Below are 72,089 nucleotides of genomic sequence, written 5' to 3' on the forward strand. Positions count from 1 at the left end.
CAGCTCAGTCACCGACTCGTTTCTCCACGAGTTTTGACAATTTTCAAAACCCAACCTCAGATGAGGAAGGTTAAGGGCGGCCCTTTCAGAGGACAACGGAAGAAGAGCTCACAGTTCTCTGGGTGTCCACTTCTTAGCCCCTGGCCTCCGACTGCTGGGCTTCTCTCCTGACCCTGTATGGTCTCAGAAATAGAGCAAACGGCATTTCCTTTTGGTTAACATCTTTTTCGTATCTTCTTTTTTCACCACGATGCAGAAACTAGCCCATCCTGAGACAGTCAAAGGAAGTTCATACATTTGTTCCCCCCTAACTGGACTAGATTCCTTCTAATTCTTCTAATAGGAATGATCCAAAAATTCCCACAGAGCTTCCACACCCGAGTTGCCCTACTATTGGCTTCACGTTAATAGAGTTTAAAAAATATTTTTGTTGAGATATCTTCATGCACCGTACAGTCCATCCAAAATAAACAATCAATGACCCACACTAACATCACATAGTTGTGCATTCATCACCATGATAACTTTTAGAACATTAGCATCACTCCAGAAAAAGAAATAAAAAGAAAAAACTCATATTTCCCGAACCCCTTACCCTCCCTCTCATTGACCACTGGTATTGCAATCTACCCAGTTTTTTTCCTGTTATCCCCTCCTTCCGCACTATTATTATTTTTTTATCCTTGTTTTTTAAATCATCTGTCCATACCCTGGATAAAAAGAGCATCAGAAACAAGCGTTTCACAATCACACAGTCACACTGTACAAACTATATCATTATAGAATTGTCTTCAAGAATCAAGGCTACTGGAACACAGTTCAACATTTTCACGTACTTCTCTCTACCCACTCCAATACACCATAAGCTAAAAGGAACATCTAATAATGCATAAGAAAAACCTCCAGGATACTTCTCGATTTTTTGAAATCTCTCAGCCCCTGAAACTTTATTTTCTTTCATTTCTTCCCCCTTCTGGTCAAGAAACCTTTCTCAATCCCATAATGCCAAGTCCTGGCTCATCCCTGGGAGTTCTGTTCCATGTTGCCAGGGAGATTTACACCCCTGTCCCACATCGAAGGGGGAGAGCAGTGAGTTCACCTGCTGAGTTGGCTTAGAGAGAGAGGCCACATTTGAGCTGCAGAAGAGGTTCTCTGGGGGTGACTCTCAGACATAATTTTCAGTAGGCTTAGCTTCTCCTTTGCAGGAATAAGTTTCATAGGGGTGAACCCTAAAATTCAGGGCTCAGCTTACTGAATTGTTTGCAAGAATATCAGGAATTCCCCAAGTGGGGAAGTTGAATATTTCCTCCTTTCTCCGCAGTCACCCTAGGGACATTGCAAATACTGTTTTATTCTCTGCCCAGATTATTCTGGGATGTATCGGTGCATCCAGTACCTGTACAAACCAACAAGATCTCACTTTCTATTCAAGATCCTATTCAGGTAATCATGGTGTTTGAACAAACTGACCATACAAGTTAAATTAGGTAATGTGCTACCCAAAATATAAATTTTGCACCAAATGAACATCTCTTTCTTTGTTCTCACACAGGAGTTGACATTTTAAAATACAAACTGTATCATCCATTACCCTGTATTGATTTACCTTAGTCCTATCCAGAGCAGCTTCATTCATATCTCTAGCTGAATTGATCTTTTTTGGGTTTGACTTCTTTGGTGGCTGAATTCAATGTAGCAGAAGATAGAAACTTTACACATTACCTAAAATCATAATTGTCTGAGAAATAAATACTCTTTACTGAGACCAACAAATGAAAGACAACATTTGGACGGCAGGGAAGCACAAGTTTCCGACAACTTTTTGCATCAACCTCTCTGGACTTCACCTTCTCATTATCCAATAATGACTTTGGGGTGGAGTGGGGCTTCTTGGACTGGAAAGTCCATTTGAATCACTGATTTGATTTGTAGGTCCTGGGTGGGGCCTGTGATTCCGCAGACACCAGAGGCAGTCAGACGGATCCTAGGATTGGTGTCCCTGGGAGCCTGTCAGACGTGCAGAAGCTCAGGCCTCCCCCAACCTCCTGAAGCAGAGCTTGTGTTATAACAAGATCCCCAGGTCCCTGAAAGGCACAGATGAATGTGGGAGGCCTTGCAACTCTCTCGGAGGGAGATTCCAGCTGCTCACCTGGGGGAGCTTTGAAACTCCCAATACTTGGGTCCCACCTCTGAAGCTTCTGATTTAAATTGGTGGGGAGTGGCCTGGTGTTCTAGTTTGCTAGGCTGCCAAAAGCAGATACCATAAAACGGATTGGCTTTCAGTAATGGGGATTAGTTTTCAAGCTTACAATTCTGAGGCCATGAAAATGAACAAATCAAGGCATGCTCAAGATGATGCTTTCTTCTCGAAGACTGGCTGCCAGCCATCTGGACTCCTCTGCCACATGGCAAGGCATGTGGCAGCATCTGCTGGTCTCTCCTTTTCTTCTGGGTTTCGTTGCTTTCAGCTTTTTGCTTCCATGGCTTTCTTTTTCTTTGTCTGAATTTCTCTCTTTTATAAAGGATTCCAGTGAGAGGACTAAGACTCACCCTGAATGAGGTGGGTCACATCTTAAAATTTTTTTTTGGCGGGGGACAAGTGGGAGGTAGTGCATGGACTTGGAATTGAACCCGGGTCTCCCTCATGGAAGACAAGCATTCTACCACTGAACCACCCATGTACCCCTCACATCTTAAGATCTTATTCACCAAAAGCTCCTACTTACTATGGGTCCATACCCACAGGAATGGGTTGCTTTTAAGAACATACTTTTCTGGGCTACCTACAACTTCAAATCATCACACCTGGATTCTTCTGACACCAAGAATTTCCAGAACTCCCCAGCTTATTCAAATGGGCAGTAAAGTTTGAGAACCACTAGATTAGAGGAGCCTCACGTTTCAATCAGTGAAGGTATAGATTTTATTTGGGTGATTCTTCCTAGCCAAAGCAGGCCATGAAAGGCACCTGAGAAATACATAGGTGTCTATGGAGTTCTCCCAAATCATCCCAGCATGCTCAAAAGGGACCTGGTTCATAGTATATAATGAGCCGGCCCTCTGCAACACCATGCATGTATGTGTACTTTATGAACACATTCTCTCCTCTCATTTGCTTTGTCTGTGGGTCCCTGCAAACATCTGAGGCCTAGTGGCCCCTGCTTTGTGCCCTAGCCTGACCTTATGAACCCCACTCTCAGGAAATGGCCTCCTGTCATCCATTCACACTTTGGTGAAAATTTAAGTCAACGGGTTGCCTCCTCCAGGGTATCCAGCTGTAGAATTAAAGAGGACAGCGTGGAAAGCAAATGGGCTCTATACTCTCACCTGTGTTTGATTCACAGGTCTGCCTTCATGAGTTAGGAGGCCCTGAGTACATTTCCATCAACCCATCAAGGGCCTCTGTGTCCTTGTGGGTAATGCCCACCTCCTGGCCATGGGAAATGGACCCAGCAAATAGGAGGCCCCAGTAAATGTCCACTTCCTTCACTTCCCCACCACTGTCTTATAGTTTCTGGAGAGACAAATTCTGGCTTCAGAGCACCTGAAGCAGGTGTCCTGGCACAGAATTGTTTAAACCATTTCTCTGAGCAGGGAACAAGGGTTTCGTTGATCCCCAGCAGCAAACACATTAATCAGGGCAATGAATACTGAGAGTGGGTGTGTCAACTGGAGAGTCTCCTTCGGTTCACAGTACACCCTTCCCTCCATGAGTTTGATTTCTGGTGTAATTACCACTGTTTCCAAATCAAACTTTCTTCATTGGTTAAAAGTGAATTTTTTTGCTGACTCTGTTATGGGCCAATGAAATGAAATGAATTTAGAAGCCTTTACAGCAGCGGTTCTCAACCGGCAGGGGGAGGGGAAGGATTTTTGCCCCCACCCCTGGCATTGTTCGGCAATGCCTGGAGACATTTTGACTGTCATGACTTGGTAATGGGGTGCTGGTCCTGGTGCCGAGAGGGGAGAAGCCAGGGGTGCAGCTCCACGTGCTACAGGCACAGGGCAGTCCCCACGGCAGAGAATCATCCAGGCCAACCGGGAAGCCACGCTGAGGCTAAGAACCCACAATAGACCCAGGGCAAGAGTGAGTAGACTCCCCTGTTCATATCTGCTCTTATTTAATCAAGCAATCAATGCCTTAAAATGATTATCAGATCAGGAAGATCCTGAGACTCCACAGGTCTGTGGAGGACAAATGGGGAGGCACCTGGAGCTGTCCCTTGTCCATGTTGGAAGGTCTGGCCATGCTCCAGGTGACCGACTGGTCCCGCTCTGAGGTGGTGGTCTCCAGAGAACAGAGTGCCCACCCCAGGGGCTGGGCAACACTCAAATGTGGTATGGGAAGAAAATATTAGAACTTCCCCTAATCAGGGTTCAAACAAACTCCAGGCTCTCCCAGCCCCTCCTCCATCCTTACCTTCTGCAGCATTCAAAGAAGGCAGTCGCCCCACGTGCACTGAGTCGGGGAACTCCAAAACCTGTGGTTGACTTCCAGCAGCACCTTTGGGAGCCTGCAGGTGAGTGAGAAGCATAGCATAATAGGTCTTTGCGAGGATGGTCGTGAAACTGAGGTGGCAGCTGACTTAGAGGTGGGGTTGTGTGGAGAGGAGAGGAGGACATCTCCACATGGAGGACCTCTGCTTCCTGTTCCACCTCCTTGAGGCCTGGCTGCACTCATTCCTTAGCCTGGAGCTACGATGCCCACTTCCTTCTCCAAGTTTTCTCTGCTCTTGTTTGAGCAGGTTGGCAAGGGTTGTTAATTCTTCTCTGACCTTCAATCTTGGAACCACACTGCACCAGCAGGGTTGGCAGAAAAAACACAGGACTCCCAGATACATTTGAACTCCAGGTAAACAATAATTTTTTCAGTAGAAGCATGCTCTATATATTGCATGGAGCATACTTATTAAAATATATTCATTTGATGCTTACTGAAATTCATATTTAACTGGGTGTCCTGTATTTAATTATTTCTGCTAAACCCAGCAACACTGTTCACAAGGTAGGAGGAGCAACTGGTGACTGGGAAACCCTCAAGGACACCCAGGCTATGTTACACAGACCCACAGTGGCTGCCAAGAAGCTGCTGGGATGGGGAAGGCCTGTGGTTTGTAGGAAACCACAGTTTCTGTGTAGGCTATTTCTGGGACTGGCTTCCTGTTTCCTGTCCAGTTTTCAAACTTTTGTAGAATAGGAAATGCCATCATCTAACACTGAAAAGGGTGTGCCTCAGGCATACACAAATGACCCGATTTTCCCCTGCAGACGCATTATGTCATCCACCCTCAGAGAGATGCATTACGTCATCCACCCACGGAGAAATGTATTACATCCACCTGCAGCATTATGTCATCCACCTGCAGCATTATGTCATCCACCTGCAGAGATGCATTAAGTCATCCACCTGCAGAGAGACCCATTAATGAGAATACAGCCTCCCCTCAATCCCTTTCCCACAATTCTGAAACTCAAAAACACTGCAAAAAAACCTCTTTTTTGGCGGGGAGGGAGTGGTAAATTTGGAGACAAAAGCCATTTGGCGACACAGTTGGCCTGAAGGTGCATGGGTTATTTATAGACATACTGTGTGTGAACAGTAGTGCTGCGTGTGGCTGTGGGGCTCTACCTACTGCCTGCCGTGGATTGCAAGTGAAGCTCAGGATATCTTCTCTGTGACCCACTCAGGACCTGCCCAGCATGGACTACACAGTGTCTCTAGCCCAGAGCTTTTGGATAAGGCATTAGTGCAGCTCTAGCAGCAGATAGTTCCTGAGCTCTTAAGTTGTGGGAGACACCACTAAATGCTTTATATGTCTTATCTCATTTAATCCTCACTGTCTGGGAAATGCACACTTTTATTTTGGGTGCATTTTTATTTTATTGACTATAACACACCTGCAAAAAAGGACGTAAATCAAGTGTGCAGCTGGAAGAACTATTACAAAGTGATCGTAACCCCTGAGCACCATCCATTCTGTGCACCCTAAAGGCTTCCTCATGCCCTGTCCTGGTCATTAACCTCCAAGGTGACCACTAATCTGATCATCACCAGAGATACGGTTCTTTTTTAATGCTATTGTTTACTGAGCAGTTACAGTGTGTCAGGAACTACACTTATATTACTTCTCACATTGGAGTTATCACAGTGGATACTTTTATAATTTCACTGTGCAAATGAAAAGAAACTAGAACCTAGAGAGGTTGTGGAACCAGCCCTAAATCATTGTGCTAATAATTAATGGAGATGGGATATGTTCCTTTTCCTTGTGTGCAATACCCAAGCCAAAACAATGCACCTGGCCAAAGGCAATTACAAATAGGCATCCAGGGAAAGATATCTTGGTTAAAGAAGGCTGATGACATTCAAGGTTTCTCTCTCAACTGGAAAAGCACATGGTGAACATGGCAACCTCTGCTACCTTTCTCTCCAGGCTTCTTGTTTCATGAAGCTCCTCCAGGACATTTTCCTTCTTCATCTCAAAGTTCTCTGGCTGCATGGGCTCTTGAGGCTCTAAAGTTTTTCCAAAATGGCTTCCTCTTAAAGAGCTCCAGTAAGCAACCCCATCTTGAATGGGTGGAGACACGTCTCCATGGAAACCATCTAATCAAAAGTTACCACCCACAACTGGGTGGGTCACATCTCCATGGAAATAATGAAAATGCTCCCACCCGGCAATACTGAATGAGAATTAAAGGGATATGGCTTTTCTGGGGTCTACAGCAGATTCAAACCCTCGCAGAGTGATTATTTACTTTTAAAAGATGTCTTTGCCTTATAAAAAATGTTCACCATTGTATTTCCTGAGATAGCCTAATTAGCTGTTATGTTTACAATATAATTTACGTTTTGAAATTTGGGTCAGACCTGCCAAACCCCAACCAGGATCATTCCAGCCAATCCTAAAGAACACAAAGGACAATATATAAAATTTCACAAAGGTTCCATGCACTAGAGTAGCTTTCCAGAAACCTACAACCTCCAGATGGGTCACTAGTCCAGAAAAGTCCTGAAACCTAGAGGGCCCAGCCTCTCCAGAACATCAGATAGTTCCATTTCTCTCCCCCATATTAGTGACAGACCCTTCCAATATGAAAAATTTTAAATGGCCATAGCCCAAACACCCCTAAAGAGAGGAATGAAGAGATCAAAGGTGATGGTGAAGTTATACAGTGAAGATGGGATTTAACAAAAGAATATGAATGCTGAATCATTAAATTGATATCTCTTTCAATCTCCAGTATCTTAGAGCAGTTAGAAGTAAAAACCTATAATTATGGAATTGTAACCCATGTCAAACTCTGAAATATGTTCTACAACTAATTGTGGTGCTGTGCTTTGAAATTTATTGCTTATTTGTATATATGTTATTTTTCACAAAAAAGAAAAAAAAAGTCAATTGTGGTGATTAAAAAAAAATATTTAAGCCTTCTATTCTCCCATGTTCTGGAGCAGCTGGGGGGAAAAATCTGAGAGGATCATGTGGTGGCCTGTGACAAACTCTGGGATCTGTCCTGTGGCTACTTGTTGAAGAGTGCTTTGATAGCTGTTGCTTTTTTATTTCTTTGCTTTGTATATATGTTATACTACACAATAAAAAAGTTTTTAAAAAGTTGATTCAGAAACCATCTAATGCATGATTTGTTATATTTCTGAATGTTTGAAGTGATCGTAAGAAAATGACTAAGAAAATAACAAAAAGTGAGCTGGTTCTGGTCAGAAAACCTTGATGCATATGTGACCCTAGGCTAATGACTAAGCATTTGCCCTCTCTGGTTGGGTTCTGTGGAGTAGCCATAATGAGAAGTAGAGGCCGAGTATGTCTGGTTTCTTGCAGTGCTCATCTACTAGGCCACCTTCCCCTTCTCACCCTGTGGCACAAAACCAAGGTCAAGGATAGGCCAAATCATCCTTCTAGGGCAGTGAGGACTTGAAGCCTAGACTGAAGAACATGTATTTTCTTTGGCTGAAAGCTTGCCTTCTCTGGAGGTCGCTTAGACCCAGGGAATTTCTCTGGACAGTTGAGAAGAAGATTGGACTCCTTCCTGGGGTTTGAGCTCACATTCTCCAGTTGAAAGTACAGACTTAGGATAATTGTTTCCTAACTGCACATAACCCAGAACTGGGGTAAAACGAATGTAATTTCTGAAAATTACACAAAGCTTTGGATACAGAGTATTTTCTATTTTGAGTAATTTCTTACTAAAGTAACTTTGCAACATTTAAGGATCTCTTGCTCCATTTCCCTGAATTTTGATAGCCGTGTCTTAGAAATGTAATGAACATTTGTGTATTAAAATACTCCCTATTTATTGTGGCTTAGCCTAGTGTAAGTTTATTGCATATTCGTCATATTCAGATTGAGTGATACTGATTAGCAGGTGGTGATCCTGTATGCAGTGCCTCCCATTTTGTAGCTGCTCCATTTTTCACATGGGGCTTCCATGTTCATCTCTATTAAGACCAAAGAGGAAGAAAGAGTTGGAAAACCGGGTGTGAGCAGTTTTAATGGACCAAACTGGAAGTGTTGCTCGTTGCTTCCACATGCTTCCATTACCTAGAACTTGACCACAGGGTCACGTGTAATAGCAAAAGGAGTTTGGAAGTGAAGTCTGGCTGTGTACCCCAGAAGGAAGAAGCCAACTGGGGGAAGAGGTACAGCAAAGACTAGTCATTCAAGATGGCGCCCAAAAGAGAGCAGGCTCATCCTAGGTTGGATTTTCCTTTTAGCTTTTCCTGATCTTGTTCTTCTCTCCATCTTGATAAACATGCCTGGTCTCTACGTCAGCAGTTTGAGTCCAACACCACCAAGATGTAAACAGAAAAGGAGCATCTCCCTTTTAAGGGAGATTTCTGAATGGATGGAAACTTTCAAATCCTAAAGAAATGTGCCTTTGGGGCTGTTCTTAATGGCCTAAGTGAATCTAGACAATCCAAACTGGAGCCCCATCCAGTGCTGGCTGGAAAGTCTACGTCTCCACGTGTTGGCGCTGGTGGGACGTAGTACCCCTCTCCCTTGCGGGAGGAAGCTGATGGGCTTGGGGACAGTCCCTCTTGCTCAGAGAAGGGGCCCTGGGTTCTGGCAACCCCCAGTAAGCTCTGGGATCATCTCCTGATGTGCTGTTTAGATGGTGCCACCCAGCCCCTGGGACAGATTAAAACTCACTCAGTTGTCTCTTGGCCTTGCCAGTGTTTCCCAAAAAGATAGCCAAGGACAGATTGAAACCGGGTGTTAAAAAATAATAATAATAAAATAAAACCAAATAGAAAAATACCAGGGTGCCCAGCACATTATTGTTTGTAAAACTCTGATTTCGCTTTATATGTAATAAATTCTACGTTGTGCTGTAAAACATCTCCTACTATGGTTTGCAATGAAGTTTGAAAGTCACTGGTGTGAATGGAAATACATGAGAGTGAATTATGAAAATACAACAGGGAGGTGATAACTCTTTTCTGGGTTTCAGAAATGCTTGGGGCCTGCTGGCAGGAGAGACGGTGTGACATGGAGGAGGAGATGGGTCTGGGTTTCAAATGGGGCTACACCACCTCATTCCACTGAGCCTCCATTGTCTCATCTGTAAAATGGGTTAAATCGTTACCTGGAGGATGAGGAGGAGTGCTCACTTATTGAGTGTTCCTTGTTCTGTGCATTTTTCGGGTATCATCTCGGTCCATCTTTATTTCTCTCTGTGGTCAGTGCTAGTCTTATTACGTTTATTTTTACAGATAAGGAAATGGAGGCACTGAGAGCTGAAGTTAACTTTCCAAGTGAGTGGAGGTATATGAAAATGCCTAACTGTGTTGGGCACATAGTAAGTACTGAACAAACTTTATTTTCCTTACCCTTAGGTCTTGTTTCAAAGGAGTTCAAAGAATCCTTCAACATAAGCAGATAGATATGCGGGTGGAAGATGGTGTGAGGGACTGGCTAGCAAACAGCCAGAGAGCCAGCTTTCACAAGGCCTTGCATGTGTAAAATGATTTTCCCTTCCAGGGCACATTTGAAACAGCAGCCACTTGTGGCAGAAAAACAGAGGGTCTCTGCTGCCTTGCCGGGAATAGCCTTACTGTTCAAGGCTCCCTCTGGCCCTTGGGGAAAAAAAGTTTGGCAATGGCTCCTGGAAAGAAAGATAATCATGGGGCATTTCAATAAGCCTCATGCCCTAGGGCACTCTGAATGCTAACTCCAAGGAAAAGTTCTCTTTTTGCAGGGCAAACAGAACCTCAGGAGCTTCCTACCTGCATTTCCTAAGAGGGTCACTCCCAGCAATTCCAAGAAAGAGATGGGGCAGCCCCCTCCTACACCCTAACTGGCTGGAAGCCAGGGGAGAGAGAGTTGAGTCTTCCTCAGAGGCATCAGATAAGTAATTAAGCCAAACTGCAAGAGGCAATTAACGCCTTTGTTTCTCAGAAATTATAAACAGAGAGCAAAGAGAGCATTGCATCACACATCCCCAGGCCCCTGGGGCATTTTCTCTGAAAGCAAAAGCTGGGTCACATTTAAACCACAGTGGGGCTGTGAACCAGCTCTACTATCAAGTGAGGAAATGTTTAATCAACAATTGTTGATGGAGTTCAGAAAAGGCCCTCTTAGAGAGAAAGTGCTTCCATTCAGAGAAACTTCTTAGCTTTGTTCCACTATTTGCTTGCTCTATATGGTGTTTCTGTGCCATCTGAACTATATAAGGTGCTTTATACCATATTTTAATAGAGTTATCCTTTTATAGAACCAATAACATGATTTGGTTTCTTCAACAAAACTCAGTAATTTACCTTGTACACTGCTTGGCACATATCAAGCATGAGATAAATGTTCTCCTGAATGGAAAACTTAAAATGATATCCATAATTATAAAAAATTATAGTAAAATAAAGGCCAACTTGTTGGAGCCCTTGCTTTGTGCCAGGAGCACTTTGCCCTGCATTCCGTACTGAGGCCTCCTGTCTTGCCCATAAAAAATATCTCAGTGGGTGTGTGGAGGCCTGGGAACAGTGCCCTCTCCAAACATCACAATCTACAAATGTCACTGTCTTCTAGGGTGGAATTGGAAGGCTCACCAGGCTGGAAAGGGTGATCTTGTGGGGTCCACAGTGCTCCTTAATTCGTAGCTCCTGAAGCCTAGCTGCTTGGGTGGGTGGGTCAGAGGGCAGGTAGGGATTCTGAAAGAAAGGGGTGGGCCAAGAACTTGGACTAATAAAGGGGTCTTTTAATTTGCCATTTCCCACCTTGGGTCAGCCTTGCTCTCTTTGTTTCCCCCATATCCCCATAAATCATTGTTAATATTCTTACAATCACAGTTGCTGTCGCCATGGGTGGAGTCTGTGATGGTTAAGGTCCCATGTCAACATGCCTGGGCGCTGGTATCCAGCTGCTAGGTCAGACACTGGCCTGCTTGTCACTGCAAAGCTGTTTTATAGATGGGATCTGCATCTACAGTCAGTTGATCGCATCTGTTACCAACCAGGATTTCCCTTGTCAATGTGTGGAGTCTCCTCATCCAATCCACTGAAGGCCCTAAGAGCAAAAACAGAGCTTTCTTGGAGGAGTTCTGCCTCAAGACTGCAGGACCAACTCCTGGGTTTCCAGGCTGCTGGCCTGCCCAAAATTTCTGACTTGCCAACAGACACCACCAGAATGCTATGGACTTTGATGAAAGCATGGCCTGCCGCTACCTTGATTTTGGACTTCTAGGCTCCAAAACTGTGATGTAAGTCACAGTGGGTGGCATTTGTCACAACAGCCCTGGTGGACAGAGCAGTGCTGAGAGCTGCTCACCCACAAAGTTGGGGTGTGAATATCAGTCTCTGCAGTCAGGCTACCTGCTTCCAAAGCCCTGGCCTTCGGGTGTGTCTATAGGTGCTCTTTGTAACATCAGCCTGACCTCACCCCTGCTTTGGGCCCCCAAGTTCAGACATGTTATGAGGTGTGGGAGGGGAGGGGTCAGCATACATGTCATGCCTGGAGAGGGAAATCCTGGTGAGTGAGTCTGCTTTGGCCCCACTTCCTGTCTCTGTGCTCTGGATCACAAGCTGAGTGGACCAGGGAGAGAATCTTTCTATAAATCATCTGCAATACACCACAGCCTCATTAAAAGGTATTCTTTTGAGAACATATTACTCTGATGTTTATTCTAGAAGATGTTAAGATGAGTATTCTGTGGTTCTGAATTTGGAGCAGCATGCAATAAGCAGTAAAGAACAGTACAGAATTAGAGACTGAGTTGGATCAAAAGAGAGAGGGATAGAGAGGGAGGAGGCATCATCACAGGCCCCAGCTGGGATGCATGTTGGACTTAGAAGAGACAATACGGGTCAGCTTGGGGGTTCCTGGCAGGAAAGAGCTAGCGTTCTCAACAGGAACACCTCCTATATTTGTGAGAAATGGAAGGTCTGTTTGGCCAGAGTGGAGAGTTGGGGGAGTGAGTGAGAAGACATTGGGGGCCCGGCTTCGGGGTCAGGGCTGGGTCTGGGGGACTTGGGCAGTCCCAGAGGACTTTTGGGTAGGCTTGAGCCTTACCTGAGTTGAAGAGGGTGCTGTCCATGGTACCAGGAGATTCCTCCCTCTAGAGGTAGTGAGGGCTCAGATGGGAGGGGAAGGGACAGATGAGCAGGTACTGCACCGCATTTCGGTGGGAACTAGGACGGGGGAGGCTGGGATGGAGAGAGGAAGCAGTGGAGGAGAAACACAACTGAACAGTTCATCCAAAAGTCTCCAAGAGAAACAGTCTGGCTATGTGCCAAGAAGCCCATGCTGGGGACACCAATGGCTGATAGCTTACTACCTGGTATTGACACAAAGCCAGTTCCTTAAGAGTCTCAGAAACCAGAACAAGAACAAAGAATGGGGCTCTGGGCCAAGCAAACACCTGAAACACTCTTTTCATCCATTTAAAAGAGGAAAACAACTTTCCAGTGTCTTGCAAAGACTACTGGGCTTTGTGCTTGTCAGATGCCCAAATTCTGTCCCCTGCTATCATGCACCATATGGGAGGGGCTCTCACAGCTAGTTTAAATAGGGTGTGAAGGCAGGGGCGAGGGCTGCATGGCTTTGACCAATTTAAGCCTCCAGGAACCAAGAAAACTTTACTCCTAGCACTGGTGCTTCCATCAAGACGGCCTCTGCTTTCACAGCCTGATGCCCTAAAACTTGCTCTCCCTGGACCAGGGCACAATCCAAAATGACTTCTTCCACTTCAGTAGAAACTAAGCCTGTGGGCACTGGAAGGCTTACACCCTGGACTCTGCTGACATCCCCTCCCTCCTATATACTGGGGGCTCTGTTCCCCAAACCCTGCTTGTTATAATACAATGAATTTTAATGCAAAGGAAATGATTCCCTCTCCCTCAATATTGCAAGATTTCTCTGTTTAGTTAAAAAAAATTTTTTCTATCTATTTCAGAAAAGTTAGAGACGTGGAAATGCTAACTTGTGAAAGATCCCCCCCTAGTGCAGCCTGCTTAGAGGAGAGAAGAGGCCTGATGTGAATTTTCATGTGTCATGTAGAAAGTGGCAAGTACTTTCACCCTTCATGTGGCACAAATACAGTGAAATAAATGGTGACCCAGTGTATCCATTCTTCCCAGGACCCATACCACATGGGAGGCATATTTCTACAAAATTCTGGAGGGACAAAGAAGAAAGAAGGTGAGATCTCCATTACTCAGTGGAAGGAGATAACAGATGAGAGAGATGTACAGTGGAAACTGGAAACGCTGTCAGCAATTAATGACATAGCTCCTGGGACCAGATGCAGAAATTTTCCTTTCAATCTAGCTAAGGCCTTGGAAGTCACACAGAAGGGAAGACATTTAACTTGCAGTGAATCTACCAACTCACTCATAATCCAGTGTTCTGGGTCAGAATCTTAGCACAGGAAGACACAAAATTCAGATTTAGTGACAAAAAGGGGGGGGGGGGGCTTGAATCCCTTAGCTTCCTGGTGGTGTGAGCCAGATTATGGCAATTGTTTCACATTTTTGACATTTTTGTTCTGTACCTCCAAAACGGAGATAGCACCACCTGCCTTACAGGATACTTGTGATGATTAATTCAAATGACAGCTGCAAAGTAGAAAGCAGAAAGTGAAATTTCTCTCTTCTTTTGGCAGAAAATGGGTGTTAATGTTTTGGGCATTTGGTCTTCTAGGCATTTTCTAGTGCCTAGAGATATTTTTATTAGGAGATGGTGAGATAGCTAGGTTCCTGTGTTACCTCGGCTACATTCTGGTGTCCAGTTGTTTGGTCAAGCAAGCACCAGCCTGATCGCTACTGGGAAGGTATTTCACTGATGGATTTACACCATTAGACTGTTGATTGCATCTATGGCTGATTGTATCTTCAATCAACAAAGGAGATTGCCTTCAGCAAAGAGAGCAATCTCCTCATCCAATCAGTCTGAGGCCTTAAAGCAAGAATTTAGGATTTCACAGTCAGAAAGAAGAATTTCTATCTCTACTTCAGCCTGCCAGCTTCTCCTGGGGGAATTTGTTGCCTCTATCAGAGTTTCTGACTTGTGGTCTGCCTTATGGAATGCGAATTTGCCAATCCCCATGATCACGTAATTCAATTCCTATAATATATCTCATAATATTTACATATATCCATCCTGGGGTGGGGGTGGGTGGGTTCTGTTCCTCTAGAGAACACTGACAAATATAAATGAGATAGGATTATATATCATATACATTGCTTGGCAATCTGCTTTATTTATTTCAAGATATTCCACAGATGTCTTTCCAGGTCAGCACATCTGAATTCACCTAATTTTTTTGAGTGATTACACAGTATTCCTTTACATGGTTACTACATCGTTTGCAGCAGGAGTCGACAAATTTGTTCTGTAAAGGGCCAGGTTGTTAATACAGTTGATCCTTGTTATTTTCAATATTTATGTGCTATAAAGTCACCAAGTATGTTGAATTAGTGAACATTCAACCATTTTCCTAGGCGGAGCACAGGTTTAGCTTCCTGCAAGCCTCTGGTTGCAGTATTTTTGCCAGCCAGTCAATACGTAATCTTGTTTCATGTGTGTCTCTGTCTAAAGATACCATATTTAATATATATTGTTGATTCATTAACATTGAATTGACAGCTAGCAGCTCTGTAAGTCCTGCTTGAATGCAGCTGATCTAACACACAGATCTTCTCCACATCACAGCCTTCTTGCACTTAGGACCACTAGTCAGCTTTTAGCACTATAGCTGGTGGCGGAAGAGGGCATTTTAAAGAGCAAAATCATCAACAAGAAGCACAGAAAAGAGGGAAATGTGACACTAAATATACCATGAAAAGACACTGGTTTACAGTGTGAGAGCTGAGACAAGGCAGAGCCTTGCCATGTTCAACCTCAGCTGGGAACATGCATGTTAGTTGATTCAATTTTTTTTTTTTTTTTGTCACTCTGCACATGTCCATGACTGACTGTGAAAGCACCATAAGTATTGACTTGAAGGTTACAAGTCAATGTAGGTCAGTTCTCAACTGTGGAACCCGTGCATAATGAGGATCAATTGTGTGCTCGGCTTTGTGAGTCGAACCATCTTGTCACAAGCCCCCAACTCTTCTGCTGTAGTTTCAAAGCCACAGACAATGGGTAAGCGAATGTGTGTGTGACTATGTTCCAATAAAACTTTATTTACCAGAACAGGCAGCAGGCAGGATTTGGCTCACAGGCTGCAATTTGCTGATCCTTGATCTATGTACTGAATTGCCTATTAATAACTATTTGGTAAGTAGCATCATTACTAACTATTCTGCAAATAACCCTTTTATTATATACCATGTACCGTTCTGCAGTGATTTCCAAAAGAAAGAAAGGCACAAAGTGGAATTGCTGGGTAAGAGGGAAACTCTGAGAGAGGATACCGAATTGCTCTTCAGGAGAACTGCCTTGCAAAGGTTTGCCTGGGGACAGCTAGCAGAGATTTGCCTCATCACCACAATCTCCAAAGCCCTTCCTATTCTATTCTATAACACAGGCTCCCTCCATACCATGTGAAGTGCTGTGCAAACTCAGTTTCCAGCTTCTTCTAGAAACGACTGTGTCGAGGATCCCAAGACCACCCTCAGTTTTCATGATTTACCACCAGGACTCACAGAACTCAGAAGAGCTACTATGCTCATGCTTGCAGTTAATTATGGTGAGAGGACATGGACTGAAATCAACAAAAGAAAGACTCGGGAGAGACCAGGAGTGAGGTTGCATTTGTCCTTACTCTCCCAGTGGAGTCACATGGACTTAATGTGCTTAATCCTCCCAGCAACTACATGTGACAACACGTGTGAAGTGTGGCTGACCAGAGAAGCTCACCTAAGTCTGGGTGTCCAGAGTGCTTATTGGAGGTCAGTCCCAAGGTTATCCTGTGCCCACGCAACTAGTCTAAGCTACTCAGACCTTGGCCTTCCAGAAATCCAACTGATGCAGTGTGACCCAGGGTCTCAGGCGTACAAAGACATTCTTAGGCAGGAAACTCCAAGGGCTCCAAGTGTCTCCCAAGATTGCTCAAGGGCTGGCCTTGAAGACCTTTGGAATGTGCAGGGTTTGTGTACCCAGGCCTTTCCTGGGCAATCACCATCCTTAAGTCCTTCCAGCCAGGAATTTCCACTGTCAGTGCCAGGTGCTATCAAACTGATTCATTTTTTCCAGTATGATTTGCAAGAAATGATATACTGTTATGATAATTTTCATTTATTTGATTATAAGTGAAGCAGAACAACTTTCCACTTGCTTCTTGTTTGCATAGGCATTTAATCTAGTTCAACATTGGTACAATAACTTCTGGCTTCAACTGCAGCGCAATCCTGACTCTAGCTACCTGGAGTTAGGTCAGTTTGCACAGATTAGACGTTCACCACGTGATTGCCCTCGCTTCCATCAGTAGCTGGCTGTATGGGGTTTCCTGGGCCACCTGCACTTCTGACCAATTGGCTACAAATGGGAGGTTCCCACACACACACACACACTCAGTTTGATAATTTGCTAGACTGAATCACAGAACTCAGGAAAACACTATACTTATGATTATAATGTTTTATATCAAAGAGGTCACAGATTAGGACCAGCCCAAAAAGAGACACATAAGGCAAGGACCAGAAGGACCCTGTGCTGGTTTGAGGCTGTTGTGTACCCCAGAAAATCCATGTTCTTAATCCTAATCTAGTTTTGTGGGGGCAGACTTATTGTTTGGGTGGGATCTTTTTAACTAAGTTGTTTCCATGGAGTTTTAACCCACCCAATTGAGGGTGGGACATTTTGATTAGGTGGTTTCCATGAAGATGTGTCTCTGCCCATTCAAGGTAGGTCTTAATCCCCTTACAGGAGTTCTTTAAGAGGGAACCATTTTGAAAAAAGCTCAGAGCCAACACAGACAGAGATGTTTGGAGATGCAGAAAGATAACACACCTGGGGAGGCTGTTTGAAACCAGAAGCCAACGGACCAGCAAATGCCAGCTACATGCCTTCCCAGCTGAATGAGGTGTTCCAGATGCCATTGGCCTTTCTTGAGTCAAGGTATCTTTCTCTGGATGCCTTAATTTGGATATTTTTATGGCCTTAGAACTGTTTATAACCCCCCCTGTATAAAAGCCACCCATTTCTGGTATATTGCATTTTGGCAGTGTTCTAGTTTGCTAGCTGCCGGAATGCAACACACCAGAGACGGATTGGCTTTTAATAAAAGGGGATTTATTTGGTTGGTTCTTCAGAGGAAAGGCAGCTAACTTTCCACTGAGGTTCTTTCTTACGTGGAAGGCACAGGATGGTCTCTGCTGGTCTTCTCTCCAGGCCCCTGGGTTCCAACAACTTTCCCCGGGGTCATTTCTTTCTCCATCTCCAAGGGCCTGGGCTGAGCTGCAAGTGCTGAGATGAGGAATGCCAAGCTGCTTGGCTGTTGTTCTAGTTTGCTAGCTGCTGGAATGCAATATACCAGAAACGGAATGGCTTTTAACAAGGGGAATTTAATGAGTTGCTAGTTTACAGATCTAAGGCCGAGAAAATGTCCCAATTAAAACAAGTCTATAGAAATGTCCAATCAAAGGCATCCGGGGAAAGATACCTTGGTTCAAGAAAGCCGATGAAGTTCAGGGTTTCTCTCTCATCTGGAAAGGCACATGGTGAACGCAGTCAGGGCTCCTCTCTCGGCTGGACAGGCACATGGCGAATACGGTATCATCTGCTAGCTTTGTCTCCTGGCTTCCTGTTTCATGAAGCTCCCCGGGAGGCGTTTTCCTTCTTCATCTCCAAAGGTCGCTGGCTGGTGGACTCTCTGCTTCGTGGTGCTGCAGCATTCTCTGCTCTCTCTGAGTCTCTCTGAGTCTCTCATTCTCCAAAATGTTTCCTCTTTTATAGGACTTCAGAAACTAATCAAGACCCACTCAGATGGGTGGAGACATGTCATCCCCTAATCCAGTTTAACAACCGTTCTTAACTAAATCTCATCAACCAGGGAGATGATCCCATCACAGTCCCAAATACACAGCATTGAATAGAGACTATTCTACCTTTAAGAAATGGGATCCATATTAAAACATGGCTTTTCTTAGGGGGCATACTTCCCTTCAAACCAGCACATTCCACCCTCTGGCCCCTAAAAAAGACATGTTTTTCCCAAATACAAAATACATTAATTTCATAACAATATCAGAAATCCTTAAGCCTATCAGTAGCAATACAATGAAGTAAAAAATTAGAGACAGTATAAAATCTCATCAAGTCAGTTACAGGCATGGTCTGTCCTAAGGCAAAATTCTCTCCATTTGCTCTGGACCTTTGAAAACTCACAACAAGTTATTTACTGCCAACATACAAAGGAGGAACATTCATAGGATATATATATACATTTCCATAGGGAGGAAGGAACACAGGGGTCACCTGACCCATACAGTTTCAAAAACCTGCAGGGCAAAGTCCATTAGATTTCAAAGTCTGAGAGTCATTTATCCCCAGGGCTTTAGAAAGTGGCAGTCCCACCCTTTCCAAATGCCTACGCCTGCCTCTCTCTGAATGCAACCTTGGGGGATATTGGGGAGACCACCTTTCTCTCGGCTCCACCCTCTCCAAGCATTGGGGCCACACCCGGGCTCTCTGCCATCTCCGGGGCACACGCTCAGCCCCTCCATGTGGTGGCAGCCAGGCTCTCCCCCAACCCCAAGAAACGTGCTTCACCCTCTCAAACGCCTGAGGCGGCATGACTCTTCCACTGCAATGAGGTGGAAGGCCCATTCTCTGCCTTTGGGGCAAACTCACCCTCTCCACGGGCTTGGGTGGGTCCACTCTCCTGGCCCGAGGCTTCCTGACTTCAGACCTCAGCCTCCACGGTTTTGCCTCTGAAGTTATTTTTCCTCCAATGTGTCCCTTCTCTGAACCCCTCAGTCCAGACTGGCAGCGGCTCTGTTTATACAGGTCCCAGAGCACTCTCGTTGGCTTTCTATGCAGTAGCCTTGGATCATGCCCATCAGACATAAGGAGTTTCCACAAATCTTTCCTGGATAACTCCATGTCCGATCCTGACTTTCTCTGAAATGGCTGGCTGGTTCCACATTTGGTTAAATCCACACTATACTCTGTAGTCACCCTTTCTGTAGGCCCAGAATTTTCCAGGACCTCAATTTCTGGTTTCTTTTTACTCAAGAGTTCAGTTTTCAGTTTATCTCTTTCCTGTCGCATTTCACTATAAGCTGCAAGGAGAAACCAGACTGCACTTTCGACATTTAATTTGGAGATCTCTTCTGCTAAATATCCAAGTTCATGGCTTTTAAAATCTGCCTTCCAGCCAAAACTACCAGTCAATTTTGCCAGATTATATGCCATTTTAAAACAAGGATCGCCTTCCTTCCAGTCTACAATAACACGGACCTCATTTCTGTCTAAGGCCTCATCAGAGGTATCTTTAGAGTCCACATTTCTACCAACAGTCTCTCCAAAGCATTCTAGGCCTTCTCTATCAAGCTTCTCACAACTCCTCCAGAATCTTCCCCTTATCCAATTAAAAAGCCGTTCCAACATGTTTGGTATTTGCAAACTGCAGCAGTAGCACCCCACTCCCGGTACCAAAATCTGTTCTAGTTTGCTAGCTGCTGGAATGCAATATACCAGAAACGGAATGGCTTTTAACAAGGGGAATTTAATGAGTTGCTAGTTTACAGATCTAAGGCCGAGAAAATGTCCCAATTAAAACAAGTCTATAGAAATGTCCAATCAAAGGCATCCGGGGAAAGATACCTTGGTTCAAGAAAGCCGATGAAGTTCAGGGTTTCTCTCTCATCTGGAAAGGCACATGGTGAACGCAGTCAGGGCTCCTCTCTCGGCTGGACAGGCACATGGCGAATACGGTATCATCTGCTAGCTTTGTCTCCTGGCTTCCTGTTTCATGAAGCTCCCCGGGAGGCGTTTTCCTTCTTCATCTCCAAAGGTCGCTGGCTGGTGGACTCTCTGCTTCGTGGTGCTGCAGCATTCTCTGCTCTCTCTGAGTCTCTCTGAGTCTCTCATTCTCCAAAATGTTTCCTCTTTTATAGGACTTCAGAAACTAATCAAGACCCACTCAGATGGGTGGAGACATGTCATCCCCTAATCCAGTTTAACAACCGTTCTTAACTAAATCTCATCAACCAGGGAGATGATCCCATCACAGTCCCAAATACACAGCATTGAATAGAGACTATTCTACCTTTAAGAAATGGGATCCATATTAAAACATGGCTTTTCTTAGGGGGCATACTTCCCTTCAAACCAGCACAGCTGTGCTACATTGCGTTCTCTCATTTAAGCACCAGCCAATTAAGTCAAACGTCACTCATTGCAGCAGACACGCCTCCTAGTTGACTGCAGGTGTAATTAGTAACAGATGAGGTTCACGTACCGTTGGCTTATGTCCGGAGCAACAAGACTAGGTATGCTCACCTGGCCAAGTTGACAACTGAATCTAACTAACACAGGCAGCTTTAGTAAATTAAAACAGTCCCCAAATGTTAAGTTTCTGTGCCCTCTCCCCTTGGAGTCAGAACACTTCACCCTCCTAGCACATTAATATGCCTCACCAACCACAGAAGCTCATCTGAGCTTCGGTGTCCAGTGCTATTATTGGGGTTTCATTATACAGGCACAACTGATTGAATCAGTGCCTTCTTTGTGGACTTGATTTCCAGCCCCTTCTGCTCCACAGAGGTCAGGGCTTTGTGTAAAATATAAAGCCTATATTTTAGTGTAAGGAAGTCAACCATTGAACAAAAACCTGAAGAGATGTTGAATCCTCCCTCAAAGAATAAAGAAAAGGTATGTGAATTGGAATTCCAGGACAGAATCCAACCCCATGTACAGGCTTGTCTTTTTGATTGATGTATAGATTACTGTCGACATTCCCATTGTTCAGGTGAGAAAACAGAGTCACGGAAGGGAGACACACAAGCCAGGGATGCAGGCAGGTAGTAAAAGTTTGTTGCCCTGGAGGGCAGCCTAATAGCCATGTCCCAGCGGCAGCATATTTTTATAGGTTCACTCAGTAGTCTTACGCCTGATTTTATGAAGGGGAATTTGAAGCTCAGAAAGATTATCTGGCTATTTGATTGTCTGTAAGAATAATGCTTATTTCACAGTGTCTCAGGGAAACCCTTAGGGTCCTCAACATACAACAGAAGCACAATAAATGCTGAACTGTGCTGTGAACACCTGGGATAAGATCCCTAATTGGTTGGGACCCCTCTACCTGGGAAAATGAAGAGACCAGATGCCTGATGATGTATTTTTTAATTTCTCTCATTGCTTATGTTCTCCATCCCCATAGCTTATAGCTTTTTATATTGAAATAATTTTAGATTTACAGAAATATGCAAAAATAGTACAGAGGGTTCATATATATCTATGGTGTTCTGAAGCTATATGTACCCCAGAAACACATGTTCTTAAATTTAATCCATTCCTGTGGGAGTTTGAGCCACTGTAAGTAGGACCTTTTTTTTTTTTTTTTTTTTTAAAGAGAGAGGGAGGAAGGGAAGGAAAGACAGAGAAGGAAGGAAGGATGGAAGGGAGGAAGAAAGGGAAACATCTTGTTTTTATTATATTTTGTTTGTTTGTTTGTTGTTTTTACATGGGCTGGGGCCGGGAATCGAACCGGGGTCCTCCAGCATAGCAGGCAAGCACTCTTGCCCGCTGAGCCACCGCGGCCCGCCCTGTAAGTAGGACCTTTTGATGAACTTACTCAGTTGAGGTATGACACCTCAATCAGGATGGGTTTTAATCCTATTACTGAAGTCCTTTAAAAGAGAATGAAATCAGGCACATGGAAAGAAAGCCACAAGAGGCAAAAGGCTGAACCAGGAAGAGAAGGGAGAAACCAGAAGAGGCCTCCATGTGCCTTGCCATGTGATAAGCTAAGGACCAAGGATCACCAGAAGCCAGCCCCAGCGCTCCACAGTCTGGGGAGAAAGCATCTTGATTTGGACTTTCTTATAGCCTCAAAACTGGGAGCTTATAAATGCCCATTGTTTAAGTTGACCCATTACATGATATTTGCTTGAGCAGCTTAGGAAATTAAAACAATATCCTTTACCCAAGTTCCCCTAATGTCATCAACTTACATACTATGTTACAATGATCAAACCCAAAATCAATATCAATACAAGACTATGAACCAAGTTATAGCCCTTATTTGAATTTCACCAGTTTCCCCCCAATGCCCCTTTTTTGTTCCAGGATCCAATTCAGGATTCTGCATTGCATTTGCTTTTTCTGTCTCCTTAGTGACAGTTCCTCAGTTTTCTCTTATTTTTCATGACCCTGACACTTCTGATGAGTACTAGTTATTTTGTAGAATGCCTTTCAATTTGGGTTGGTCCAATTTTGCTCATTATTGTGTTGAGATCATGTAATTTTGGCAAAAATGCTGCAGAAGAGCATTCTGTCAGGGGGTATCAAGGGTTGAATTGTTTCCACCAAAAGGACATCTCTGATACTGTAAATGTGACTGTATGTGAAAATAGGGTCTTTGCAAGTGTGATTAAGTTAAGATAACATCATAGAGTTCAGTGTCAGAATGCTCACCCCAGGTTTGATTCCCGGCCCATGCACCCCTCAAAAAAAAAATAATAACAATAAAAAAATGAAAAAAATGAGGTCATAGAGTAATCCAAGAAGAAGGATTAGAGACACATAGACACAGAGGACATGCAGGGAAGGAGGCCAAGTGAAGGCAGAGGCAGAGATTGGAGTGATGCATCTACAAGTCAAGGACTGCCAAGGATTGCCAGCAAACATCAGAAGCCAGAAGAGGCAAGGAAGGAACCTTTCCTAGATCCTTCAGAGGAAATGTGGCTGGACTGATTTATTGATTTGGATTTCTAGCCTCCAGAGTTGTGAGAGAATGAATTTGTTTTTGTAAGCCACCCCATTTGTAGAATTTGGTTATGGCACCCTAGGAATCCAATACAGGTACCATGGATTTTTAAGGAGAAGATGACTTCAACTTCCCAGTCCCTGCAAATCTCCCTATAAGTTAGAATTCCTTACTTCCCTAGCCTTCACTTATTACACAGGCTCCTAATTGACCATCACGCTTTCCCCCATAGACAGAGGCCCTTGTGCACATGGTGGTCACTCCTCACATTGTGGTCCCCCGCTGCTGAGTTGGGCTGGGAGATCGCTGGAGCAGGGCTGTGGTGGGCCTCGACTCCTCTGTCTGCACAGGAAAGTTTCCAGCCTCCTCTTGGGACATGCAGCTTCCTCCCCCCATAACCACATTGTGTTGATGGGAGGTGCCATATCCTTCCAGATTCCACAACTCAGCCACCACTGATTGGTCAGAGCTGGGTACCTGACTCCAGCTGGGCCAATCAGAGCCCTTCCCTGGGATTTCTCAGCTGGGGAGGGTGAAGCTGACTGCAGTTCTCCTCTGGCCTGAAGTAGGAGAGAATGACCTCAGAGCAGGGTGAGATAAGCACTAAGAGAAAAGCATGGTCCCAGGTGCCTCAGATGGCCTGCTATACTTCTACCTTTCCTGTAAAGGTCCTAACTAATATAAAGACTTTACTTTGTCCACTCTGATTCCCCAATAGGAGGCAAAAAGCTGGGCACATACTGCACCTCAAATCTTTATTGAATGAATGAAATAGAACAGCACCCAGAGATATGTAATCAGCATTACCTTCTTTCTCGGGGCTGATCTTGCCTTCATATTCCTACACATGGAACTTGGTAAATCAGAACCAAATCTTGGCTGTGTTTCAAACACGTTGTATGGCTTTCACTTTAAGAAGCACCTTCGAGAAGACTATCCGGTGATGAGCAGAAACAGTCTTCTGACCTAATGAAATTAGAACAGCTGACGTTTTCCATTCTATACTCAGGGATTACTGAGGAAAAGCCGATGTAAGCAGGGCACGGGGTTAGCGCAGCTGTGGGATGGCAGCGAACAGATTGCACAGATCAGCACAGCCCCAAGGCAAGAAAAGTCAGAGGGGAAACAACCCCAGGTGTGAAAGGAAAAAAAAACAGTTGGATTTTATTTCCAAATCAGCTCATCTCACAGAATTTAATCATTCAAGTCAAAATGAATTGGTTGGACAACAGCATAATTTCACACTCTGTGACTACACTAGGGGCAGAAATGGAAGCTGGCATAGAGTCTGACAAATGAGCATCTCTTATTTTCTTATGTGAAATAAAACTCATCTTCTGGTCATAAAACACATAAGTGTGTTTGAGGAATATTTGCGAAAAATGAATGGATACAAGGTATAGGGGGCTTGGGCTCTGGGTGAGGGAAGTCGGGTGGTGAGTGGATGGGTAGGCAGGCTCAGCTTGCACCCATCTCTGGGGGGGCCATGTTTGGGGGGCCTGGTGGGTTGGTGGAGGGCTCACTGGACCCCGTCCAAGGGGCTCCCAGGAAGGGAATGCACCCCAGAGAAGAGGGCCTCGCCCTTAACAACCTCGCAGTTGTTGGAGCAGCCGGGAGACTCCATGCGTCAAAACTTCTCTGAGAGCATGTTGCAGAAGTTTACACAACACAGATCATGGGAAGAGGCTGCCACTTCCGGGGAGTGGAAAAGGGTCTGGTGGGACCCTACCAGGCTTAATGGGGATCAGGGAAGCCCCCACAGTGGCTGTAAGATATCTCAGGGGATAGATTTATGGCTTTGCTATTTTAGACCCTCACACAGCTTTGGCTTTGAGTTTGGTGCCCTAAACTCAGCTCTACCAGCAAACTAAGATGGGGGCCTGTCTTGTTCTGCTGACTGCTAAATACCATAATACAAAATAAATACCACACAATGGGTTGGCTTATACAATGGGAATTTATTGGCTCACTGTTTTGAAGCTAGGAGAATTCTAAAACTGAGGGACCAACAAAGTGAAGCTATCTGCCTAAAGATTGTGGCATTCTGAGACTGGCTGCTGGCGATCCCTGGGTCCTTGGCTTTTCCATCGCATGGCAATGCATATGGAAACATCTTCTCCTTTTTCTTCCTGGTACCCTTGACTTCCAGCTTCTTCTCCTCCATGTGGTTTTATCTTCCTAAAACCTCCAGCAATAAGAGTAAGCCTCAGGCGGTACAACGGTGGCTCAGTGGCAGAATTCTCACCTGCCATACTGGAGACCCGGGTCCGATTCCGGTGCCTGCCAATATAAAATAAAAAAAAAAAGAGTAAGCCTCACCCTCATTAAGGGTGTGCTAGACCACACCTAACTAAAAATAACATCTTCCAAAGGTCCTATTTACAATGGGCTCACACCCACAGGAATGCAGATTAAGAGTAAGAACATGTGTTTTTCTGGGGTACATAATTCAACCTCCCCCAAGTCTCCTGCCTCTGTGGTCCCTGATGGCAGTGCCAGTTCCAGGGAGTGGTTTTATGGGGACATCTAAGGCAGTAGCTTTGGTGGGGCTGTGTCTTAAGCCCTCACTACACCCTGCACTCTCCTTTATAGCACTTATAACAATTCAAATGAATAAATAACTGAAATTTGTTGTTTAACGTCTGCCTTAGCAGAAGGAATTTTCCCAATTTGCCCAGGACAGAGGGGATGTTTGAGTTTCTGTGAGTGCTCAAGCAAATACCATGAAATGAGTTGGCTTAAGCAATGGGATTTTTTTTTTTTTGGTTCACAGTTTGAGGCTAGGAAAATTCCAAAATTAAGGCATTAATAAAGCAATGTTTTCTTCCAGAAACTGGCATTCTGAGGCTGACCGCTGGTGATCCCTGGGTCTTGGCTCTTCAGTCAGATGGCAATGCACATGGTGGCCTCTCCCTTCTCTTCTGAGGATGTTCAGCTCTTGCTTCCTGTGGTTTTTCTCTCTTTCTCTCTATCTGAATTTCATTCTGCTTATAAAGTACTCCGATTATAGCATTAAGGTCTGTCCTGATTGAGTTGGACCACATCTTAACTGAAGTCACCTCATCAAAAGGTCCTACTTACAATGGGTTCACACCCCCAGGAATGGAATAAGTTTAAGAAGATATTTTTCTGTTGTGCATAGCTATAAACTATCAGAGTCATTCCTGGGATGCAGGCCTTCAAGTGCTAAAATCAGGTAAGTCCTGGGCAAAGTGGAGGAGTTGGGCACCCTTCTTAGCAGATGGATCTCCATGAGTAGGGACACGGGGTCTGCCTAATCTGCAGTACCCCTGTAGCCCTGTTTGTACATGGGGTCTTGCATGGAGTATACATCCAATAAATATTTGCTACTTATGGCTAAGTATTATTGCAAACACTCAGTAAGACTTTGCTAAATGACTGCTCCCCTCCAACAACTGAAAATTGGCTTCAATATTTAATGTTTTACTGATAAATGGGACAAATTGGATTTGCAGAATTGTCCAAAGAGCAATAGAGACTTTGTGCAAGTCAAAGGTACAGAGTAGGGCTAGATAAGCATTGCTAAATCCTCTCAGAAAAGATCAGCAAATGTCCTACAGGGATTTGGTGGATGCTGATTCCCTGAATCAGTCTTTATGTAGAGATTATGGATTCCTTGATTCTCTCAGAGATGAGGGGCCAAAGCAGGAAAGGCAAACAATTGTCAGACAAACTGACAATCAGTAAGAGTCAGAACTTATATCATACAACACTTAACGGAGGAATTGCACAAACATTCCACGATTTAATGAAATTACCTGAAAAGTGGCTGTTATACATTATGCCTCAGTCTAGGAGAGGGCATGTGATTTTCTTAAGGACACACACAGTGGATCTAGGCTCTCAGTGTTGCCTCTTCTCCGATGTCACTTTCACCAGGGCGACAGCAATGAAGCCCAAAGGCCAGAACCTGCCCAAGCTCCAGCCTTCTAGATGAATCTGTAACTGCAAGCTGGTGACCAGGGGAGAAAGTTAAAATGATAGGAAAGAGTCATCACTGCAGGTCTGACACGCTCTCTGCATGTCTCCAAGGAACCCTGGAACATGGGTGACCTTGGCCAACCCTTGGGAATGTGGCATTCAGAAGAGTCTTTATGTCAGTGATTAATAACTTTGTTGTGTACAACTGGAGGAATAGACCATGCTGTACTAGCTTATCAGGATGCTTTGCATAAGCATTAAGATTGATGATGTGTGTTTGGCTTCATTATTAGGGTGCTGAGTTTTGGTTGCCATGGTCAGTTGCTAGCAGGGTATGCCTGTTTAATACTATTATGTATCCCAGAAAAATCATGTTTTAATCCAATCCAATCTTGTGGGGCCAGACCTATGTTCAAGGTGGAAACCTTTGATTAGATTGTTTCCATGGAGAGTGACCCACTTAATTGTGTGTGTGACGTTTTGGTTAGATTACTTCCATGGAGATGTGACATACCCAACTGTGGGTGTGGCCTTCTGATTAGATGGAAATGTGACTGTGCCCATTTAAGATGGATCTTGATTAGTTTACTGGAGTCCTTTAAAAGGGGAAACATTTTGGGGGAAGCTCAGACCCAACAGAGATACAGACATTTGGAGATGCTTGTAGTGACAACAGAGAGATGCCCAGACACAGACGTTTGGAGATAGGGGGAACCAAGAATGAGGGCCAGCAGATTCCAGGAATGTGTCTTCCTATTGACAGGTGTCGGCCTTTCTTGAGTCAAGGTATCTTGTCTGGATTCCCTAGTTTGGACATTTTTATGGCTTTAGAGCTGTAAACGTGTAGCTTCATAAATTCCCTGTTTAAAAGATGTCCCATTTCTTATATATTGCATTCTGGCAGCATTTAGCAAACCAAAACACTGTGCAAAAAGCCCCTATAAAAATCATGGGCCTTGAGAGCTGCATGGGCTCCTTTTATCCCGCTGGAGGCTGCCCAACCCTGAGACCCAGGACCATCCATTTTCCTGCCCAAACTGATTCTTTCCTTCAGGTTTGGACAAGGAGTGTGAAAGACAAGGTTCAGAATAGTTCCCAGGGAACCAGAGTTCAACTGTTAACCCCAATGGAGGGGGATTCCATCTTTAGCTCATATTTACAGGGCACACCCACCTGGAAATTGTGGCAAAGAAGCCTGATGCCTCTGTGGCAGATGGGGTGGGAGAGGGAAGGCACCTGGGAAGCATGTTTCCGAGGTTGATTGACTTTTGGAATCCCTGGGATTTGTGGACTCTGTTTAATTTATGTAACTGGAGTCAATGTCATGAGGATTTCCCCGGGCCTCTGTTACTTATTACAGGATCAGCCAAGCAAGTACTTTTGGCCAAAGTATCTTCCAGTTTAGGAAGTTCCCCTCAGGTGTGTGCATATCTCTGTTTCATCATCCAAATCCATTTTTTCCTCTCTTGTTGTCTATCTATCACTCAACTTTAGTATTTTATATACAAAATGATCAGCATAAATATAGAACAAATGCCAATAAAACAATTAAGAAGTAAGATAACTGAACAATTGCATGTTTTAATTTCCAAGCTTCTAAAACAAACACCGTCAAATGGATTGGCTTAACAGGAATTTTTTGGTCTATGTTTAGGAAACTAGAAGTCTTGCTTCCTCCTGGGGTTGGAATCTTCTGGCTGGCTCTTTGGAGTTCCTTGGCTTTTTTGTCACAAGGTGATGTACATGGTGGTATCTTCTCCTCTCTCTTCAGGGTTCCATTGACTTCTGGCTACTCCCTGTGGCTTCTCTTTCTCTCTGTCTGACTTTCAGTTTGCTTATAAAGGTCTCAGATAATCCAGATTAAAGCTTTTGATTCAGTTGGCCCACATCTTAACAAAGCAGCATCTTAAAGAGGTCTTATTTACAATGGGTCCATGTCCACCAGAAGTGTACCAAGTTCAAGAACATGTCCCAACTGGGGAGCACAATTCAATCCACCACTATATACCCTTGCTAATCACAAAAAACCGGCATTGGTTTGCATCAGAGATGAATGGCTTACCTTCCATTAGCCAAAAGAACATAGTCCTCTCCTGTTCTCCATGTTTCCCCATTGTTCTAGTTTGCTAGCTGCCGGAATGCAATATACCAGAAATGGAATGGCTTTTAGAAAGGGGAATTTATGAGTTGCTAGTCTACAGTTCTAAGGCCAAGAAAATGTTCCCATCAAAACAAGTCTATAGAAATGTCCAATCAAAGACATCCAGGGAAAGATACCTTGGTTCAAGAAGGCTGATGAAATTCAGGGTTTCTCTCTTGGCTGGAAGAGTACATGGCAAGCAAGGCATCATCTGCTAACTTTCTCTCCTGGCTTCCTGTTTCATGAAGCTCCCCAGGAGGCATTTTCCCTCTTCATCTCCAAAGGTTGCTGGCTCATGGGCTCTCTGATTCTCGTGGCTATGTCATTCTTCTCTGCTCTCTCTGAATCTCTTATTCTCCAAAATGTTTCCTCTTTTATGGAACTTCAGAAACTAATCAAGACCTACCCAAATGGGTGGAGACATATCTCCCCTAATCCAGTTTAACAACCACTCTTGATTGGGAAACATCTCCAAGCAGATTAAGAATGGTCAGAGACAAATCTCTTCGAAAATCACTTAATCAAATGTCCCACCCACAATTGGTTGGGTCACATATCTGTGGAAACAACTTAGTCAAAAAGATCCCTCCCAAACAATAGGTTTGCTTCTACAAGATTGAATTAGGACAAAGAACATGGCATTTCTGGGATGCATAACAGTCTCAAATCAGCACAATAATGTTGTAAGCACACAAATAATGAGTACGTAACCAAGTCAGTGGAGGATACAGGCAAGTTTCCTCATAGTCTAATATGATCGTGTAGAGTCAGTATCTTGTAATGAATAGTAGATTTAGAAAATCACCATCTTACAACTACAATAGTAATCATCAATTCAGGCAAAAATCCTGAATGAATGCTCAGACTCTGGGGGGAGAGTATGGGGAGGCACAGCAGAGTTTCCTACCCTCAAAGATTACTAGGAAATACCATGGGAAGGAAAAGAATACTGTGAAAGAGACCTGCAGACAGCACCATCCCCTCAAGTCAAAATTGTCAATGAGTGAGACAAAATGGGCATCTGCAGAGGATGTACTGAGAAGACCACTCCGTGTACATTCCTACCAGAAATGCACAACTGGAATCCAGTGATGAGGGAACCTCAGACAAGCCACACATCAGTGAATCCGGTTGAAGGATGTACGGGCATTTTTATGCTACTCTCTTACAATGCTTCTGTAAGAATGAAGGAGTTCAGAAATACTAAGCCTGTGAAAAATAAAGTAAGGCTGAGAAACAGCACCAGATTAGAGGAGAATTAAGAGCCTTGACAGCTAAATAGGATGTGTGGTCATGGTTTGGATCCTGAATCAATTGGGAGAAAAATTTATAAGGACACTGGGGTACTTGGTAGTTAGATAATAGTGTTAATGTCAATGATACATTTCTTGGCTCAATGATTGCAGTTACATGAGAAAATGTCCTTGTTCTTAAGAAAAATATATGGAAATATTTAGGGGCAAAGGAGTATAATGTCTGTGTGTCAGTTTGAAACTGCTGTGTACCCCAGAAATGCCATGTTTAGTCTTCAATATTGCTGGGTGGGATCTTTTTTATTGCTTCCATGGAGATGGAAGCCCAGCTGTGGTGGTACCTTTTGATTAGGTGGATTCCATGGAGATGTGTCACCACCCATTCAAAGTAGGGTCCCTTAATGGAGACCTTTAAGAGGGAACCATTTTGAAAAACGCTTCAGTGCTGATAGAGCCCACACAGCCAGAGACCTTTGGAAATGCAGAGGGAAAACACCCCCAGGGGAAACTTATGGATTGAGAAGCCAGGAGAGAAAGCTAGCAAATGTCATCATGTGCCCTCAAGCTCACAGAGAAGTCCAGAAGCCAGAGACCCCAACAGACACCAGCCAGGTGCCTTTCCAGCTGACAGAGGTGTTCCAAACAGCATCAGCTTTTCTTCCCTTTTTTTAAATTAATTTTTAAATTAAAAAATATATATTATAAGAAAGAAACACAAACATTCTTAACATATGATCATTCCATTCTACATATATAATCAGTAATTCACAATATAATCACATAGTTGCATATTCATCATCATGATCATTTCTTAGAACATTTGCATCAATTCAGAAAAAGAAATAAAAAGACAACAGAAAAATAAAACAAAAACAGAAAAAAAAATACATACACTACCCCTTACCCCTCCCTTTCATTGATCACTAGCATTTCAAACTAAATTTATTTTAACATTTGTTCTCCTTATTATTTATTTTTATTCCATATCGTCTACTCATCTGTTGACAAGGTAGATGAAAGTAGCATCAGACACAAGGTTTTCACAATCACACAGTCACATTGTGGAAGCTATATCATTATACAATCATCATTGAGAAACATGGCTACTGGAACACAGCTCTACATTTTCAGGCAGTTCCCTCCGGCCTCTCCATTACACCTTGGATAGCAAGGTGATATCTACTTAATGCATAAGAATAACCTCCAGGATAACCTCTCGACTCTGTTTGGAGTTGGAGCCATTGACACTTTGTCTCATTTCACTCTTCCCCCTTTTGGTCGAGAAGGTTTTTCTCAATCCCTTGATGCTGGGTCTCAGCTCATTCTAGAGTTTTTCTCAATCCCTTGATGCTCAGTCTCAGCTCATTCTAGGATTTCTGTCCCACATTGCCAGGAAGGTCCACACCCCTGGGAGTCATGTACCACATAGACAGGGTAGGGCGGTGAGTTTGCTTGCTGTACTGGCTGGAGAGAGAGGCCACATCTGAGCAACAAAAAAGGTACTCTAGGGGGTGACTCTGAGGCCTAATTTTAAGTAGGCTTGACCTATCCTTTGTGGGGTTAAGTTTCATATGAACAAACCTCAAGACTGGGGGCTCAGACTATAGCTTTGGTTGTCCACACTGCTTGTGAGAATATCAAGAATTCAACTGGGGGGAGGGGTCGAATTTTCCCCCGTTCTCACCATTCCCCGAAGGGGACTTTGCAAATACTTTTCCATTCACTGATCAAATCACTCTGGAATTCATTGGGGCATCACTCTGGACAAACCAACAAAATCTCACGTCCTACTCAAGGTTCCATGTACTTATATTGTTCAACCAACTATCTACATAAGTTATATTAGGAGATACACTAGTCAAAATATAAATTTTATACCATATAAACATTTTTTGCTTTAGTCTCACACATAAGTTGAAATTTTAAAATATTAATTACCATCAATTTTCAGCACCCTGCGGTAATGATATTCCTTTGTTCTTTCTCATGCAAAAACCTTTTTTTAGCTCTTCCTGCTTTGGCTGGTGAGCCTCTCCTGTGGAGCGTGTCCAGACCCTCCATCAGAATCATCAGCTTCACAGCCTACCCTACATATTTTGGACTCTATGTTCCCATGATTACGGAGGACTTCCGGAGAAGATGGCGGCTTAGTAAGACGCATGGATCTTAGTTCCTCCTCCAGAACAGCTACTAGGGGAGTAGAAATGATAGAGAACAGCTCCCGGAGCCACGACAGAGATAAAAAAGACAGCATACCACATCCTGGAACGGCTGACTGGCTGGGAGAACCCGCTCCGGTGAGATCGCCGAGGGGCGCGGGCTTCCCTGGGCCGGGGTGGCAAGCGGCCGGAGTCCCTCCCTTCCTCCTTCCCGGGTCAGCTGGGAGAAGTGGACAGGGGGTCCCCTCAAGCTGTGGCGGCTGGCGACCCCCCCACGTGCGGCCCCCCAGACCAACTGGGAGAATTGGATTGGAGATCCCCAGACCACAGAGAACGGTGACCGGGGTCCCTTCCAGACACGTGACTTCCCAGTCCGGCTGGGAATGCTGCACTCTCCTGGGCTGCGGTGGCTGACGCCCTCCCACCACGCTTGGTGACCCGGGCCGACTAGGAGATTCGGACGGGCGCTCTCCCAGGCTGCGGTGGCCGGCGACCCTCCCCACGTTTGGATCCCCGGGTCAGCTGGCACTCTTCCAAGCTGCTTCGGCTGGCGAACCTCCCCCACGGCGAGAGTTTTCCAAAGTTAAAGGACCCACAGCACCTTTTACTGGTGGGACCCGCAGACAAACATGTGCCACGAGCATCACCTACTGGGCAGGATAAGAAAAACAGAACCCAGAGATTTCACAGAAAAATCTTTCAACCTGTTGGGTCCAACACCCAGGGAAATCTGACTAAATGCCCAGACGCCAGCAGAAGATAACGGATCACGCTCAGAAAATTGAAAATATGGCCCAGTCAAAGGAGCAAACCAATGGTTCAAATGAGATACAGGAGCTGAGACAACTAATGCTGAATATACGAACAGAAATGGAAAATCTCTTCAAAAATGAAATTCATAAATTGAGGGAGCTTATGAAGAAGACATGGGCTGAACAAAAAGAAGAAATAGAAAAACTGAAAAAACAAATCACAGAACTTATGGAAGTGAAGGATAAAGTAGAAAAGATGGAAAAAACAATGGATACCTACAATGATAGATTTAAAGAGACAGAAGATAGAATTAGTGATTTGGAGGATGGAACATCTGAAGTTCAAAAAGAAACAGAAACTATAGGGAAAAGAATGGAAAAATTTGAACAGGGGATCAGGGAACTGAAGGACAACATGAACCGCACAAATATATGTGTTGTGGGTGTCCCAGAAGGAGAAGAGAAGGGAAAAGGAGGAGAAAAACTAATGGAAGAAATTATCACTGAAAATTTCCCAACTCTTATGAAAGACCTAAAATTATAGATCCAAGAAGTGCAGTGCACCACAAAGAGAATAGACCCAAATAGGCGTTCTCCAAGACACTTACTAGTTAGAATGTCAGAGGTCAAAGAGAAAGAGAGGATCTTGAAAGCAGCAAGAGAAAAACAATCCATCACATACAAGGGAAACCCAATAAGACTATGTGTAGATTTCTCAGCAGAAACCATGTAAGCTAGAAGACAGTGGGATGATATATTTAAATTACTAAAAGAGAAAAACTGCCAACCAAGACTCCTATATCCAGCAAAATTGTCCTTCAAAAATGAGGGAGAAATTAAAACATTCTCAGACAAAAAGTCACTGAAAGAATTTGTGACCAAGAGACCAGCTCTGCAAGAAATACTAAAGGGAGCACTAGAGGCAGATACAAAAAGACAGAAGAGAGAGGTATGGAGAAGAGTGTAGAAAGAAGGAAAGTCAGATATGATATATATAATACAAAAGGCAAAATGGTAGAGGAAAATATTATCCAAACAGTAATAACACTAAATGTTAATGGACTGAATTCCCCAATCAAAAGACATAGACTGGCAGAATGGATTAAAAAACAGGATCCTTCTATATGCTGTCTACAGGAAACACATCTTAGACCCAAAGATATTTCATGCAAATAACAACCAGAAAAGAGCAGGAGTAGCTATACTAATATCCAACAAATTAGATTTCAAATGTAAAACAGTTAAAAGAGACAAAGAAGGACACTATCTACTAATAAAAGGAACAATTAAACAAGAAGACATAACAATCATAAATATTTATGCACCGAACCAGAGTGCCCCAAAATACGTGAGGAATACACTGCAAACACTCTAAAGGGAAATAGACACATATACCATAATAGTTGGAGACTTCAATTCACCACTCTCATCAATGGACAGAACATCTAGACAGAGGATCAATAAAGAAATAGAGAATCTGAATATTACTATAAATGAGCTAGACTTAACAGACATTTATAGGACATTATATCCCACAACAGCAGGATACACCTTTTTCTCAAGTGCTCATGGATCATTCTCAAAGATAGACCATATGCTGGGTCACAAAGCAAGTCTTAACAAATTTAAAAAGATTGAAATCATACACAACACTTTCTCGGATCATAAAGGAATGAAGTTAGAAATCAATAATAGGCGGAGTGCGAGAAAATTCACAAATACGTGGAGGCTCAACAACACACTCTTAAACAACAAGTGGGTCAAAGAAGAAATTGCAAGAGAAATTAGTAAATACCTCGAGGTGAATGAAAACGAAAACACAACATATCAAAACTTATGGGACGCAGCAAAGGCAGTGCTAAGAGGGAACTTTATTGCCCTAAATGCCTATATAAGAAAAGAAGAAAAGGCAAAAATGCAGGAAATAACTGCCCACTTGGAAGAACTGGAGAAAGAACAGCAAACTAACCCCAAAGCAAGCAAAAGGAAAGAAATAACAAAGATTAGAGCAGAAATAAATGAAATTGAAAACATGAAAACAATAGAGAAAATCAATAAGACCAGAAGTTGGTTCTATGAGAAAATCAATAAGATTGATGGGCCCTTAGCAAGATTGACAAAAAGAAGAAGAGAGAGGATGCAAATAAATAAGACCAGAAATGGAAGAGGAGACATAACCACTGACATCACAGAAATAAAGGAGTTAATAACAGGATACTATGAACAACTTTACGCTAATAAATACAACAATTTAGATGAAATGGACAGGTTCCTGGAAAGACATGAACAACCAACTTTGACTCAAGAAGAAATAGATGACCTCAACAAACCAATCACAAGTAAAGAAATTGAATCCATCATTCAAAAGCTTCCCAAAAAGAAAAGTCCAGGACCAGACGGCTTCACATGTGAATTCTATCAAACATTCCAGAAAGAATTAGTACCAACTCTCCTCAAACTCTTCAAAAAAATCAAAGTGGAGGGAAAACTACCTCATTCATTTTACGAAGCCAACATTACCCTCATACCAAAACCAGGCAAAGATATTACAAAAAAAGAAAACTACAGACCAATCTCTGTAATGAATATAGATGCAAAAATCCTCAATAAAATTCTAGCAAATCATATCCAACAACACATTAAAAGAATTATACATCATGACCAAGTAGGATTCATCCCAGGTATGCAAGGATGGTTCAACATAAGAAAATCAATTAATGTAATACACCATATCAACAAATCAAAGCAGAAAAATCACATGATCATCTCAATTGATGCAGAGGAGGCATTTGACAAGATTCAACATCCTTTCCTGTTGAAAACACTTCAAAGGATAGGAATACAAGGGAACTTCCTTAAAATGATAGAGGGAATATATGAAAAACCCACAGCTAATATCATCCTCAATGGGGAAAAATTGAAAACTTTCCCCCTAAGATCAGGAACAAGACAAGGATGTCCATTATCACCACTATTATTCAACATTGTGTTGGAGGTTCTAACCAGAGCAATTAGACAAGAAAAAGAAATACAAGGCATCAAAATAGGAAAGGAAGAAGTAAAACTATCACTGTTTGCAGACGATATGATACTATACGTCGAAAACCCGGAAAAATCCACAACAAAACTACTAGAGCTAATAAATGAGTACAGCAAAGTAGCAGGTTACAAGATCAACATTCAAAAATCTGTAGCATTTCTATACACTAGTAATGAACAAGCGGAGGGGGAAATCAAGAAACGAATCCCATTTACAATTGCAACTAAAAGAATGAAATACCTAGGAATAAATTTAACTACAGAGACAAAAAAACCTATATAAAGAAAACTACAAAAAACTGTTAAAAGAAATCACAGAAGACCTAAATAGATGGAAGGGCATACCGTGTTCATGGATTGGAAGACTAAATATAGTTAAGATGTCAATCCTACCTAAATTGATTTACAGATTCAATGCAATACCAATCAAAATCCCAACAACTTATTTTTCAGAAATAGAAAAACCAATAAGCAAATTTATCTGGAAGGGCAGGGTGCCCCGAATTGCTAAAAACATCTTGAGGAAAAAAAAACGAAACTGGAGGTCTCGCACTGCCTGACTTTAAGGCATATTATGAAGCCACAGTGGTCAAAACAGCATGGTACTGGCATAAAGATAGATATATCGACCAATGGAATCAAATAGAGTGCTCAGATATAGACCCTCTCATCTATGGACATTTGATCTTTGATAAGGCAGTCAAGCCAATTCACCTGGGACAGAACAGTCTCTTCAATAAATGCTGCCTAGAGAACTGGATATCCATATGCAAAAGAATGAAAGAAGACCCGTATCTCACACCCTATACAAAAGTTAACTCAAAATGGATCAAAGATCTAAACATTAGGTCTAAGACCATAAAACAGTTAGAGGAAAATGTAGGGAGATATCTTATGAAACTTACAATTGGAGGCGGTTTTATGGACCTTAAACCTAAAGCAAGAGCACTGAAGAAGGAAATAAATAAATGGGAGCTCCTCAAAATTAAACACTTTTGTGCATCAAAGAACTTCATCAAGAAAGTAGAAAGACAGCCTACACAATGGGAGACAATATTTGGAAACGACATATCAGATAAAGGTCTAGTATCCAGAATTTATAAAGAGATTGTTCAACTCAACAACAAAAAGACAGCCAACCCAATTACAAAATGGGAAAAAGACTTGAACAGACTCCTCTCAGAAGAGGAAATACAAATGGCCAAAAGGCACATGAAGAGATGCTCAATGTCCCTGGCCATTAGAGAAATGCAAATCAAAACCACAATGAGATATCATCTCACACCCACCAGAATGGCCATTATCAACAAAACAGAAAATGACAAGTGCTGGAGAGGATGCGGAGAAAGAGGCACACTTAACCACTGTTGGTGGGAATGTCAAAGGGTGCAACCACTGTGGAAGGCAGTTTGGCGGTTCCTCAAAAAGCTGAATATAGAATTGCCATACGACCCAGCAATACCATTGCTAGGTATCTACTCAAAGGACTTAAGGGCAAAGACACAAACGGACATTTGCACACCAATGTTTATAGCAGCGTTATTTACGATTGCAAAGAAATGGAAACAGCCAAAATGTCCATCAACAGACGAGTGGCTAAACAAACTGTGGTATATACATACGATGGAATATTATGCAGCTTTAAGACAGGATAAACTTATGAAGCATGTAATAACATGGATGGACCTAGAGATCATTATGCTGAGTGAGTCTAGCCAAAAACTAAAGGACAAATACTGTATGGTCTCACTGATGTGAACCGACATTCGAGAATAAACTTGGAATATGTCATTGGTAACAGAGTCCAGCAGGAGTTAGAAACAGGGTAAGATAATGGGTAATTGGAGCTGAAGGGATACAGACTGTGCAACAGGACTAGATACAAAAACTCAAAAATGGACAGCATAATAATACCTAATTGTAAAGTAATCATGTTAAAACACTGAATGAAGCTGCATCTGAGCTATAGGTTTTTTTTTTGTCTGTCTGTTTGTTTGTCTTTTTTTTGTAGTATTATTATTATTTATTTTTCTCTATATTAACATTCTATATCTTTTTCTGTTGTTTTGCTAGTTCTTCTTCTAAATCAATGCAAATGTACTAAGAAATGATGATCATGCATCTATGTGATGATGTTAAGAATTAATGATTGCATGTGTAGAATGGTATGATCTCTAAATGTTGGGTTAATTTCTTTTTTTCCGTTAATTAAAAAAAAAAAAAAAAAAGAGAAGGGATAATTGGAGATGAAGGGATACAGACTGTACAACGGGACTGGATATAAAAACTCAGAAATGGACAGCACAATACTACCCAATTGTAATGCAATTATGTTAAAACACTGAATGAAGCTGCATGTGAGGTATAGGTTTTTTGTTTTTGTTTTTTTTGTTTTTTTTCTTTCTATTATTGTTTTAATTCTTATTCTGTTGTCTTTTTATTTCTTTTTCTAAATCGATGCAAATGTACTAAGAAATGATGAATATGCAACTATGTGATGTTATTAAGAATTACTGATTGTACATGTAGATTGGAATGATTTCTAATTGTTTTGTTAATTCTTTTTTTAATTAATAAAAAAAAAAAAGAATATACAGGAAAAAAAAAAAAAAGAATTACTGATTGCCTATGTAGAATGGAATGATTTCTAAATGTTGGGTTAATTTCTCTTTTTTTCTTTAATTAATAAAAAGAAATCTACTTTAAAAAAACATTTTTTTAATTTGTACATTTAGTCACTATCATTATACACTCTAGGCATTCCTAGATTATACCATCTCAATCTTTATCACTGTTTTTCTTTGTGATTTCATTTATGCCTCCAGCCCTCCTCCTTTATCATTCTCACATTCAGCTTCATTCAGTGTTTTAACATAATTGTATTACAGTTAGGTAGTATTGTGCTGTCCATTTCTAAGTTTTTATATTCAGTTCTGTTACACAATCTGTATCTCTTCAGCTCCAATTACCCAATATCTTACCCTGTTTCTATCTTCTGATGGTCTCTGTCACCAACGAAATATTCCAAGTTTGTTCAGTAATGTCAGTTCATATCAATGTGACCATACAGTATTTGTCCTTTTGTTTTTGGAAAATCTCACTCAGCATAATGTTCTTAAGGTCCATTCATGTTGTTACATGCTTCATAACTTTATTCTGTCTTACAGCTGCATAACATTCCATTGTATGCATATGCCACAGTTTGTTTAGCCACCAGTCTGTTGATGGACATTTTGGCTGTTTCCATCTCTTGGTAATTGTAAATAATGCTACTATAAACTTTGGTGTGCAAATGTCCATTTGTATCCTTGCCCTCATGTCCTTTGAGTAGAGACAGCATATAGATGGGCCCTGTTTCTTAATCCATTCTGCCAGTCTATGTTTTTTGATTGGGGAGTTTAATCCTTTAACATTTAGTGTTATTACTGCATGGGTAGTACTTTCTTCTGCTATTTTGCCTTCTGGATTTTATATGTCATATCTAATTTTCCTTCTTTTTACCTTTACTCATAGTCTTCCTTTCTACACTCTTCTCCACACCTCTCTCTTCTGTGTTTTCGTATCTGTCTCTAGTACTCCCTTTAGCATTTCTTGCAGAGCTGGTCTGTTGGTCACAAATTCTCTCAGTGATTTTTTGTCTGAAAATGTTTTAATTTCTCCCTCATTTTTGAAGGAGAATTTTGCTGGAAATAGAATTCTTGGTTGACAGTTTTTCTCTTTTAATAATTTAAATATATCATCCTACTGTCTTCTCGCCTCCATGGTTTCTGCTGAGAAATCTACACATAGTCTTATTGGGCTTCCCTTGTATGTGATGAATTGCTTTTCTCTCGCTGCTTTCAAGATTCTCTCTTTCTCTTTGACCTGTGACATTCTGATTAGTAAATGTCCTGGAGTACGTCTATTTGGATCAATTCTCTTTGGGTTACGCTGCACTTCTTGGATCTGTAATTTTAAATCTTTCATAAGAGTTGGGAAATTTTCAGTGATAATTTCCTCCATTAGTTTTTCTCCTCCTTTTCCCTTCTCTTCTCCTTCTGGGCCACCCACAACACATATATTTGTGTGCTTCATATTGTCATTCAGTTCCCTGAGTCCCTGCTCATATTTTTCCATTTTTTCCCTATATTTGCTTTTTCTTGTAGGATTCCAGATGTTCCATCCTCCAGTTCACTAATCCTATGTTCTGTTTCTCAAAATCTACCATTGTAGGTTTCCATTGTTTTTTTCATCTCTTCTACCATGCCTTTCATTCCCATAAGTTCTGTGATTTGTTTTTTCTTTTTGTTCATTCCTTGCCTTCTTTATATCCTCCCTCAATTAATTGATTTGGCTTTTGATGAGATTTTCCATGTCTGTTCATATATTCTGAATTAATTGTTTCAGCTCCTGTATCTCATTTGAATTGTTGGTTTGTTCCTTTGACAGGGCCATATCTTCAATTTTCCCAGTGTGATTTGTTATTTTTTGGTGGTGTCTAGGCATTTAATTACCTTAATTAGTTTATTCTGAAGATTGCTTTCACTTCTTTTTCCTAGGGTTTTCTTGCTGGATGAATTTTTTGTCTGTCTGTTCTTTGACATTCAGTTCAGCTTTTTCTGGACCTCTAGCTTAGATTTTGTTTAACAGAGGAGAATTTTTCAGTTCTTGTTTTCTTGTTTCTTGCCCTTTTGTGCACTGCCTTTCCCCCCCCACACACTTAGGAGGGTCTACTTAGGTATTATAGACCCCAGCCAGATTTTCTCAGACCAAACTCGCCTCCTATCAGGAGGAAAGAGTCACCTGCATCGGTTTTCCCTGAGGATGAGACCCAGTAGATTGAAAGACTTTTCTGTGAAGTCTCTGGACTCTGTTTTTCTTATCCTGCCCAGTATGTGGTGCTTGTCTGCCTGCAGGTCCCACCAGCATAAAATGATGCGGTACCTTTAACTTTGGCAGACTCTCCCTGCTGGGGGTGTGGTGGAGACGGAGGAGAGGTTGTAGACTGGTTTTAATGGCTTCAAATTACCAAGCCCTGGGGTCTGAATTCCTTGAGGGAGGAATTCCACCTGAGTTGGGCCTCACCCTTTCCCTGGGAAAGGCACAGGCTCCAGACAAGCCTTCAAACGAGCTTGTTTCTGCCTATGCCTGGGGCAGTTGCAGCCTAAGAAACCCTGCCGCTGTATCCAAAGGCAATCAAGCCTTTGTAGAAACACAGGCACAAAAAACTCTTTCCTTTTTTTTTTTTTCTTTTTCTGTCAGCCCTATCCCCTTGGCGCCAGGGCAAAAATGAGTAACCTCCACTTTGACCAGGTTCACCTGAACTGGGGGCCTATTTTTAGTAGTCAGAATTTGTTAATTAATTCCACAATTGGCGTTTGGTTGGGCTCAGCCCCTGTTGCTGGTAAAGTCTCTTTCCCTTACCCTCTAGGAAGCAGCCTGTGGGGGAGGGGCTTCAGCCACCAGGGCTTGGGGAACTCATGGTTCTGGGGTGGCTTGCAGCTGGTCCAGCTGGTCCAGACTGGGGTACGCTGTGTATCCGGTCACTGACATGGCCCCAGGAGCTGTTCTGTACTGTTTCTGGTTATTTAGTAGTTGTTCTGGAGGACAAACTAAAACGTGCAAATTGCTAAGCCGCCATCTTTGCATCAGCCTTTCTGGAATGAAAATAACCTCTTGTTGGTGCCTTAATTTGGACATTTTCATGGCCTTGGAACTGTAAACTTGCAACTTAATAAACTCCCTTTTTAAAAGCTGTTCTGCTAGACAGAGCAAGAACATTCCAGAGGTCGCCAGGCTTGGGTACTGACAGGTGTGGACACCGGACAACGCTGGGACAGCCTCTCCCTGCTGCTCAGCAATGGCACCTGGCTTGGCCACTCCTCCTCTGCACCTCTATCTCCTCCTCTACTGCTGCTGCCTTGCACTCTGGTTTAAAACGCGCCTCACTTCATCCCAGTCCCGGGTGAACAGCGTTTGGTTTGTGTCTTTATTTGATGAAAACGAGCTGTTGTGCAATCTTAGGTACCTGTATTGGGGAAACATAGCATACAAGCAAGAAGCTTACAGCCTCATGGCGAAAATTTTTTCATGTCAGAGACTGAGAACCCTTGTAGTTGTTTATGTCATCCCTTCTTCTCCAGACAGAAGATGCCAAAAAGTTGCAATCAAAGATCTCTTCATCTTATTAATAAAGCCACTAATAAGCCAAAATGTCTGCCAACATCAACCGCAGCATGTCAGACCAGTTCTATCGCTACAAGATGCTCCATCTGATCACCGATGTTGAGGGGAAAGGAAATGGAATCAAGACAGTTATAGTCAACATGGTTGACGTTGCAAAGGCACTTATTCGATCTCCAACATATCCCACCAAATATTTTGGTTGTGAGCTGGGAGCACAGACTCAATTTGATGTTAAGAATGACCATTACATTGTCAATGGATCTTGTGAGATGAATAAGCTGCAAGACATGTTGGATGGATTCATTAAAAAATTTGTTCTCTGTCCTGAGTGTGAGAATCCTGAAACAGATGCTGCATGTCAATCCAAAGAACCAAACAACAGGTAATTCTCGTAAAGCCTGTGGCTATCAAGACATGTTTGACACACGTCATAAACTCTGCACATTCATTCTCAAAAAATGAAATTTTTTTTAGTGAAAGTGGCACAGGAAAGAAAGAAAAGGAAAAGAAAAATAGGAAGGGCAAAGACAAGGAAAATGGCTCCATATCCAGCAGTGAGACACCACCCCCACCACTACCAAATGAAATCAGTCTTCCTCCACATGCTATGGAAGAGAAGAGGATGGTGACTGGGGAAAGACACAACTGAGGAAGCTCAAAGGCGCAGAATGGATGAAATTAGTGACCATGCAAAAGTTTTGACGCTCAGTGATGATTTGGAAAGGACTGTTGAAGAGCGAGTCAACATCCTGTTTGATTTTGTTAAGAAAAAGAACAAAGAGGGTATTATTGACTCATCTGACAAAGAAATTGTTGCTGAAGCAGAAAGACTGGATGTAAAAGCCATGGGCCCTCCTGTTTTGACTGAAGTTCTTTTTAATGAGAAGATTAGGGAGGAAATTAAGAAATGCAGGTGCCATTTCCTCCAATTTTCTCATAACAACAAAAAGGCTCAATGGTACCTCCTTCATGGTTTGGAGTGTGTGGTAGCTATGCATCAAGCTCAGCTCAGCTCCAAGATTCCACATATCTTGAAGGAGATGGATGATGCAGACCTTTTGGAAGAAGAGGTCATCATCAGCTGGTTAGGAAAGGCCTCTAAGAAATATGTCTCAAAGGAACTTGCCAAAGAGATTCGTATCAAAGCAGAACCATTTGTTAAATGGTTGAAGGAAGCAGAGGAGGAATCTTCTGATGGAGAAGAGGAAGATGAAGATGAGAACATTGAGGTGGGGTATTCAAAGACTGCCAGTATACCCAAAGTTGAAACTGTGAAGTCTGACAACAAGGATGATGACATTGACATTGATGCTATTTAAAATGATGGATGCAACCTAGCTTAACAGTGTCATACTGCAAAGTTTTCTGCATTATCAGACAGAAGTGGAATATGTATGTGCAAAAGCTAAAATGGCTTAACATCATGCTACACTTTACACTAAAAATGTTTTGCTGTGAGTGGTTTGTAATTAAGCCCAATGAGACATCTAGGGAGTCCAGACACCTCAGTGGGCAAATGTAGTTTGCTTATATAGCATGTCTCTTTTTGAAGAAACCGGTGGTGGACATGGATCACACTTATACAGTTATAACAAATAAAGATTTGCTTTTGGTCATTCTTCAAATTTTTGGCTTTGAATGACTTAAGTAAAATGATTGGCTCCTTTTTAATCTGTGGTACCATCATTTAACCTGCTAGGATTTGGGGGCCTAATAGATATAGTATTGTTTAGACGCTGAACTGTGAAACAGTCTTCAGCAGAATGTTAGCCTAAACTTATTTGTACTTAATTACTGTATTCAGGCATTCAGGAATATAGTTGGTTTTAATTTTTCTCTCTAATCCCTCAAATTGGCATATCGTAATGTACATTCTTTCCATGCCAAGGTGGACTGAGAAATCAAGTGAAAGTGCAACACCTTTATTGTACTGAGAAGTAATAATGACCTAAGTGTCCTATTAATAATTTTAAGGGTTTCGTTTTCAACTTGTGTACACTTGCCCCAAATTGTAGTCTTGGAAGTCATGTGTGTTGCACGTTAAAAGAGCCAAGGAAACTATTACGTTAACAAATTAGCATCTTATGTGTATGTAGCTATCACTTTGTACTGAAAGAAAACACTCAAGCTTTTGGATATGATTAAATAGTAAGCTCTGTGATTTTGTTGGGGAAAGCAGGAAAAGGTGCACTTAATTAATCCCTAGCAAAAACAGCATAATTTTTCAGTTTTTACCTTTATGATTTAGACTATAATTTCAAGATGTTTAAGACATGCATCGTTTGTTCACTGTTTCTTTCTTTCTTTCTTTTTTTTTCATATTATGGTTCTTTAATGCCTTTTACATTTTGGTTGCTACCTTGCCAAAAGAAGTATTACTGTGTCTCTAACTTGATTTTCTCCCCTCCCCCAAATGTCTTACTTAAAAAAACAAAGCTAAAAGCTTACTTCTAAGTCAAAGCCTGTATTTTGGTGTAAGACTAGGGGTATTTTTTGCTTTACAGTGAATATAGTCAAGTACCCAAGAAATCTGTGATGATGGTCACTGGTGCAGGTGGTAGGTCCTGACCCAGCCCATTCAGAGTTTAATATCTAGACAAGTACAAACCGATAAGGTCATTGCCCAATTATCTAAACTCACTTGGTATGGGTTCTGACTATATCTTAGCGTAGTATCTTTTACAAGGTGAAAACTTACTGCATTTATTCCTTCCCATAAAAAGTGCACTGTGGGAATCAAATCCATAGGAATGTTTTTGTTATCTGATGCATTTCTAGCATTCACCTCTCTTCAATCCTTTGTGACCTATCTCACAGATTTCAATGAGACCGTAATAACAAATTGTACTTAAAAAAATATTCACATTGAAATTATACAAACATTTGATAGGCTAAAACCTTGTTAGTTTGATATTTTTAAGGAATTGAAACCTAGCAGTCTTACTGAGAAATAAGAATTGGTTCCCAGCTGCCTTTTGAGAAAATCTGGTAAGACTAGGGTGGGGCTGAACCTGGAGGGAATGTGCATTGCCACACCAAAGATAAGCTTTGTAAATTCATATCTCACTTAGGTTTCAAATTCTTTGCTGCATTGCCAGTTTGCTTTCATAAACTGAAGTTCTGTAGGAGATACTGGTGGCCTAAACTAAGTTGTACTCAAAATACCCAGATTCTACTACAGAGCCTTTCTTTTAGTCTGAGGGTAAAAATGTTCAGTACTTCTAAACACTAAGAAAATATTGGCTTAGACCAGTGTTCAGTCTGGTGCCAAACTTCAATGAAATTCAAATTCACATAACCTGAGTTTTACTCACAGATGTTATCTTGAGAGAGTAATCCTTTAGTTTGCTCTGTTCAACTGTTTTAAAAATCCTGTTTCTCAAACAGCTATGTTACTTGATTTAAACAATGTTAAAATTAATTTAAAAAGCCGTTCTGTTTCTGGTATATTGCATTCTGGCAGCTCTGACCAACTAAAAAATTTGCAACCAACTCTCAAATGGAACAGGGGAAAATAATAATAATGTGTATTTATATAGGGAATGAATGATGATGTTGCAGATGTTAACAATTGGTAATTCTGAGTGAAGGGTAAATAGGAGCTGTTTCCACTATTGTTACAATTCATCTGTAAGTTTGCCATTATTTAAAAATAAAAAGTTAAAGAAAAGAATTTCTGCCATATTAATTTTAGAATCATTACCTTTGCATTAAAATAAAAAGCAAACAAAACTGTAGGGATTCGTAGAAGCAATTGCCAAAAGGTGGAAGCAACCCAAGTATCCACTGCCAGATAAATGGATTAACAAAATATTTTCTCTCCATACAATGGAATATTATTTAGCCATAAATAGTATTCCATTATTGTCATTCTGATACGTGAGACAACATGGAAGAAGTTTGAAGACATCATGTTGAATGAAATATGCCAGATACAAGAGGATACCTACTGAATGATTCCACTTAAATGAAACATCTAAAATAGGCAAATTCATAGAGACAGAAAGTAAATTAGAGGTTATCAGGGGCTGGGGGAGAAGTGCATGGGGGAGTTATCACTTAAAGAGTACAGAGTTTATTGTCAGGGAGACGAAAAAGTCTTGGTCACGGATGGTGGTTAATGGTAGCATAACATTATGAATATGATTAATCCCCTGAAATGCATACTTAAAAATGGTTTAAATGGCAATTTTTACATTATATATGCATTGCTATAATAAAAACAAAATAATGTATTAAAAAGACTTTAAGGATTAATGTAGCCCCAGCCCTAGGGGATGGTGTAGCTCCCAGCTGCTGCCCGCCCAGACCAGGTGGGGCTGGGAAAGCAACAAATAGCTCCTGGGCACCAACACTGGCTGAGTGTCTCTGAGGCCTGGGGTCTGCCCGAGAGAGAGCAGAACATTGCTTCCTGGCAGAGGAGGAGAAGGAGAACTAAGAAGTTTCTGGAAAAATCCAGGAACCCAAAGGCTCCAAATGCGTCTTCATTGTCAGAGGCCAGCTGTGACCATTCCAGACCCTTCTCCTTCATAGACCCAGCAATCAGAGTCACATCATTTCAAGCCAATGTGCATGTCTTCTGCTCCTATTGTGTGTAAAAGCCACTGGAGGTGGGGAGGCCACAAGGGGTGGTTTGAGTGTGTGTGAGCATGTGTGTGTTCACATATGTGTGTATTGGGTGGGGCAGGACAAGTTGTCAGCTCTTTGTGCAAGAGTATGGGTTATTACTAAATCGGGGCCAGCCTGCAACTTCATTACTCCATGTTTCAAAATGCCCTAGCTAAGACGGGTGAGTGCTGGCTTGGATAGAAGAACGGTTAACACTTCTTAGTGCTTACTCTGCCATGGAACATTTAAATATTCCACCCATACTAACCCTTTTAACCTTCATAGCAACACAAGGGGGAAGCATTATTGCTGTCTCTTGTTTTACAGATGAGAGGTTATGTAACTTGATCAAGGTGCCATCTTAGTTTCCCAGCAGCTATGACAAACAGCACATATTAATTAGCTGAACAACAGGAATTTATTGGCTCATCATTTGGAAAGTTAGAAGTCGCAAATCAAGGTGTCAGAAAAGCCATGCCTTCTCTTGAAGTCTGTAGCATTGTGGCACTAGCCTGTTGCAATCCTGGAGGCTCCTTGACTTCATCTCTGATGGCACCTGACAATCTCTCTCTCCTTGTCAGTTTCTACTGACTTCTGGCTTCCTCCTGTGGCTTTCTCTTTACAAGGTCCCCAGTAATTTAGATTAAGGTCCACCCTTATTTATTCTGAACATGTCTAAATAAGATCGTAGAAGATCCTATGTACAAATGAATCCACACCTTAACTGACAATACATCTCCAAAGGGTCCTATTTCAAATGGGTTTACATCCACAGGAACATGGATTAAGATTAAGAACAGGTCTTTTGTTGGGGGACATGATTCGGTGATTACAGTCACATAGCCAATGACAGTGGAAACCAAGGTCAGAGACTCTTGGTCAAATCTGAGATGGCCTCCTGGGCACTTAAACATATAGCTTATGCATCTTGGCCCTCTCCTTATGGAATGTGACTTGGGTTGCCTACAGGAAGCAGGCTCAACAGATACGCAACTCTCTGCTCAGACCACATATTCTTATCACGCTAGGAGAAAATAGTTTTGAAACTCTATGGCTGCAATCCTGCACAGAAAGGCGGCCCTATCACCACTTGGGCAATATACTTCACTTCTCATGGTTTTATTGCTCAATTATGAGTAAATTGCTTAAACTTGGCATTAGTGAGTTTAATACCAAATTGGAAAAAAAAGAAGAAGATTGGTTTGGCCAGTTGACATTTTAGAAGTATTCAAAATATTTATATGTGCTGGCTCAAGCCTTTTAGCATTTTCAACAAAAAAAAGCTGTAGTCAACTTGTTTTGAGTACCATTTGTGAGTACAAATCATCCTGTCAACACTGCTCAAGCTCTTGGGAAAGGAAAGTTGGAGGAGAGAACTTCAGGAGCATCATTTACAGACCAACAGTTCTTTGAAGAACGCTCTTCACTCTTGACCCCATTCCTCGAGTTCTTATATACAGTTCTAGCCACACAACAAGTCTATGGCTCAGTTCTTTGTCTAAGGGTCACCACAAAGTAATACACAGAACAAAACAAATGGAATCCACACCGTTTTTATTTTCTTTTTGGTACAAATAGCTGCTTGTCCTTGCCAAGGGGTGAGAGACAACCTGGTTGCTCAAATTCATTAAGAAGCATTTGCTGTGTCAAGGAGCCAGTGAAAGGATCCCAAATCTACTTGGCTTCTGGAGATTGCTGCTGATCTGTACAAAGATCACAAAATATCGTCATCTAAAGCAGGCATCTTCACAGACCAGTGTACAGTAGCATTAGCTGGTGACCCTGTAAAAACACCAATTTTGGCCCCAGTTCCAGACCTATTGAATCAGGCTCTCTGCGGGTGGGACCTGGAGGCTACATTTTCAGGGAGCTTGCCAAGCAGCTGAAACTGGAGAATGGATCTGGGTGTGAAATACACAAGATCAATGAAAGACAGCCATGTTTTGTCTTCTGATCATTCAACTGTTAGGAAAGGTCCCAGGGCAGCATGAAAAAGAGGCAACAATCAGGAGTGATTGGGCTTCCCTGACTAGTCCCAACTTTGTCCCCATTGTTACCTCTAGGGCATCAGGCAACCCAGGCACCATAAAATGCTCCTATTACCCAACCACCCCTGCAAAAAAGCTCCTGTTACCCATAAATGGAAGTTTCTCATTTGCTAATTGAAGTGAGATGTTAATACTGACCTGAAGGTCTACTATGATTGGGTCAGAGAAGTCTCTGGAGGAGGTAGGCTTGGGTTAGACAGGTGTATGGCAGGTCGCATTTTCCAAAGATGGCCACATCAGTATCGCCCATCTCTCAGGCAAACTGATTTTCTCACTCCCCCATTGTGGTAGTTTGGAGCTGTATGTACCCCTAAAACATGTTCTTAAACTTAATCCATTCCCGTGGGTATGAACCTGTTGGACATAGGACCTTTTGATGAGGTTATTTCAGTTAAGGTGTGGCCCAGGATAGGTCTTAATTCTATTACTGGAGTCCTTTATAAGCACAATGAAATTCAGACACAGAGGAATAAAGCCAGGGGGAGCAAGAAGCAGGAATTCAACAGAATCAGGAAGAGAAGGGAGAGGCCAGAAGAGGCTGCCATATATATACTTCTATGTAACAGAGGAGCCCAGTACCAAGGGTCACCAGCAGCCAGACCCCAAATGCCAGTCTTCTGGAAGAAAGCACCACCTTGATGATGTCTTGATTTGAACTTTCTTTTAGCCTCAAGACTGTAAGCTAATAAATTCCTATTGTTTAAGCCAACCCATTGCATGGTATTTACTTGAGTAGCCAAGGAAACAAAAACGCCTGGAGTCTTTCTTCTCCTCTGGAATCTGGGCTGGCCTGATGGTTCACTTACAGCGAGTAGGATGTGCTGGAATGGCACCACGTGACTGCCACGCCTAGGTCAGAGCAAGCCCTGAAGCTTCTGCCTGGTTTTCTTGGAGTGTTTCTTCTAGGAAGAATGCTCCTTCTCAGAACCCAACCACCACAGCCCCAGCTGCAGATGGAAGCCCCATGCAGGGACTCGGTACACAGTCTCAGGGGAGCTCAGCTTTCAAGTCACTCCAGCCAAGATGCCAGATATGAGAGTAAAGAAGCTTCCAGGTGAATCCAGCTATAAGCCATGCATTTCTTTCCAGATGCAGCTGCAGAGGCAAACAATCCCTCTGGCACTCTCAAAGAACCCTTGAGCATAATAAAAGAGTTGATGTTTTTCATGTCATTAAATTGGGGATGGTTGTTACTTACCATTGACAACCAGAACAGCAGGAATATCCAGGGTAGTGGGGATTTCTGGGTAACAGAATTCTGGGAATGGGACTCTTGTGGTGCCAGTTAAGAAACAGATTATAGAGCCAGGCTGCCTGGGGTTGAATCCTGTCTCTGCCACTTACTAGCTCTGTGACCTTGGGACAGTTACTTAACCTCTCTGTGCCTCATATTCTGTCATCTGTGTACTGGGGATAGCACTAGTACCACCTCACTGGGTGGTTAAGAGGATTAAATAGGTTAGTACATGAACAGTACCCGGCGCACTGGAAGCTCTCAGTAAATGTTTGTGTTTCAGTTTCCTAAAGCTGCCAGAATACAATATACCAGAAATATATTGGCTTTTACCAAAGGGATTTATTAGGTTACAGTTTTATAGTTCTAAGGCCATAAAAATGTCCAAATTAAGGCACCAACAGAGGATACCTTCACTCAAGAAAGGTGCTCATATCCGGGGTTCCCCTGTCACATGGGGAGGCACATGGCAATGTCTGCTGGTCCTTCTCTCCTAGGTTGGTTTCAAAATGGCTCTCTCACCTCCTGTGGGTCCTTCTGGCTTCTGCTGGGGTGTTTTCTTTCTTCAAGCACCTTTCACTTGGTTTCATCTCTGCTGTCTGTGTCGGCTCTGGGCTTTCTCTATGCTTTCTGTCTTTTATCCTCTTCCTAAAGGACTCCAGTAAAAGGAATAAGACCCATCTTGAATTGGGTGGGTCACATCTCCATGGAAATGACCTAATCACAAAGTCCCACCCATAATAGATCTGCACTCTCAAGAATGGATTAGAAGAACATGGCTTTTCTGGGGTACACAACAGTTTCAAACCAGCACAGTTTACAATCATTTCTGATTTGCACAGACAGACCTAGGCCCAGATTTGAGTGATGGAGGATTTGGCTTCTGGTCTACCGGGTGCTTGTCCTTGGAAAGCAATCATATTACTTCATCTCAGAGCCTGGTGGGAAAGACTGAGATTGTCCATCTGCCCCTCATTGTCTATGCACAAGGGACCTGTGGCATGAAGAAAAATGGCTTATTCAGACTGGAAGGAGTGGGAGGGTTCCTAGAAAAAAACACCCCAGTGGAATTGAGAATAAAGCAAAACAGAAGAGAAGCTGGTGAAGATGATGGAGGTGAAAGAGCCTGGCCTGGGCAAGTGGGTTTGTGCTGTGCTGGTGTGGGTGTGGGTATGCATAGGGACAGAGGTGGGCCTGGAGAAGGACGACCAGATTTAGACAATGAAAGCCTTGTATGCCACTCGGCGTGATGGACATGCCCCTGGGATTTAGGTATAAAGGATTTTAAGCAAGGCCATGGTAGGGGAAGAGGGCTACCCTCTTGTAGAAGGGCCGTGGAAAGGAGGCATAGAAATGGCCTGGGCTGCCCCAGAGGTGGGACCACCCTCACTCAGTTCAAAGAAGACCCTCTCCCGTCTTTCCAAGCCCCCTGAAGGACTGGAGACTTGGTTTCCGATGGAGGGTCATATCTAATTCTCTGTATGTGGACATACATGGCCATGGGATTGAATACTGGTTTAATTTTTCTTTTGGCTTCTCCCTTTCCAGGTGAGTGAGCTGGCCCGGAGCCCTTGGTTTCACTTGTCACAGTTACCAAATCAGAGAAATTCCCTGGTAGCGTCCCCTTAGCATCTGCTGATGGTAACGGCATCAGACGCTACACAAACACTATTCAGGCATGTGAGAGGCTGTCCCCAGGGGGCTATCTTTGGAGTGGTAAAGACTTTAAAATTGCTTTGATGAAAGCACTACTTAGGCTAAACTCTTTTATGCCTATAAATTGGCGTGTGCCATCTGCCTTTACTAAAGATGACGACTTGGTGGCTTTCTCATAAAGAAGCCCGGACCCCACTCCTGGGCTCTGCCAAAACACAGACTTGTATTATAATCATGCTTGTTTCCCAAATAGTTAAGCGTTGGCGTGCCAGGACGTGGCACACGGTGGGCACTTAATAAGGGTTTGTGGGCTGAGAGCAAGTGAATGTGGGCAGTTATGGGGACCTAATTAAAATTGTTCTAATTTAAATCTCCCAGCCTGGAGCGGCAGTGATGTGTCACAACCAGAACAAGGCATATGCTCGCTTATTATTCGGGTTTTACAAATGGGGAGGGAAAAAGAGCATAGCTGGGGACTGAGTATTGAGCCGCCCTCCCCATCTCCAGCAATGCAATTTGCTTGTCCTCTCCCCCATGCAGGTGGTCAGGGGGCCCTAGCGATGGATTCTGTAATGTAAAGTATGTTTCTGAGAGGAAACATGTGCCATAAGGTGCAGACTGGCATTTCTGGAAGCCGGGCCGTCTTTGACCTTTCTCCCATCCCTGACCCCGTCTGCTGGCAGCTCCTGAGGCCAGGTGAGCTGTCATGCCCAGCCGGGCTGCTGGCTCAGTTAAGCAGTTTAGGTCAACATGATCCTGTGGGTTTGGGGACCCCACCTGCTGGGGGGACGCTCACCTCTTTCTGTTTCTTTTGCGAATTCCATCGAGCTTCAGACGCTGATTTACTCCTTAAGCTTTACTCTGCGCAAGTGTGGACCTTCATTGTGGACAGACAGACCTCCCCTGCAGCCAGGGGAGTACTCACCACCCCATTCCTCACCCAGAACATCTAGGGCCCCCAAAGCAGTCACCTAGGGAATCAGGATGACTATTTCAGTGTCCCAGCCATTTGAGTTGTCTTTCGAACTTTGTGACAATTTTTTTTTTTTTTTTAGAATATCTTCCCACTAAAAACAACAGCAATGAATTTCCTCCAGAGTGATCCAGAGCCAAATGTGGGGAGTAAGGTGGGTGATCAAATTTGGATTAAGCATTTTTAGGGGAAATGTGAAGAGTGGCTTTAAAACTATGAGACTGATTTCCACATATGCCTCTTTACTTGAATTGGGTAAGAATTGCATAGAAGTCTTGGGCTAAGGCATCTCTGTTGTTTTAAAGTTTTATTTCCTAATATCATGACATTTGCATGGGTAGGCAAATTCAGGAGTGTTCCTATTTTTAATTTTTTTAAAGCCAGCCTTATTCATCTGTGTCACAATAAGTAGTGATGGAAAACAAGTGTGAATAAACTAGATTGAGGAAGGAAAGGTCCCCGAAGGACATGAGACCATTCTGTAAATGTGCCCTTGTGTTAGAAAGCAATAGAATTTTCTGTCATGCTGACTGTCCCCTACTTTCTTTTCTTTCTGACTTCACAAAAGTCACAGAGACCCCTTGGTGGCACAGCTTCCCAGGATAGGATTAGCCCTGGTACCTATCATCTCACCGAGGTGCTGAATTAGAATTTATTTGCTAGCCTAGACCCTGCATGATTGCACTCAGGGCATTTGGAGTTTTATGGAAGACTTCTGAGTAGTCCCACCACCATCCACTCCTCCCCTATTCCTTGCTAACAGAATCCCCATTTGGCTCAGCAAACTGCATTTCCTTGGAACCAGAGGTCCACTGAATGAAAGCAGAAGTCGATTGATTCCTGCAAAATCTTCAGCAGATGGACTGATAAAAGGCAAAGACGTGACTGTAGATATCTCTTTCCCTACTTCTTGCTTCTTGAAGGTGAACACAATGTTTGGAGCTTCAGCAGCCCTTTTGGAATCAAAGTGAAACAAGCTCGAGGATGAAAAGCCAACCTGCCAAGGATGAGGAAGAGCCTGGGTCCCTGGTGGCATCAGTGAGAGGCAGAAATTAGGCCAACAACCTGCAACTTCCAGGCTTCTCAGAATGTGAGACATGTCAGACCCTCTGCTATGCCACAGAGTGGGGATATCTGCTCCTAGCAGTCAGATGCAGCCTGATCTAACACGCAGACCATCCCTTTATTCAATAAACACCTGGCCAGCCCAGCTGGACATTAGGCAGAAATGGCTACCAAATGCATTTCCAGACCTCAGCTAAGTCTGTTCATTTATAGGAAGGCTGGGAAGAATCATGGACTTTCCAGGCTGATAAAAATTATTGTCTTGAGATAATCTGGGAATCAATAGTTCTAATATAATTTTTAGATTTGTACATAAAATGCTTTAATGCAATGATATATGACTATTTAAGATTTGCAACAGACTCATGTGCTCGGTAAGCCATGATCTTCTCAGGGGAGGCAGGAAGGGAATTGGATGCTGGTTGAGATCCTGCTCAGGGGATGGTGGAAGGGAGGCAGTGATCTGGAATGCTGGCTGTGTGCTGGCATGCACAGGAAGCTCCTCCTGCACCCTGTTAATTCACACATCCACTTTGACAAGGAGATCTCACTGCCTCTCTTTTGTACGTTTTGAACTCGATTCTCAGAAAATTTGAGTAATTTGTCCAAAGTCACACAGCTGGTAGAGCAGGTCTCATTTCCCAAGCTTTCTCCTATAGCCCCAAACCCCATGCATCCTGCGTCACCAGGCTTGAATCATGATTTCTTGTTGGAATCCTATCAATGAAGAGCCCACCAGTGACTCCCCCCACTGCCCAGAATGTTCTCTGCCCTTTGCAACCTTGGACGCATACGGCTCTCTGTGTCTCTGCCTTTCTTCTCTTTTATGGGGGAGAAATACCTCTGATATATTAACTTAGGGAAATGTCTGTGTTGCTCTCCAGAATATTTTGAGTGAATGTGAATTAGGAACCGTTGAAAAAGACCTTAATAGATGTGAAATGTTTGTCATGATTAAACTAATGCTGTGCTCACAAGAAACAGACTGAAGATTCCATCTGTTTAATTCTCTCTTCTGGAGAGGATATAGCAGAATTATGATCGAGTAAACCCAGGGACATTTGCTCAATAATCTTTCTGATGTCAAATGCCTGGAAAGACAGCCCAATGTCAGAGTTTTAGGTATTGCATAAAAATATCCCATGGGTCTAAGGTCTTTTTAATTGGCTTCATTTCTACCAGAAGAATCTTGAACTGTGTTGTGGCCAAGTGGATACATTTAGGGTGTCTGTAGGAAGGTGGGTGAACAGTAAGAGCTGAGCAAGCCCAGAGCTCCATCTTCTTACTCCATCGTCTCAAATAACTACCCCCCCAGAGGAAGCCCTGGGGGAAAGAAGGGCAGTAACTTTGCCCCCAGTAACGTGGGAATGGAATGGTCCACAGGTGACTGATTTGGTAACTGAAAAGCTGCAGAGTGCTTTCTTGGTAGGAGAGGTGTTTGTTTATTTCTTTGCTTGTTCTTCCTTTGCTAAGGGAACACAGATGCGGCTCTTGGCACATGCCCAGCCCTTTGGGGAGCAGACAGCACCTCTTCTGACCTCCACGGGTCCTCAGTGTTAGGGGGAGATTGTGCCCCACTCCCTGGTGTTTATTGAAAACTGTCTCAATGCTGGATGTTAGGTAATTTGAAAAGTGTGTATTTGTGTGCGTGTAATCAAGAGTATGTATGTGTGTATATATATGTAATTTGCGTGTGTGTGTGAGCAGATGAGAGCGGTGTGTGAAAGTGTATCTGTGTGTGGCAGTATGAGAGTGTTTTGGGCATGTGTGTGTGACTGTGAGCAGGTAGGAGAGTAGGTCATGCAGGGACTCTCACAGATGGCAGTCAGCACAGTTTTTTCCCCCCTAATTCATTTTTTTAAAATGCAGTTTTATTGAGATATTTTCACAAAGCATAGAAACCATCCCAAATATACAACCACTGGCTCACAACATCAGCCCATGGTTGTGCATACATCCCCCATGATCAAATTTAGAATATTCTCAATACTCCAGAAATGAAATAAAAAAAAAAAAAAAGAAAACCCTGATCCTCCCAGCCTCCTTATCCCCCTATATTACTGACCCAGAGTGTTGGTGTGGTACATTTGCTAACTGTTGATGAAAGAGTATTCAAATATTGCAGTTAAACTTTAGTCCACAGTTTGCAATAGGTACATTTCCCCCATACAGCCTCTATTATTAACTCCTTATAACAGTGTTATACATCTGCTATAGTTCATGAAATAACTTGTTTATGTTTGTACAGTTAATCACAGATATTGTCCACCACAAGATTCGCTGTATTATACCTCCCCATGCTTTCACCTCCAGCTTTCATTCTGGGTGTCAGCAGGTTTTGTATCCCAGCACCCTGGAAGTAGAGGCTGAGTTCCCCATTAGAGAAAGAGAAAGCATTGTAGGGTTTTTGGCCACACGAAGATAAGGCCGAGGTCTTGCTGGGCCTGGGAGAAGTTTGGGACAGCTGAGGGTCTGCCCCTTGGGAAGGGCAGAGTGTTTTCTGAGCGCTGGGCCCTGGGCTGGGGAAGGCCGCAGAGATGGTCCAGCCCTCCTGGGGCAGCCACTGCACTGGTCTTGGGGAATGTATTCCCAGGACTTGTACTGGCTGAGAAGAGAGGAGGCCTCCTGCCAAAGCATTTTTCTGTTTTAATGTTTTTATTATAAACAATGAACTGACATGTCAACATTCTTGACATACAATCATTCTTGACATATGAACATTCTTGACATGGTTACAATCAATGGCTCACAATACCACATAGTTGTGTATTTATCACCATGATCATTTTTTTGAACATTTGCATCTCTCCAGAAAAAGAAAGAAAAAAGAAAAAAACTCATACATGCCATACCCCTTACCATTTCCTTTCATTGACCACTAGTATTTCAATCTACTCAATTAATTTTAATCTTTGTTCCCCCTGTTATTCATTTTTTATCCATATTTTTTACTCATCTGTCCATACTGTAGATAAAAGGAGCATCAGATCAAGGATTTCACAATCATGCAGTCACATTGCAAAAACTATATCCTTTTACATTCATCGTTAGGAAACATGGTTACTAGTACACAGCCCTACAGTTTCAGGCACTTCCCTCTAGCCATTCTAACACACCATAAACTAAAAAGGGGATATCATATAATGTGTAAGAATAACCTCCAGGATAGCCTCTAAACTCTATTTGAAATCTCTCAGGCACTGATACTTTATTTTGACACATTTCTCTCTTCCCCATTTTGGTCAAGAAGGTTTTCTCAATCCCTTGATGCTGAGTTCCAACTCATTCTAGGATTTCTGTTCCACATTGCCAGGGAGGTTTACACCCCTGGGAGTCATGGCCCACATAGAGGTGGGGAGGGCAGTGAGTTTGCTCGTCATGTTGGCTGAGAGAGAGGCCACATCTGAGCAACAACAGAGGTTCTCTGGGGGTGACTCTTAGGCCTGATTTTAAGTAGGCTTAGCCTAGTCTTTGCGGGGATAAGTTTCATAGGAACAAACCTCCAAATTGAGGCCCTGCCAAAGCATTTTTGCAAGAAGAAAACAATGGCAATGACCTCATTATCCACAATTGGGGATAATTTAATCAATTATTGTACATCCATGTATGCAGCCCTTGAAAGTTGTATTTGCAGGAACTTGAAATGCCTTCCAAAGCTGCTTGTGATGGGTGAAAAGCATCCGGGTTCAAACCCACACCTGCGGTACCACTTCCTTGCAGTTTCTGGGTTCATAGGCGGGCACACCTCTTGCTAGCTGTGTGCCTTGGGCACATCAACTCACCTCCCTGCCTCTGCTCCTTCATCTGTAAAATGGGAACAGCGTCCAGCCCCATAGCAGAGGCGTGCTGTGAACACATTGTCCTGCACCAAAAGCCTCCTTTCCCAGCCCTGGCTCGTTTCTGTGGGGCAAATACTCTCATAAGGGCCAACTTCAACCTACAGCCAACTAGCAAAATTTCTGAAATTCCTTAATGATCAACCCTTGCAAAGCATGTAAAGGCTGATCCCAGCACACTGGCACTGGGGTTATTTTGAGAATTAAATGAATAAATGCATAAAAAATAAATGGAGCAACTCTTGGCACAAAAACTAGATATCAGCTAGCGTTGCCGTTGTTACATTTTGAAGTCCATTACTAAAGAAATTAGCAAAATAGAAGAGCAATGCATGTACAGAAATGACATGTGCAGGCCAGGGGGGTCAGTCATACAATCCTGTGCACCCGAGGTCCCAAAATTCATTTCAAAACGTGGGTAGGGCTAAAAAGAAATTTGCAGAAACGCTGAGAGTGGTGGGATTGTGGCATGATTTACAGGTGCCTGAATTTTCTGGAGTTTTACAGAATCATCTAATGATAAAATAATAATTTAAGTTAATTTAGAGGTGGGGGGAGTGGTGTTCTCGGGGTGAGCAGAGGGAGTGGAGCCCCGGAGGGGTAGGGGAGGCCAGGCCTAGTTAGAGGAGAGGGCCAAGGGAAGCTGTGGGGAAGGGCTGGCCTCTGCAGCCCTCAAGAGATGGCTGGTGACACCTTTACTCCCTCGGATCTAAAGGGTACTCAATGGCTACTGCCTACCTTTGGACACAACTGGAAACCAACCTCCTTCCTGCATGGGCTGCAGATGTTACTATTTCTCAGCTGTCTTTGGCCAGGGCTGCCGTGACAGATACCACATACAGGTAAGCTTCAACAATGGGAACTGATGGACCTGCAGGGGACCAGAAATCCAAAATCCAGGTATCAGCAGGACGTGCCTTCTGCGAAATTGGCAGTGTTGTGGCTATCAGTAATTCAATCTCTGCCTCTGCGGGTGAACTCACTGCCCTCCCCCCTATGTGGGACATGACTCCCAGGGGTGTAAATCTCTCTGGCAACATGGTACAGGGCTTCTGGCGATGTGTCGGGACCTGGCATCAAGGGATTGAGAAAGTCTTCTTGGCCAAAAGGGGAAAGAGAGAAATGAGACAAAGTTTCAGTGGCTGAAAGATTTTGAACAGAGTCGAGAGGTTATCCTGGAGGTTATTCCTATGCATTGCAGAGTTATCTCTTTTTAGTTTTCTGGTGTTTTGGAGTAAGTGGAGGGAAGTACCTGAAACTGCTGAACTGTGTTCCAATAGCCTTGATTCTTAAAGACAATTGTATAATGATATAACTTTTTCAGTGTGACTATGTGATTGTGAAAACCTTGTGTCTGTTGCTCCTTTTATCCAGGGTATGGAAAGATGAGTCAAAAAATAAGGATAATAAGCAAATAAATAATGGGGGGAATAAAGGGTAAAAAATTGGGTAGATTGAAATACTGGTGGTCAATGAGAGGGAGGGGTAAAGCGTATGGGATATATGAGTTTTTCTCTTTTTTCATTTTATTTCTTTATCTGGAGTGATGCAAATGTTCTAAAAATGACCATGGTGATGAATACACAATTATGTGATGATACTATGAGACACTGATTGTACACCATGTATGAACTGCATGGGTATGAAGATTTGTCAATAAAAATATTTAAAAAAAAAAAAGCTCTGCCTCTGTCACATGGCCATCTGTCTCCTTCCGTCCTCTTCCTGCAGCTTGTGCTTCTGTGTCCAGATTTCCTTCACCTCCAAGGACCCCAGTCCTACCAGATCAGGCCCCATCCTCATTGGTTTGGCCTCATCTTCACAGGATCTTTGAAGATACTGTCTACAAATGGGTTCATTCCCAGGGGGCTGCGGTCTACCCCATTGACCGAGGCTGGATACCCTGGCACAGCCCGAGCACAGCTGGGCTCTCAGCCGTACCCACCCCTGGAGGGCAAAGCTGGGGGGCATTGGAGCCCCAGTTCAGTACTGTCCTAATAGATACCAAGGAGTGCAGTGGTTTACATTTGCAGCAGGAGTCAGGGTCAAAACCATGAGCTTTCTGAGCACATCTTCCATTTCTGCCCAAACCCTCAGGTTTGCATGGAAAACACACCTTTCCCAATCAGTGGGGCAAGGGTTTTGAAGGGAGGAGGAGGTCCCCCAACCCCCGGCACCTCAAGTCTGCAAAGAGAAAGAAAGAAAAGAAACCTGAGCTTGAAAGGTTGAATGTTAGATCCCTTGGGACGGTGGAAGGAAGGGGCCCCGGAGAGTGGGGGGAAACGAGTTCTGGTGCCAGAAGCTGGTGTCCCTCTCCAGGGAGTGGTCGCAGCAGTGCTACCTTGTCACCTGGGCCTGGGTGGGCTTCCTCCTGCCCCTTCTGCAGGCTCAGCTGCTGCCTCTCTATGCTTTCACCAACCTCCTCCTCCATCCTCTTCCTCTCCACTCCCTGCCCCCCCCACCCCGCCCCAGCTTGTCAAGGATGATCTGCACCGTGGATGCACCGAGAAAAGTCCCAACCCAGCAGCTTAACTGTCACTGCAGAACTAGACCGGTGGAAGATTAAGGGTTGCTAATTTGGAACCAGGGACTGATGTTCTATAAAAAGCAGAGAGGCTTTAGGATCTGTGAGTCTTTGAAAAGTAAGCCGTTTTAGAAGCTCGTCCTACGCACAAAAATGATGAAGCAAGGGGAATTTGATTTCTTCACCCTTCTCTGTGCAGCCACCTCTTCTCCCTCAGCCCTCTCCCAACCCCTTGGCACCCCTGCAGTGCCCCTGCCAGAAGCTTAGGGTGCCGGGGTGGGGGTCACACCCAGGCCCCTCTGCACAAGGGCAGAGCCTTCAGAGCAGGCATGCCCCGTCCTCCCCCGGGAGGGAGGGACCAAGAGAAAGAGATGGGTGAATGGGTGGGCTGGCGCGTGGGCTGCCCGCAGTGACAGGCAGTGCGGGAGCATGTGCATTTCAGAACCCCGAGGCAGGGAGGATCCCCAGGAGTGACTACCCGGGACGAAGCAGTGAACCCCGCCGCAGAGTGTTTGGCGTCAGGGACCCCTCAAACTGCACTGCAGGGGCCCTGTGGAAATCGCCCTGAATACTTGCTCAGAGACTCACCTGGGGTCCCTCTTGAGGCCGGGCCTCAGGGTCTGGAGCCAGCCCAGCCCAGGACTCCCTTCATTCCTAGGTAACTGGGATCTAAAGGGATCTCAAGAGAAGGTGGCTCTAGGCTGCGAAAGATCAGAGCACTGAAAACGTCTGATGAAAGGAACTGTACTTACTCTCTTATCCTTCTCCATCTGACAGCAAGAAAGCAAGCAGAGCCCTTCTGACAGGCAGCTGTGCTAAAAACACATGTGCACAAACCTCCCGTAGAGAAAATGTCTGGTTTGCTCAGCTGGCAGGTTATGTAGTTCCTTTCTTGGTGGCGGAAAATATGTACGGTAGCTGCTTGTTTGTGGTTCGGTGGAACTCCTTCTTTTGCATAAACCAAGACATCCCTCTCCTGAAAGCTCCTTCTCTCTGCCATGGGTTCCAGGACATCCAGCAGGGCAGGACGCCTGCCGTGCAACTGTCGGGAGCGGTGATGGGCAGCCGTGGGGACAGGAGGCCAGCAAGGAGGCCGGAGCGGCCCGCGAACGGCCACCGGGGACTGTGCCTTTTTGATGATTGTCATAACGGGCGTGGGGACTTCTTCATATCCTTGCCACTCCCAGATCTGCCCCACCCCTCACCGCTGAGCCAGGAGCCTCCCAGCCTGGGCTGTCACAGAGCTTGCTCATGGGAGGTCCCTTCGCAGGGAACAAAAGGGGTGTCAGGCTGTCCTGAGGCCAGTCAGTCCTAACCAGCCCCCTGACCCTGGTGGTGCTGAGCAGGGGTGAGAGGGGATACCTAGCTCTGGGCAACGGGGCCATCCCATAACCACCCCACCCTCCGGCCTTTTTCCTTTTTAAAAACTTTAACTCAGTTTATCAAGGTCTAATTTACATACACTTTCTATTGCACACAGTCTATGATTTTTTACAAATGCGTACAGTCAGGTAACCTCCCTGACAAAGGGGATGGAGGACAGACACCTCACTTCCCCAAATCCATGCATTGTTGTCCTGGTTTGAAAGGATGTATGTACCCTAGAAAAGCCATGTTTTAATCTAAATCCCATTTATAAAGGCAGAATAATCCCTATTCAATACTGTATGTTTGAAACTGTAATCAGATCATCTCCCTGGAGATGTGATTTAATCAAGAATGGTTGTTAAGCTGGATTAGGTGATGACATGTCTCCACCCATTTGAGTGGGTCTTGATAAGTTTCTGGAGTCCTATAAAAGAGGAAACAGTTTGGAGAATGAAGGAGATTCAGAGAGAGCAGAACAGAACGACATGGTCACAAGAAGCAGAGTCCACCAGCCAGCGACCTTTGGTGATAAAGAAGGAACATGCCTCCCAGGGAGCTTCATGAAACAGGAAGCTAGCAGATGACGCCGTGTTCGCCATGTGTCCTTCCAGATGAGAGAGGAACTCTGACTGTGTTTGCCATGTGCCTTCTCACTTGAGAGAGAGAACTTGACCTTGAACTTCATTGGCCTTCTTGAACCAAGGTATCTTTCCCTGGATGCCTTAGATTGGACATTTCTATAGACTTGCCTTAATTGGGACATTTTCTCAGCCTTAGAACTGTAAACTACCAACTTATTAAATTCCCGTTTTTAAGACCCATTCTGATTTTGGTATATTACATTCCAGCAGCTAGCAAACTAGAGCAGATTTGCATATCTCATCTCAGCACTTGCAGCTTAGCCCAGGCCTTTGGAGGTGCAGAAAGGAATCACCCTGGGGAAAGCTGTTGGAACCCAGAGGCCTGGAGAAAAGGCTAGCAGAGATCGTCCTGTGCCTTCCCATGTAAGAAAGAACCTCAGATGAAAGTTAGCTGCCTTTCCTCTGAAGAACTAATGAAATAAATCCCCTTTTATTAATAAAACCAATCTGTCTCTGGTGGGTTGCATTCTGGCATCTAGCAAACTAGAACAATCTTCCTGCCCCTTTGAGGCTCCACTCCCCCCAGCACCAGGCCCTCGCAGCTGCTCCCTCTGTGTTCTGTCCCCATTGCTTTTCCTTCTGCAATTGAAAGGGGGTCCCTGGAGATACAGGTCCTGGGTCCCTGGATCTCCAGCATGGAACTTTCTCAGTGATCCTGTCCCTCCCCTACTATGCAGATTTTTATTTTTTCAAGTTTAAATATATAATTTATACCCAAACCAAACTTTATCATAATTTTACTTTCCTGGCTTTAATGGCATCAAACTCACCCATAATATTTTGCAAATATACCTCTCAGCATATGTCCTTTGCAACCGAGAGGGCTGTCACGTTTGACAACTTACCATGACACGGTGACAATCTTACATGATTTTTGATGAGTTTTGGTTTACTAAACTGCGAATCTCAGGACTTCCCGATATCTGGCATTTAAAGAAAACATATCGCGGTCCACTTGCAGGTTAGCTAAAACAGCGCTAAGCAAATTTCGCGGCTCATCTCATGCCCCTAAGGACCATCCCATTACTCTGTCTCCAGAGCTGGTGCTGAAGAGGCTCCCCTTCCTTCCTTCAAGGGGGGCCCCTCCGCCACGGGTCTGGTTCGGGGGTGTCCTGAGCCCAGACGGCTCTCATCACTGCTAATTAAAGAGCTCTCGTGGCAGGCCACGCCGCTAACCAGAAAGCACGGCGGACCCGACTCGGAGCTGAAGCATCTCCTTTTCTTTTCTTTTTATATTTTTATCGATAAATCTTAACATACAAGCATTCCATACATGGTATACAATCAGTGGCTCACAGTATCATCACATAGTTATGTATTCATCACCATGATCATTTTTTGAACATTTGCATTGCTCCAGGAAAAGAAATAAAATGAAGAAAAAAAGCACATACATACATACCATATCCTTACTCCTCCCTCTCACTGACCATTAGTATTTCTATCTACCCAATTTATTTAATCTTTGTCCCCAATTATTTATTTATTTTTATCCATATTTTTTATTCACCTGTACATACCCTGAATGAAAGGAGCATCAGACACAAGGTTTTCACAATCACACAGTCACATTGTAAAAGCTGTTATCATATAATCACCTTCAAGAAACAAGACTATTGGAAAGCAGCTCAACAGTTTTTTCAGGTACTTCCCTCTAGCCACTCCAATTCACCATAAACTAAAAAGGTACATCTATATAACACAAAAGAATAACCTCCAGGATAACCTCTCAATGCTATTTGAAATCTCTCAGCCATTGAAACCTTATTTTCTCTCTTCTCCATTTTGGTCAAGAAGGCTTTCTTAACCTCTTGATGCTGCTTCCTGGTTTGTCCCGGGAGATTTATGCCCCTGGGAGTCATGTCCCACATAGGAGAGAGGGCTGTGAGTTCACCTGCTGAGCTGGCTTAGAGAGAGAGGCCACATCTGAGCAACAAAAGATGACCCTCACTTCTAGAAATGTTCTAGCATCCTTGCTTCTTGCAATATTCTCGCTTCTTTTCTTTTTTAAGCAAACGCTTATATAGCCCTGCATTGCTAGGTGCCGGGGCCTCTTGGCCCATTTCTCATGTCAGCTCAGGAACCTTCTCTGGAAGCCTGGGAGGTGGGCACAGTCCTGAAGCCCGGTGGGTGGCAGCTGCCCTGGGGACTCTGGGTGGCATGGGCAGTGGAGCAAACGGTTCTGGGGCTCCGAGTTTGCTGCGGGTTGGGCCTGGCTGCCCGAGAGGATGTTAGCTTTTCAGCCCAGTGAAAGTCTCCTCCACGGCTCCGAAACAGGTCACGAGGCTTGGGGGAGGGAATCCCAGCCCATCCTGGAAGGAGGACCTGGCCCAGACGCACACTGGAGACAGGGCAGGACCAGCGTCCAGGTGGGGGTCCCGTATCCAGGTGGAGTCCCCAGGGCTCTGGCCTTGTCCATAAAACAGGAGTAAAGTGGAACTCTGCCTCCTCCTGCCCCTTTGATACCCATCCTAGGGCGTATGAGGGGCTGAGAGGGTGGGACTTTGAGAGGGGAAGACTATAACGAAGACATTTCATCAGGAGGGACCGGCGGGGTCTGGGGACCCCCGACTCAGTGGTTCGGCTGGAGCAGCAGCGGAGGGGAGGCGAGGCGGGGAGAGGCTGGCGCTGTGCCCTGGGGCAGGGCTGGGGACCTCCTGGGACTCAGGGGGAAGTGGGGCCCCTGACCACGTCTGTCTCCTGCTCACAACCCTTTCCCGATTCTTTGTTACCTAATGAACTAAATGATGGTTTCAGTCAGTGGGTGAAAGGATTACAGGGGAAGAGGTCAGAGGTCCAGTAAAGAAGGGCTGGGGCTGGCAGTGGCTGTGAGATTGGACTGGAAGGAGCAGTAAAGAAGGAAGCATTAGCCAGACCAAGTGTCTACGTGGGGTCTGTGGGGTAGATTCGAGGAGGGGCTCTGGTGCCAGGAGCCTGGAGCCGGCTGTTGTGTGTGCACATGTGCATGTGCATGCGCTTGTGAGCGGTGTGCATGTGTGGTATGAGTCGTCCTGGGGCTCATGGGGCCTGGGCCAGGGTCATCAGGCTTCCCCATCTCCCACTGCGGGAGCTGGCCCCATTCCGGCCCCTTCCCTCACCTCTGGTGCTTGGCCGTCTCTCCGCAGGTGGCTACCTCCTACGGCAGCCCCGCTGGGAGCCGGTGCTGGGTGCGCTGCTCCATCCCCACGCCCCGTGCAGCCTGGTTCTAAGACAGGAATAAACTACTTGGTAGAAGAACATGCTGTGCAAGGTGGAAAAGGAACAAATAGAAACTCCCCACACCTCCCACGCCGAGAGGGGCTCCTGGCAGGGAAGCGTGATGAGTGATCGCTGAGGCACAGGCACAGATGAGGGGAAAACCTCGAGTGGAGCGCATATGACTTTAATTAATGGTATTGCTTATTACTTTTTAGGTTGTGCTTCTTCCAAGGAGCCACTGTAAACATTAGCTTCAGGATGACACGAGTTCCCTGCCCCGCCCCAAGATGGAAAGCAACTCATTTGAAAAACAGACTGATAAATCCAGTCTGGAAAAGAATAATGACCATTCGCGTGATTTTATAAAAGCATGTCCTAGTGAAACAGGCTGAACTGGGTCCAGCTTTTCCACAGGGGAAGTAGTTGGGTGAAGCATTTGCACGCAGACTTCCTCATGTTCCCCACGCAGGATGAAGTCCACCTCCTGACGTCTCTGGATGAGTTTCAGCTGCAAATTGGGCAAGCTTGTCTCCCCTGTCTTTGAGTTGACCTGCAAACCCTGCTGCTGGGACACCCACAGCGCTGGCCCAGGGAAATACCTTCCTAGACAGGCTCTGCTGACCCTGTTGTTGGCTGAGGGTGAGTTGGCCAAAGGCGGTGGACTCTCAACCCAAAGGAGACCCACACGGTGGCCTGCAAAGCACTTGGGCCAGTAAGGAAAGGACTGGGACAACCAGCTTCCTGGTTTGGAGAATTCATTAGAGTCGACCCGGAAAAGATCGCCCATATGGGGAGCAGGCCACGAGGCATCGCCGGCTCGACCACATCCTGTGGGTGGGAAGACGCCATGTGTTCGAGAACGGGTGTGGAGTGGAGGGTCAGGAAGTGACCGCCGCAGGGAAAGGGCGGCCGGAGCGAATCAGGCACAGAGGTGGACTGACTCATGGCAGACACCTCAGAAAGTCCAGATCCGTGATGCCTCAGAGGCCCCACCACCATAGTTCCAGTGTTCCAAAGACTGGACCACCCCCTGCTTCAGTGTCTGGGACTTCCAGGGGGTCCTGACACCCTTACCTCCCCGGAGTACAGTAACTCCACATCCTTAACTTGAGAAACCTGGGAGAGCCTCATCTCTTGAAAAATGGGGGGAAAAAACCACTGAACTAAATCAGGCTTCTGCCAAGTAGGTTTAAAGTGTGTGGTAGGACAGGGCCAAGGTCAGAACCCCTGGGGGTGGGGGGCTCAACCAGCTGGCCACTTCCAGTCATGTGGTCCTGACTTCCACTCACTTGCTAGCAAACAAGTGGTTCTATTAACTACTAGGGAAAACCAATTCTATTGAAAGTCTCCAAACATTTATTAAGCGTCCACTGTGTGCAGAGCACTATGTAGGGGCTGGGGAGGTTTGGGCACTGAAGGTATGATGCCAGCCCTCTGTTGGAGAAGATTGGGAAGATTCAGCAAAAATGACAGCAAGGATCAAGGAAGCCAGGACAGCCCCGTGGCCACAGCAGCCATCAAGGTATATTCTCACTTCCATTTTTGGGATCTGCTACTATAGAAACAGATGGTGGAGAAATCTGACAAACACTCAGTCAGCCATGGTCAGGGCCAAGATCAATGGTGATGAGTCGAGTGGACTGGATAAACCCTCGACATGATGCGATGGGAACGGCACTTCACCTCTGTGCCCTCCCCTCCTACAAAAAAAAATATCCAGAGCCCCTCCCCAGGTAATCATGAGGAAAACATCAGGCAAATTCTGATAGAGGGGCATCCTGCAACCTACTGACCGGTCCTCCGCAAAACTGCTGAGGTCATCAAAAACAAGTAAAGTCTGAGAACCTGTCACAACCAAGAGGAAGCCAAGGAGTTAATGTGACATGGTATCCAGGATGGGATGCCAAAATGGAAAAAGGACAATAAGTGCAATAAGGAAATCTGGATAAACTATAGATGATAGTTACTAATACTGCATCATGGACTATAGTTAACAGTACAATTATAAAACTGGGCTTTCACCAATTGTAACCAACGTACCACACCAATGCAAGGTGCTAATAGTAGGGTGGTATATGGAAATCCTGTACTTTATGCATGATTTTTTTGTAAATCCACAATTTCTCTAAAAAAACAAAATACGACATCGATATTGGTTCATTAATCATGTCAAATATATCATATGAATGTAAGATACTAAACATAGAGGAAATTGTTTGAGATGTATGGGAACTTGCACTATCTTCTCAATTTTTCTATAATCTAAAACTTCTTTTTAATGCCTATTTTTTAATAAACAATGCAAAAAACCCACAACAGTGAGGTGTAGGATGACCAGACTGTGGTCTTCCAGAATTTGGGTTCTCCAAGATACTCAATACCCCTTACTAAATCCCCTTTCTGCTTAAACTAGCTGCAGTGTGAGTTCGTTTATTTTTAACCAAGAACCTAGACTAATACCTGCACATACCTAGTTACACACAGCTTTTACAATGAGAGACGGCTGCAGAAGACTTGGTATCATTTTTCATATTGAGTTGCAATCATTTTAACAAGGCAGGATAATGTGTATAAATTATCCAGGGATAGAATCAGGACTAATGAGATAATATCTGCAAAATGCTCTGAGTTCCCTGGAGCTACCAGAGAGTAAGGTACAGGTATTATTCTCATTAGAAAAAAACAGGCTTTGAAAATTGGCCAGCAAGGCGGATAATAGTGGAAATCAGTTCAGTGAATTACTCTTGCCTTTTGAAATATGCAAGTTCTATAAAAGTTAAGGATAAGTGATTTCTTTCTTTTTGGTAAATCAGATTCTTCTTTACTTCCTTTTGTCAAACATTATTGTTCTATGATCTTTCAATTATTTTTTGTTGAGTTTCCTTTGATAATATAGCCAAGCAGCTTCAGTTGTCCTGTTTCCAGATTCTCTGGCAGAATAAACTTCAAAATCCATTACTGTTTTGAGAAAAAATAAAATCACATGCTTTCCTTTACTGTTATTTGAAATTTCAAAGAGATAACACTTTGATTAAAACACACCAGCACAAAGGTAATCCTAGAAGAAATATTATTTTGATTTTTAAAGATTTCAGTTGATACAAATATTGAATGGCTTGGTCTCTTCAGTTTGCCCTTCTAGGGAGGAGATACAATGACACTTTTACCATCAATTCTGTGGTGCTGATTTGCTTTCAAAGCCAGTAGTTCGTAAAAACAAAATATGCATGGGTAAAAGTGGGATACTGATAAGAATGCTTTCCCCTTTGTTTGGAAGGGAGATATTTTACCTAGAAATTCTCCAATGTTATTATATCAGCTAAGACTCTGTTGTAATTAAGAAAACATGGAACTCCAGCTGACTTAAACAATAAACAGGAATTTATTGGCTGTCTGATTCCAACTGGACCACCTTCAACACAAGTCGGTTTTCTTTCTATTTTGAAACCTTGTAAAATAACCCAAAATTTAGCTGACACATTCCAGACATTTCCCACTAAGTCCCTATTTCCCAAGATATAATTGAAAACAGGTTAATCAACAAGTTTGCAAACATGTCAGAAGAATTGCCAGTATCCCAACTGAGCTGGTTTCCTGCCTGTTCTCTGGCCGCTTTAATTGTTTAGGGTTTCTGATTTGCAACACCCCCCTCCTGGTACTGAATCACATTCAGCAAAGATTCCTTATGTGACCAGGACTTGGGAACCCAGCCCAACCGAATCTACCTTCAACCACAAAGGGGTTTAGCTCCCATAACGCCAAGTGCAGAGGTGGGTTCAGTTATGGAATCTTGGAACCTATCTGTCTTTCTGCTAGTACTTCTGTAGGAACAGTTTTATCCTGAAGCCTGCTTGCTTTGCAGACCTCAGAAGTCAAAACCATCTACTTCCTGGAAAATTTCCACCTAAGAAATCTGTGCATCACTTGATTGGTCAATTTGAATCATATGATCACCCTTGGACCAATTACATGACCAGCCTCTGTGCTGTGCTGATTGGCCAATGCCAAGCCCGGGAATGGGAGGTGGTAATAAGCCCTCCCTTGTCTCCCTTCCCCAACCCATTGCCCCCCTTCCCTACCCACCTCTCCCCCCTACCTGATTTTCTGGAAGTTATCTTTGGCAAAAGTCTGAACTTTAAAATTTCTTCCTGGAGATGTTTCATAGCACAGATGGAATCATAGGGTGAAAAGGGGGTTTCTTGATAAGCCCTGAAATGGGATTTTTTTTCATCCATGACATCTAGAAATTAAAGTCAGTCTTTACAAAGAATCTAGTCTGTGTGCATGATTTTATTTTTTTCCTTGACATTCTTTTTAAAAACCTATCCTTGAAAGTTTTAAGTTGGAGGAGAAAATCCAAAAGAACAATGTAGCTATAATTTCCAGCATTTAAGGCTTGATTTAGGCTTTAAATACTATAATCAGAGGAGTTTATATTCAGACTTTCAAATATGGTTGCTGTTATGGGTTGAATAGTATACCCCCAAAAGACATGTCCGCATTCATAGCATCAGCCCTGGAAACATGACCTTATTTGGAAATTGTTGAGTATTTGAAGATGTGATTCCTCAAGAGGAGGCCAAATTGGAGTAGGGTGAGTCTTAATCCAAGAGGACCAGTGTCCTTATAAGAAGAGGAGAATTGGATACAGAGAGACAGACAGAGGGCAGAAGGCCATGGATGACTGAGGCAGAGAACACCATGGGTTGTTGGCAACACACCCCAGAGAGAGGCATGGCACAGCTCCTTCCCTGCAGACGTCAGAGGAAGCATGGCCTGTGGACACCTTGGTTTGGACTTCTGGCTGCAGAACTGGAGACAGTAAATTTCTGCTGTTCGAAGCAACCCAGTGGGTGGTACTTTGTTGCAGCAGCCCTACCTGGGAGATGCAGTAAATTGGCTGAAAGATAACGTTTTCAAAACTTTAAAGCCACGCCTCCTTTCTCTAGCATTCCCAAAACAGGACACCTACCTCCTTCAGCACACAAAAATGTTTATTTCCCTCTGACAACCAGCAAACCTCAGGGGAAAAAAAAACCTTCCTGATTGGCATTCAAATCTTCAAGCAGAACGAGGTGAATCAGTTGGGAGTTGGTGCACAGCTTTTCATATAATTGGTTACCTTTAGCTGAGGCTTCCTTATCAATTCCTGGGCAGAGTTTGAAAGGTACCGCCAATGGTGCATGACCCAGCATGTGCCAGGAGGGAGTGCTTTCCTTTGCTTTTTGCTCTGTATCAGCAAAGCCCAGCATTTTGGCAGCACCATCCAGGCAGAGCTTCATTAATCCATTTTCATATCTGGGCAATTTACTTTGAAGAATTCTGACACAGTTTTTAAGATGATCTCCAAGACCTGAGAAAACCGCATTTCTCTTTCAACAGTATCTCGGGCCATTGTGCCTAAACATTGGGCCATTGTGCCTAAGTCCATTTTTTATTTTTTTTTGGTTTATTCATCACAAGTAATAGGGAGAGGGGGGTTTTAAATCGATCTCTTGCAAAACTAGAAGTTGGATGTCCTAAGTTAAATTGGCAATTCATTATTTGATTGTAAGATTGTGCAGGCTTACACAACAAATCTGAAATTCCTTCTCAGATTCGTCTCCAAAGAATATTTTGGCAGCAATCAGAATACAAATCTTCACCAGCATTTTTCCACCCTGAAAGGACGTTGTTTGTTTTTTTTTTTTGAAAAAAATTCTCGGCTGCTGAAAGTGCTGAATCATACAAAACAGCCAGTACTTTCTGGATTCCTGATATTATGTCTTAGTACTAACCAATCTCATGAGCTGCACAGAATTCTGCTTTGCAAGAAAAACAAACGTGTAAGCATATGAAAAATCCTCTTGAGATATTTTGATGATGATATCATTTAAATAAAAAATTTCTGGCATAATTACACAAACATTTTGGGAAATTCAACACACTGGGGAAAAAAGTATTCTGTCCCTTGCACTAATCCATGTATGATATAAGTGCCAAAAAATCTTGATGCCATCTTTGGCCACCCAAAAGAAAACACAGTATGCAAAAATGAGAGGTTTTGACAGAAACACCAGGTCCCATACTTGGAGAATGACAAGGGGTGTGGGTGGCAATTCTAGTACTTAGTCATGTCTGAAACCCGGAATTCCAAGACCATCTCCGGTGACTGGCACCT

At 43.5% G+C, this 72,089-nt stretch overlaps 1 pseudogene; it reads left to right on the forward strand.

The window, feature by feature from the left end:
• Positions 1 to 42,804: 42,804 nt before the first annotated feature.
• LOC143646116 (eukaryotic translation initiation factor 5 pseudogene) lies at positions 42,805 to 44,120 on the forward strand (annotated as a pseudogene).
• The last annotated feature ends 27,969 nt before the right edge of the window (positions 44,121 to 72,089 follow it).

This window comes from Tamandua tetradactyla, chromosome 9 (assembly GCF_023851605.1).
Source record: "Tamandua tetradactyla isolate mTamTet1 chromosome 9, mTamTet1.pri, whole genome shotgun sequence".
NCBI classification, from domain to species: Eukaryota; Metazoa; Chordata; class Mammalia; order Pilosa; family Myrmecophagidae; genus Tamandua; species Tamandua tetradactyla.